Here is a 72,089-nt window from a genome sequence, read left to right on the forward strand (position 1 = left end):
CGTAAAAACCTTACCACGGGAGTCAATGGTGGTGTCGTTATTCTCTTTTCCAGTGCTCTAAAGGAAATAAAGGTAACACTTTACACTAAGGTACACAAAATTAGAGTAGTTAATGAGTAACTAATGAAGAACTAATGAGGAACTAATGAGTAGTTAGTGAGGAACTAAGCTACACAAAATTACAGTAGTTACTGAGGAACTAAGCTACACAAAATTACAGTAGTTACTGAGGAACTACTGATTAATTAACTATTAGTTAATGGTCAGTTCTTCAGGAACCCCTGATCAAATTTCAGAGGAGTAGTTACTGAGGAACTAATGAGTAGTTAGTTAGGGAAATGAGATACACAAAATTACAGTAGTTACTGAGGAACTAATGATTAACTAACTATTAGTTAATGGTCAGTTCTTCAGGAACCCCTGATCAAATTTCCGAGGAGTAGTTAATGAGGAACTAATGAGGAACTATTAATGATCAGTTCTTCATTAACTCATGATATAATTTCATAGAAAGTTAATCACAACTTGATGATTAGCGAACTAGTTACTTCATCAGTACAGAATCATTACTCAATAAAATGTCCAGTAGTTAACCTTTATGACCTAAAGTGACACATAATGAGTGGTTTTTCATTTCTTCATCTTCATCTTTACATTAGTAGTTCCTTAAAAAAATCACAGACAGCAGGATTCTTTAGAAGATTTTATTCATTAATTTCAGACCACATACACATCAATATGACCATCCATGTTGCCTTCGAAATAAATATGATAGTTTGTCACATGTTTGGTAGGCTAAATGAATGTATCATGGGGCTGTGTAGTACTGTATACTGATCACACCGTGGTTCACAGTAAAGTTGTTTGAGGTGCACAAAATTTAGAGTAGTTATTTACTATGAAACAAATTTGGAATGAATGAGGAACTCACTATTAGTTAATGGTGAGTTATTCAGTAACTCCTAATCAAATTACTGAGGAACTAACTATTACTTAATCATTAGTTTCCCTTTTTGTGTACCTTAAGGTAAAGTGAGACATCAAAATGAGTAGGTAATGAGTACTGAATCATTAGTTACCCTTTTTGTGTACCTTATAGTAAAGTGAGACATCAAAAGGACTAGGTAATGAGTACTGAATCATTAGTTACCCATTTTGTGTACCTTATAGTAAAGTGAGACATCAAAATGACTAGGTAATGAGTACTGAATCATTACTGAATCATTAGTTACTCTTTTTGTGTACCTTATAGTAAAGTGAGACATCAAAATGAGTAGGTAATAAGTACTGAATCATTACTGAATCATTAGTTACTATTTTTGTGTAAGGTACACAAACATTACAGTAGTTACTGATGAACTAATGAGGAACCAAAATAATCATTTGCCTCCATGTGCACCAAAATGACATAGAATGTAAAACAACAACAAAAACCTTTGTAACTTACTTGCTTAAAAAAAGTCATGTCTTTTATTTTGGAAACAAGATCTTCAATTCCGGTGGCTCACCTGTGCAGCTTTACTGTGAGGAGCAGTGAATTCATTTGACGACGATGAGAGAAGTAATGGACAGAGCAAGGAAGAGCAGAAGCTCCCATCTCAACTATATCAGAGACGTTCTATATCTCGAGGATGAGGATGTGACTGTACAGTATAAGTACATTTTAATGGTATCTCTCTCTTTTTTTATATATATATACAAATTCGGTAAGATTGCTCCTCAAATTTACTGTAAGATAACTTTGTCCAAAGTGAATTTAGCCCTCTAAAACCGACCGTAGTTTGGTTAACCGAACGTTACATTGATGCTACGCTTGCACATGTTTTACAAAACATTAAATAACTTATGAACCGTTTATGATAGAGACGAGCTGTGAACAGCATCTGAATCGGGGGGGTTATCCGCTTTCCGAGGGTCCTTGAATGGTGCCTCTACGACAACACGTGACACTGGAAGAGAAGCTAAACCGAGCATAGCATTGACGCTGAGGTTGCACATTTTTGTCAATATTTAATAACTTATGAACCGTATATGATAGAGACGAGTTGTGAACAGCATCTGAATCACTGGATTTTTTGAATGGTGCCTCTATGACAACAAGGGACGATATGCGTCATGTAACCACATGGTAAGGGAACAGAGCTAAACCGAGCTAGCATCAATGCAACACTTGAGCATACTTTCATAGAGGCACCATTGAAGGACCCTCGGAAAGCAAAGAATCCCGCGATTCAGATGCAGTTAACAGGTTATTTAATGTTTTGTACAACGTGTGCAAGTGTAGCATCAATGCTACATTCTGTTAACCGACCATAGCATCGATGCTATGCTAGGTCACTTTGGAGAAAGTTAGCATAGTAAAATTTGAGGAGTCATCTTACACATCTTCCAAAAAAAAAAAAAAGACAGATACCATTAAAATATCACTGTACGGTCACACCCTCATCCTCGAGATATCGTCGAAATGGGATTTTCCTTCTTTTGCTTTTCCCTGCATGGTCCATTGCTTCTCTTGTGGCATGGTCAATTGCTTCTCTTGTGCCAAGTGAATTCACTGCTAAAAAAAAAAAAAAAAATTCACTGCTCCTCACAGTAAAGATGCACAGGAAATGATGATCTCGTTTCCAAAATAAAAGACAAATGACACTTTGTAAATGACCTTTATGATAAGAACATTACTTCATTTGTTGTTTTTGTGTTTATTTATTTAGTTTCTGAACATTAGTCAAGGTCAGGGCTTTATTTCTTATATATTAAGCCGACGTTATATTCAGTGCTTTTATTTTGAAAGCGTCTCGCCGAGACCTCATAAACTTCCGGTGCTACGGATTTTACCGGCAGTGTGTCAGCACTCCATTTGGATATTGTCTTTTGATTAAATAGATAAAAAGGGAGTCAACTTACATTGAGCATGTTTTTATTTCCTTTACCCTGTTTTTAACATTTTTAACTCTTCCTTCTACCCTGTTTTTAACTCTACTTTCCCTACCTTGTTTTAACAATTGTAGCACTTTGAGATCGTGCCGATGAAAAGTGCATTACAAATTAAATGTATTATTATTATTATTATTATTATGATTGTTTATGTGATAAAAGCAGTTAAAAATAATTTCATTTATGTAAAAGGAAAGGTAACTGTATTTTATTTTCTTCTCATAGCTCTTACGGTGTGTCTGCAACTGAATACGGTCCATGGAATGAAGGAATGTGAACCATCAGTTTCATCATTTGTGACCATCATTTAGCTGGGGACGCTACACACTTGTTATTTTTTATTAGGCTATTATTAAAACAAGAAAGCTACAAAGGTTTTTCTTTTCTTTTCTTTCTCTTTTTATTATTATTTTTTTTTACATTCTATCATATTTTCTTGTGTGTGGACATAAAAAAAATGTTATTTTGGTGTACCTGTGCAGGTAAAATCTTATTTTGGTGCCCGTGAAGACAAAAGTTATTTTGGTGCACATAGAGGCAAATGATTATTTTGGTTCTTCATTAGTTCATCAGTAACTACTGTAATGTTTGTGTACCTTACACAAAAAGAGTAACTAATGATTCAGTAATGATTCAGTACTCATCACCTAGTCATTTTGATGTCTCACTTTACTATAAGGTACACAAAAAGAGTAACTAATGATTCAGTAATGATTCAGTACTCATTACCTAGTCATTTTGATGTCTCACTTTACTATAAGGTACACAAAAAGGGTAACTAATGATTCAGTACTCATTACCTACTCAATTTGATTTCTCACTTTACTATAAGGTACACAAAAAGGGTAACTAATGACTAAGTAATGATTCAGTACTCATTACCTACTCATTTTGATGTCTCACTTTACCTTAAGGTACACAAAAAGGGTAACTAATGATTAAGTAATAGTTAGTTCCTCAGTAATTTGATTAGGAGTTACTGAATAACTCACCATTAACTAATAGTGAGTTCCTCATTCATTCCAAATTTGTTTCATAGTAAATAACTACTCTAAATTTTGTGCACCTCAAACAACTTTACTGTGAACCACGGTGTGATCAGTATACAGTACTACACAGCCCCATGATACATTCATTTAGCCTACCAAACATGTGACAAACTATCATATTTATTTCGAAGGCAACATGGATGGTCATATTGATGTGTATGTGGTCTGAAATTAATGAATACAATCTTCTAAAGAATCCTGCTGTCTGTGATTTTTTAAGGAACTACTAATGTAAAGATGAAGATGAAGAAATGAAAAACCACTCATTATGTGTCACTTTAGGTCATAAAGGTTAACTACTGGACATTTTATTGAGTAATGATTCTGTACTGATGAAGTAACTAGTTCGCTAATCATCAAGTTGTGATTAACTTTCTATGAAATTTGATCATGAGTTAATGAAGAACTGATCATTAATAGTTCCTCATTAGTTCCTCATTAACTACTCCTCGGAAATTTGATCAGGGGTTCCTGAAGAACTGACCATTAACTAATAGTTAGTTAATCATTAGTTCCTCAGTAACTACTCTAATTTTGTGTATCTCAGTTCCCTAACTAACTACGCATTAGTTCCTCATTAACTACTCCTCTGAAATTTGATCAGGGGTTCCTGAAGAACTGACCATTAACTAATAGTTAATTAATCAGTAGTTCCTCAGTAACTATTGTAATTTTGTGTAGCTTAGTTCCTCAGTAACTACTGTAATTTTGTGTAGCTCAATTCCTCACTAACTACTCATTAGTTCCTCATTAGTTCTTCATTAGTTACTCATTAACTACTCTAATTTTGTGTACCTTAGTGTAAAGTGTTACCGAAATAAAATAAACGTTTTCTCCTGGGCTTACAGCAGAGCAGAGTGACTGACAGACCCGTGTTTCAGACCAAACACTCTATATAAGTGATTACCGTCGGAAGATAGAACTATTTAAGACTTATATTAACACAAATATTCCGCTTACTTCTGTTTTAAGATTTAGATTTAACATTTAACATTTATTTTTAGATTTAATATTTTGATTTAAGAGCCTATTTAGATTTAGATTCATATTTATATTTAACAGTTAGGTGTAACTTTTTTTGGGGGGGGCTTTTATTGCCTTTAATTGATAGTGCAGTCGAGAGAGAGACAGGAAATGGGGAGGCAGAGAGTGGGGGAATGACATGCAGGAAAGGGCCGTCCGACGCGGGACTCGAACTGGGGCCGCCTGCACCGAGGACTGAGCCTCAATATGCTCTACCAGCAGCTCTACCCAGTGAGCTAAACGCCGTCCCAGGTGTAGCATTTAATATTTAGATTTAACTATTTGATACATTTCAGATTGAACATATATTGTGTTAAATGTGCTAAAAAGTGACTTTCAGAAATTCACACCACTTTCTTAAACATGGTTTGACGCTAAATGTGACATAATATTGCTGTTATTTTCAGCATGAGCAGCTTAATGGCACCTCATACCTGGCTGTTGCTCATTTGTTTGTATGTCAAACTGCCTTTGTAATGGAAAGTGGAAATAAATAAATTTCAATAAAGAATTATATCATCTAGTCAAAGACGGTTTATAAACCAGGTAAATAGAGTATCTGTAATCTAGTCTTCACCCATAGTATGCTATGGTGGGGCCGTATGAGCTGGAGGTGCTTCCAGGGGCGTGTCCAAAGCCACAGTCGGGAGGAGATTTGCATATCACCTAAATATTTAGCCGAACATTTAACATTTAGATTTAAGATTTAGATTTAACATTTAACATTTATTTTTAGATTTAATATTTAGATTTAAGAGCCTATTTAGGCCCCGTCCAGACGAATCCGTTTTTTTCGAATCCGGATAAATACTTTATCGGATCGGCCTCGCGTCCACACGGATCCGGCGTTTTCAGGGGGTGAAAACGGTATTTTTTGAAAACGGGTCCCAGAGTGGGAAAATTTGAAAACGCCGTCCCAGCGTTTTCGTCTGGACGGCCAATACGGCTTTTTTCTGAAACGATGATGTCATGCACCCCGCCGCTCTACCTGTAACCTGAGACACACACACACACACACACACACCGCTGCAGCAGCTGCACACTGACAGTCTAGTAACAACAACAACGGCCAAATAACAATTGTTATTTGTATTTATTTGTTTTTTTTTCTACCTACCAACCTTTTCATCTCTGTCTCTTCTCATAATAGTGTTTTTGGCATATTTCGCAAGTCTACCCATTTCTATGTTTATTTATTCATTTATTTTCTGTCTTTATTCAAGGCCACTAGTCATACCACCCCCCCCCCCCCCCACACACACACACACACACACACACACAAACACAAAACCACAAACTGTAGTTGTTGTTATTTGCTGTTGTTTACACCTTGTTTTGTTTGTTGTCTGTCCTGTATTGTCCTGTATTGTAAAATAAAATAAAAAATATATATATAAAAAATAAAAAAACAACAACGGCCGACTGCCGTCGGGTCGCTGCTGCGGCTGAATCACGTCTGTTTAATCATCACTGATCGTCATATTTACTCTGACACGACTCCCTGTCAACATTTAATCCATGTTTGAGTTTGAATACAGCGGTGAACTTCTTCCTCTATTGAATTTCAGTGGGGACCTCCCGTCTTCTTCTCTGTGTTTGAGTGTGGCAGCGCTACAGCGACACACACTCCACCCGCTCCACACACGCCTGGAGTATGTACTACAGCGTTTTGGGTCGTTTTCACTGGATCCATGTGGACGCAGGTATTTCTGAAAACGATGCCGTGTTTACGGAGATTTTTTTCAAAACGATTAAGAAAAAGATCGGATTCGGTGAAGCCGCGTATTCGTCTGGACGGGGCCTTAGATTTAGATTTAACATTTAGATTTAGATTCAAAGCAGTTGGCGGGGGATTTTGGGGTAGAGGGGCAGAGAATGGCTGGGCATGTGTGGTCACCTGTGCCGCCGTGGTTTCTTCCTGAACCTGAGGTATTGCTGTCTCTCCTTGAAGAAGGGAGAAATAGTCAAGTTAGAGATGTGAGAATGATCTCGAGTCAGTGTGAAGGATTCATGAAAATGTTTACTGATGGATCAAAGGATCCTGTCTCTGGAAAAACTGGGGCTGGGGTTTTTGTTGCAGATGAGAATCTTAAGTTCAGCATTCGTTTATCAAACAACTTATCTGTTTTGTCAGCTGAACTGGTGGCAATTTTAAAAGCTTTGGAGTGGATAGAACAAAATAAGCCTCAGAACAGTGTTATTTGCTCAGATTCTGCAGCCACTTTGTTGGCTCTATAGGTTCTTCTTGTGCCCGACCTGATCTGGTAATGGAGATTCTGTGTTGTCTCTTGAGAATTGAGAGTCTAGGGAGCCATGTGTGTTTTATGTGGGTGCCTGGTCACTTCGGGGTCGAGGGAAACAAAGTTGCCGATAGGTTGGCTAAAGAGTCGCTGTCTAAAGAAAATATAGATCTGAGTGTCATCATAGGTAAAGGCGAATGTGTGAGTATATGTAACGAAAAGCTTGAGCAGCAGTGGCAGGTTGAGTGGAATCAGGAGCAGAGGGGAAGGCATTATTATTGTTTGCAACCCTCAGTCAAGAGTAAAAAATGGAAAAGTATGTTGGGGCGAAAAGATGAAGTAGTGTTAACTAGGTTGAGGCTGGGGCATTGTTGTCTGGCAAGTTGTTTAAAAGTAATAGGTAAACATGAGAATGGATTGTGTGAATGTGGAGAATTGGAGACGGTGGTTCATGTGGTTCTTTCTAGTAACCTCTATTCCAGTCAGAGACGGCAGTTGTTTATGGATCTGTATGATCTGGGTCTTACTGTGTTTTCCTTTCGAGGTATTTTTACTTTAGGAGAAAAATCAGACTCCTTTGGGAGGGCAGTGCTGAGGTTCCTGCACTCTGCTGGGCTCTACGAGAGGATAGTTAAGTAGTTCTATTTATAACCGGTGGAGGGCAGCATTACGCTTGAAAGCGTACAGCCTGCCGGAACTCGAGAAGAAGAAGAAGAAGATTTAGATTCAACATTTAGATTCATATTTATATTTAACATTTAGGTGTAACATTTAATATTTAGATTTAACTATTTGATACATTTCAGATTGAACAAATATTGTGTTAAATGTGCTAAAAAGTGACTTTCAGAAATTCACACCACTTTTTTTAAACATGGTTTGAGCTAAATGTGACAAAATATTGCTGTTATTTTCAGCATGAGCAGCTTAATGGCACCTCATACCTGGCTGTTGCTCATTTGTTTGTATGTCAAACTGCCTTTGTAATGGAAAGTGGAAATACGGGTAAATTTTCAATAAAGAATTATATCATCTAGTCAAAGACGGTTTATAAACCAGGTAAATAGAGTATCTGTAATCTAGTCTTCACCCATAGTATGCTATGGCGGGGCCGTATGAGCTGGAGGTGCTTCCAGGGGCGTGTCCAAAGCCACAGTCGGGAGGAGATTTGCATAACCTAAATATTTAGCCGAACATTTAACATTTAGATTTAAGATTTAGATTTAACATTTATTTTTAGATTGAATATTTAGATTTAAGAGCCTATTTAGATTTAGATTTATCATTTAGATTTAGATTCAACATTTAGATTTATATTTAACATTTAGGTGTAACATTTAATATTTAGATTTAACTATTTGATACATTTCAGATTGAACAAATATTGTGTTAAATGTGCTAAAAAAGTGACTTTCAGAAATTCACACCACTTTCTTAAACATGGTTTGACGCTAAATGTGACAAAATATTGCTGTTATTTTCAGCATGAGCAGCTTAATGGCACCTCATACCTGGCTGTTGCTCATTTGTTTGTATAAGAATTATATCATCTAGTCAAAGACGGTTTATAAACCAGTGTAGTGTTCTCACTCAGAGTGTAGCAACTCTGTTTCAACACCGAGTTAAACCGTGTCCAATGAAAACATGAGTCGTGGTGGAGTTGACCATTTACTCAGCAGTCTTCAATGACAATTGGTGAAAACTGTAAATACAACAAATATTGCATTTTAGATAACATAAAACATGAATTAGCATAGTTTTAGGCACAATGAAGTACTGTAATTATAGCCAGCAGAACGTTTTTAAATGTGTAAATAACATAGGCAAAATGTCCCTTTTTAATTACAAATAAAATATATATTTCTAGCAGCCATCACTATTTATTGTTTTTAACACCTTAAACATGAAATGTGTACACTTACGGCGTTGCCTGTACAATATTTCTCAGCGGGTAGCTACGATAGCTTCAGAACATGTCTGCCTCACTCTCAGTCCAAGGAGAAAAAGAACTAAACAGGAAGTCAACCAACACAGGTGACCTTAAGGAAGTGACATCATCAGTGAGTGGACCTTCAAAATAAAACCCTCTTAAAGAACCTTTTTACTCTTTGACTCTTATTTTGTAACTACAACGCATAAATGGATTCTTTTAAAGCAGACATCACAAATGAATAAGAGAAATGCCTTAGAGGCAACACACTCCCCGTCTGGCCTATGTGAGGCCACTATGAACTTGAGGGAGCCTGGACATCAGTCCTTAAATCAGTCCTTAGGCAGAAGTAGAACCACCTCTGCAACTGGCCTTAGGAAGGTTCTTGCATCACCTTGGTCAGTAGTTTTTATCTCAACCTTTCTCACATGTCCATCCTTCCCAGGGAAGGTTGTAGTGACTATGGCCATGGGCCAGCAGTTACGGACAGTCTGTTTGTCCCTGAGGAGAACCAGATCACCAACTTGAAGGTTTCTGCGTGACACTGTCCATTTTTGTCTTCGTTGTAAGGATGGTAAGTATTCTTGGCTCCAACGAGTCCAAAACTGATTTGCGAGAGCTTGAACTTGTCTCCATTGTTTTGTGTAGAGGTCCTTGTCCGTGAAGTCCCCAGGAGGGGGTGGAACTCCTGATTTCTGTGTGAGGAGCATCGCCGGCGACAGAATGAAAGGTTGCTGCGGGTCTGTAGACACAGGTAGGAGTGGACGTGCATTGATGATAGCTGTGACTTCCGCCATTAGCGTTGAAAGCACCTCGTGGGTTAGGCGACTCTTTTGCTGCAAAAGCATTGAATCTAGGATTCTCCTAGCCACACCGATCATTCGCTCCCAGGAGCCTCCCATGTGGGAAGCATGTGGCGGTCTGAAGTTCCAGCTGCATCCTTGTTCACTGACATATTTCTGCACTGTCTCGTTCATCTCCAACTCCTTACTAGCTCCAACGAAATTGGTGCCGCAATCAGACTGAAGCTGTACAGCAGGGCCTCTGAGTGCGAAGAAACGCCTGAGAGCGTTTATACAGCTGGACGTGTCCATAGACTCAATCAGTTCAATGTGAACGGCTCTCGAACTCAAACAACTGAACATCATGGCCCACCGTTTGCTCTCTGCCTGTCCTCCTCTGGTGCGCCTGGTTACAATGGACCAAGGCCCGAAGACATCGAGGCCCACGTACGTGAAGGGAGGGCAGACCTTGAGGCGTTCAGGTGGTAGGTCAGCCATTCGTTGTTCTTCCAGTCTGCCACGCAGCTTGCGGCAGGTTATGCATTTGTGGAGGACTGAATTGATTAGTCGCTTACCACCCAAAATCCACAGTCCAGCTGCCCTTACTGCGCCTTCTGTGAGATGGCGACCCTGATGTCTCACCTGCTCATGATGATGTCGTACAAGCAGTAGGGAGATGTGACTGTCTTTGGCTAGGATTACTGGGTTCTTCTCTTCACATGTAAGCTGAGAATGCTTCAATCTGCCTCCAACGCAGATGAGGTTACCCTCTAGGGTTGGACTGAGCTTATGCAAAGGGCTGCTTGTGTGCACCACTTTGTTAGCTCGGAGGGCTGAAAGCTCTTTTGCAAAGGCTGACCTTTGTGCAGCTTTAAGAATGACATCTTTTGCTTGGGTCATCTCATCCACAGCACGAGGTAAGTGACATTTGTGCCATCCTGTGCATCCACTGTTGTTGTTGTTGTGTTTGTAAGATCTTGCCACATGGATGAGGAATGCCACTGCTCGCAGTAGAGAGTTGAAGGTGGAGAACCGCTGGAAGCGGTCAGGGGTAAGTCCATGTTCCTCCAGGTAAGTAGCGCAGGTACGAACCTGTGGTCGGATCTCTGAGTCCTTTTCCGGTTCGATGAGCTCAAACGTCTCACTGGTTTGTGTTCTCTCTGCAGATGGATGATGCAGGAATGAAGGTCCTGTGAACCAAGAACTCTGCGCAAGATGGGATGCAGGTAAAGATCTCGATGCATGGTCCGCAGGGTTCTCTTCTGTGCGTACATAATGCCATTGTTCTGGTGCGGAGGATTGTCGGATGCGCTGAACTCTGTTGTGGACGTATGTGTAAAAGCGTTTTGTCACATTATAAATGTACCCGAGCACCACCTTGCTGTCCGTGTAGAACCTGATTGCATCCAATTTCAGATCTAGCTCCTCTCGGATGAGATCCGTCATCTCTACAGCAAGGACGGCGGCGCAGAGTTCAAGCCGCGGGATAGTGGGTTCGGACTGCGGCGCTAATTTGGCTTTTCCCATAACGAGTCCTACTTCAGCTTTTCCGTCCTCCTGAACTGCTCTCAGATAAGCGACGGCTCCAATCGCCTTGGTCGAGGCGTCCGAGAACACACAGAGCTCTGTGTGCACAACTTTGATGAGCGAGGATGGTGTGTATGTGCGTGGCACATGTAGCTCCTTTAAGACCTGAAGAGAATCTCTCCAGTTTTCCCATTTCTTCAGCTTGTCTTCTGGGAGGGGTGTATCCCAGTCAGATAGCTCCGAAGTAAGTTCCCTAAGAAGGGCTCTTCCCTGGATCGTGACAGGTGCCAACAACCCCAGGGGATCAAAAACACTGTTGACAGTGGAGAGGACTCCACGTCGGGTGAAGGGTTTGACAACAGTAGATGCAGAAAAGGTGAATGTATCTGACCTGATCTCCCATAGCAGGCCTAAGCTACGCTGCATGGGTTCTGCTTCTCCACTCAAATCTAGATCCTTGATGACTGGAACGCAGTCCTCAGGTGGGAAAGCTCCAATGACTGCTGGACTGTTCGACACGAATTTATGCAAGCGGAGGTTTGATTCAGCGAGTGAAGCTTGTGTTCGGCGAAGAAGGTCGATTGCTTCTGCTTCAGATGGCAGAGACACCAAGCCATCATCTACGTAGAAGTGTCTCTCCACAAACTTCACTGTGTCGGGTCCATACTTCTGGGCGCCTTCAGCAATGGCTCTTCGCAGGCCATAAATGGCTACAGCAGGAGATGGCGAATTGCCAAAAACATGAACTCTCATGCGGTAGTCGACAACCGGCTTACTGAGGTTGTTATCCTCGTGCCACAAAAAACGAAGGAAGTTGCGATGGTTCTCATGCACTAAAAAACAATGAAACATCTGTTGGATGTCGGCTAGGACGGCTACTCTCTCCTTCCGAAAGCGTAGAAGGACGCCTAGCAGAGAATTGTTAAGGTCGGGACCTGTCAGAAGCACGTCATTGAGGGAGACGCCGGCGTACTGGGCGCTGGAATCGAAAACTACCCTGATTTGGTTGGGCTTTTGAGGATGGTATACTCCAAACGACGGAAGATACCAGCACTCCTCGTCTTCCTCCAGTGGCGGCGCTACTTCTGCATGACCGTTGGCAAAGATCTTCTCCATGAATGCAACATATTGTTCCTGCACCTGAGGATTCCTCTTGAATTGCCGCTGCAGAGATTCAAACCGTTTGACTGCTTGCTCTCTGTTATGTGGCAAGCGCTGACGCGGCTCCTTAAAGGGTAACGGGGCAACCCAATTGTGAGCGTCGTCTCTGTGCACATTGGTGTCCATGATCTTCAGAAAGAAGACATCTTCTATTGATGGAGCAGGTTTGTTATCATGTTCGGTTTGGTCGAACACTGTGTGTCCTAGCATCCTCTCTGGCGATTTGCTAGGCTTGCTGATGTTTGGTTGTGTTTCCTTGACATGCATGAAACTTGTACAAGGCTGAAAAATGGAATGTCGACCACCATCTAACACATGGGTCTTGAATGTGTCAACCGTTGGCTTATGCACGTTACCCAAACACACTTCTCCTATCACGACCCAGCCTAGATCGAGACGTTGTGCAAAGGGAGCGTTATGTGGTCCGTTTACTTGTTGTCTGACCTTATGTGCTCTAAGCACGTCTCTTCCGAGCAGCAGGAGTATCTCCGCTTCTGGGTCCAGCTCAGGAATGTGTTTGGCGATGTGATGAAGATGAGGCTGATGCAAGACTGCACTTGGTGTTGGGATCTCGACTCGATTGTTCGGGATTTGAAGACACTCGAGGAGCGGTGGGAGAGAGATGAGCACTTTTCCATCCAGTGACTCTATCTGGAATCCTTCAGCCTTCCTGCCACAAGTTTCCATGATGCCTGAGCATGTTCTGAGGTGGTACGAAAGTGGTTTGTTCTCCACATTGAACAGCTCGAAGAACTCTGGTCTGGCTAAAGAGCGATTGCTCTGGTCGTCCAGGATCACATAAGCTTTAACGGCTTCGTGTCTTGAATGTTCCGGATAAATCTTTGCCAGACAAATCTTAGAGCAGGAACGACCCCACTGACCTGGGCCACAAACTTCTGTGCAACTCGTTCTAACATCAGTCACATTAGAATCTTCTCCCTCCCCGCCGTCCTCTTGTGGCAGCGGAGGAGCCTTGGTGGGTTGAAGCAATGGGCCAGGGTGCATGGCTGCATCATGATTGGTGCTCTCACACTCTAAGCACTTCACAGAAGATTTGCAGTCTTTGGCTACATGTGAAGATGAGGAACAACACTTGAAGCATATTCCTTTCTGTCATCGATAGATTTGTATCTGAATGTCCTGCATTTTTTAAGTGGATGTGGTTTATTGTGCAGTGGGCAGTTCTTGTTAGGGTCGTTGTTGATTGTAGAGACCTCTGTTTTGTGTACTGTGATAGATTTGTTGGTGTTAAAACTCTTCACAGGTAGCCGTTCTGGTTTTGTAGGGTTTGTGCCGCTGCTTTGATGAATAAAGCTGGGGTCATTTCGTCTCTTTGCCTCGTGGCACACAAAGTCACAAAAGTAAATGAAGGGAGGGAAGCGACCATTGTTCTCTTCTTTGTACCATGACCCAGATGAGACCCACTTGTCCTGAAGTCCATATGGAAGCTTGTCCACGATTGGTCCAATGCCTCGGGAGGTATCTAGATACGACAGCCCAGAGAGATATCCATCCTCCTTGGCTCCTTGTATCTCCATGAGCAAATCTCCAAGTTCACGTAATTTGGTGTGATCCTTGGCCGAAATCCTTGGAAAGCTGTCTAGCCTGTGGAAGAGTGACTGTTCGATTATTTCAGGGGCGGCATAGCAGTCACGCAGCCTTTCCCATGCCTTACGTAGAGCTAGATTAGCGTTGTTCACATGCACTGAGCGTATACGTCTCACTTGATCACCAGACTCTTTCCCTAACCACTTGGTCATGAGGTCTAGTTCTTGTGTTGCTGTGAGTTGGACTTCAGCCACTGCATTGGTGAATGAGGACTGCCATGCACGGAAATTCTCCGGCTTATCATCAAATTGGTACAGACCTGACATAACAAGATCTCGTCGTGCCAAATACTGTGCCAGAGGGTCTGAAGAGAGTGGTGTGCTAGCTGGAAGCATATATGGGGATGTGTATGGCTGAGCATGTACGTGTGTGGAAGAGTTTATTCTTTTAATGTCAGTCTTTGACTCAACTCTGTTCAGTTCAGACAGGTTTGGTGCAGGTAAGTATGTTTCATCTTCTTTTTCAGGTTTGATTTTAGGTTTCGGTTGGAATTCTGTTATGCTTGCAGGTGGGTGCCACGTCTTGAAGCTGTCCTGTGATACAGCATGGTCTGGAGGTTTTATACGTGGGACCGGTGCTGATGAAGTGGTAGGCTGATTCTCATCAATTTGAGATTGAACATAATCACTGGTGCGTTGCTGTCTAAACTTTTCTTCTGACTCAGATTTCTTATTTTCCAATATAGCGTCCACATCCTCCAAAACTTGTGCTTCCGCCACGGCTGCATCTGCTTCACGGTGTAGCGTTAGCACTTCCAGCTCTGTATCGATTCTAGCAGTTTCTAACTCATTTTGAGCCTCTCTTGTTTTCCTTTCTGCTTCTTTAGCAGCCTTTTCCAGTTTTAATTTAGCCTCCTGGCTAGCATATGAAGCTCTCACCTTAGCAGCTTCTGCTTTAGCTCTGGCACGAGCTACGTTTGATGATGACGATGATGTGTTGCTTTTAGCACTTGCTGCTCCTGACTTGTTGCTAGCTGCCATCTCGAACACTTCGAAACATTGAGTGCCGCCTTTTCACTGTAGTGTTCTCACTCAGAGTGTAGCAACTCTGTTTCAACACCGAGTTAAACCGTGTCCAATGAAAACATGAGTCGTGGTGGAGTTGACCATTTACTCAGCAGTCTTCAATGACAATTGGTGAAAACTGTAAATACAACAAATATTGCATTTTAGATAACATAAAACATGAATTAGCATAGTTTTAGGCACAATGAAGTACTGTAATTATAGCCAGCAGAACGTTTTTAAATGTGTAAATAACATAGGCAAAATGTCCCTTTTTAATTACAAATAAAATATATATTTCTAGCAGCCATCACTATTTATTGTTTTTAACACCTTAAACATGAAATGTGTACACTTACGGCGTTGCCTGTACAATATTTCTCAGCGGGTAGCTACGATAGCTTCAGAACATGTCTGCCTCACTCTCAGTCCAAGGAGAAAAAGAACTAAACAGGAAGTCAACCAACACAGGTGACCTTAAGGAAGTGACATCATCAGTGAGTGGACCTTCAAAATAAAACCCTCTTAAAGAACCTTTTTACTCTTTGACTCTTATTTTGTAACTACAACGCATAAATGGATTCTTTTAAAGCAGACATCACAAATGAATAAGAGAAATGCCTTAGAGGCAACACAACCAGGTAAATAGAGTATCTGTGATCTAGTCTTCACCCATAGTTTTTATTTTTTTATTTTTTTACTTTCTTTAATAAACATGTAAACATGAAGAACAAATACAATGACATACTAATTTCTGTCCATATGTGCAAATCAAATCACAGTGAAAGAAAAATCACACCTCCTGCATTACATAGGAAATCAAAATATTTTCTATAAAGGCTGAGTGCCAGAGCCTATAGAGAGTATAGAAATGAATACATGAAAAAAATAAAAGAAGTAATCAAAAGGAAAAAAAAAAAATACAAATAAAAGATACAAGCATTTCCATAAGTGTATACAGTTTCTTAGCTTGGGCATTATCTATTTTTTTCAGACATCTTTGAAACAGAGAGAGCTCATTTTTAAGAGCTGACCATGAGGGGGAGGACTTAGCAAACGACATTTATGTATGTAGTATTTTGTTGCTATAAATAAATAATTTACCAAAAATTCTGTTTTTTTATTTTTGAGAATTACACCCATTTGAATATCTTGATAAGAGAAGAAATCTATTTCTATAGATTTGGAGGAAAGCAGATTGTGAAGATCCCTCCATACATTCTGAACCGCTCCACACCCATAAAATAAGTGCTCTGTAGTTTCAACATTTGTATTACATGTATGACAATTCTCTACCTCAAATTTAAATCTTTTCTTTATGAATTCATTAGAGGGATATATGTTATTTATTGTTTTGAAGTGAATTTCTTTATATTTAGGGGGAGTCTTCACCCATAGTATGCTGGTTAGGCTACAGATGTCGAGTTTCATCGCGGGATCTGGGTGCGCGATTTTCCCTCGGCGGTGGGTGGAGACTTCATACAGCAGTCAGGATCCAGATCCAGATCCAGGCAGCCCCTCGCCCTGCCTGCTGCCTGCCTGCTGCCTGCCTGCCTGCTGCCTGCCTGCCTGCTGCTTCACAGCTAACAGCCGCTCAACAACACCGCAGAGCCGCAGCACTTTGTGGAGAAACCTGATGACTTTACCCGCCGACAGTTAGGACTACATACCGGTGTCCCTCCGTCCATATCCTCCTGTCCTGTGTTCCTGTTCGGGATCGTCTCTACAACACTGAGGCATTGATGCTGCCGAAATGAGCTAACGTCTCAACTGCCTGCAAAGACAAAAGCAACACGGTCACTGTAACCCTGGTAAGAATAACAGCATAGATAATATAGGCTATTTGTATTTGTTTATGAGGTAATATTCCGGTTTGGATGAGATCCCCCCAGCCTTGCAGGATCTGCCTTTGCCGATTTTGATTTGTTAGAGGAGCGCGTCCTGCGGCTTCCTCCTTAGAAATAAGCCTCCATCTAATTCACATGGAAAGATAGATTCTATATCTGTGTGGAAGTACAGCAAGCAGAGCCTGGAAATCACATTTATAAATGTAGAAGGAGTGTTGCGGGTAGGCTACAATTCATCAAAGCTATGATATATGTAGCCTACCTAAATACCTGAACAGCGGTGTTAATTGAATTAATTATTTTTAGTCTGCACTGCATGCTCAGGGAGAATAATCATATCAAACCCCCGATTTTATATTTTGAGTGAAGGACATTTTTATTACAGCTTTGTGCATTTGAAACATTTTCAGTTAGTGTTGAGGTGGTTGGTATGGTGGATACAAATCTGTCCTAAGGCTTAGCTGATGCTGATGAAAACTTTGGGTTTTCAGCTCCAGAAACTCAGATCAGTCATAAATTGAACTTCTTCTTCTACCATCTTTTTTGCTGTGGTAACTTTCTCTGAGGCTGAGACCGTCACACTTTTTTTTTTGGGAGAGGACAGTGTGCACATTAATAAACATATAGCCAGAGGTTATTTTTCAACTGTAGTCCTCCTGGCAAGATGTTAACAGCCATTAAAATAAACAACAAGGACACAAGGAACATAGCCTAATACATAAAAAAGGGGCACAGGAAACACAAAAATCAGCGCACAAATATAACGTATTCAAACAGAAACCAGCAGAATGACACTAAATAAGAGACAATTAACATGACACTATACTAAAAACAAAAACAACAGATGGACAGTAAAGTTGTCTTCCTCTACACTCCCTCCTGCAGTTTAAGAAGCTTCTGACATGGTGTCACATTGATCACATAATCTGAACCTGTTCTAACAGCGTGTCAGTTACTGTTTATTATTTACTACACACAGGAAATATAAATGCTGTTGAACAGGATTTGTAGATTGTCTTCCTTTTTTTTTTTTTAAGTATTTTTTTTGGCTTTTTGCCTTTATTCGATAGTACACACAGTAGAGATAGACAGGAAAGGGGGAGGCAGAGAGAGGGGGAATGACATGCAGGAAAGGGCTGCCCGACGCGGGATTCGAACTGGGGCCGCCTGCGGTGAGGACTATAGCCTCTACATGGGGCGGCCGCTCTACCCACTGCGCCACGCACCGCCCCTAGATTGTCTTCCTTAAAGCTAGGGGGTAGTGGTCCTGTTTTCAGTGCTCACAGTGTCCCTCTCCAAAGCTGGCCTCAGATCAGCACTGTCTCAAGGGGACTGCTGTAGGAAGGACATCTTAAAGGATGCATCACCTGGTGTTTATATTTGTTTCAGGTGTTGAAGGGGTCTGACTCTTAAATGCACATTTTTAAGAAATAATATGCAACATCCACCTTTATTTATCCCTATCCCAATTTTGCTCTCGCGAGAAAAATACGCGATCTTGTTTTTTTTCATTGAAAAAAAATCCATGCATTTACAGCGACTACTGAAACCATGGAAACGTAAACATAAAATTCCACCAGAAGACCAAAACCGGCTTACGTTTTTGACGTTCAGAAAAAGGTGGATATATAAATAAATAAAATGTAATGCAAGCTGATCGGTTCATTTTAAAACATGTATTTATTGATGTTAAAGCAGAAGTGAGTGATATATTTGTGTTAATATAAGTCTTAAATAGTTATATCTTCCGACAGCAATCACTTACATAGAGTGTTTGGACTGAAACACGGGTCTGTCAGTCACTCTGCTCTGCTCTGAGCCGAAGAGAAAACATTTATCGTATCCTACAGTTTTTATCCAATGAGGAGAGAGAACGGCATGCAGGGCTGTGTGTGCACGCCGTGAATGTGGTGACGTAGCGACGAGGACTGTTATGGTGCGTTCAAGGAAACTCGTATTTTTCCGACCGTGAAGTGGTACCAGTTCGATCTGGTACGAGTTCACCGGTCAGAAGTTACGAGTGGCCGTTATAGTGACTTTCACCGGTAAAACAGGTCGGAAAAACACAAGTGGGTTGCCTGGAACGCTACAAAGTCGTAAGTTGTGACTTGAAGCTGTAATTTACGATTTCAAAAGCCTGCCTGGAACGCAGCATTAGCGAAAACGACCGGATCACTCACTTCTGCTTTAATGTGGTGAGTTGTGTACAGAGCCCCAGGCAGCGCCGCTCCTCTGTCCAATAGGCTACACACATGAAGCTTCACCTTTCATTCAAACAAACTGCCATGTTAGATTTCATCAATAAGCATTTATCTCCTAAAAAGACGTGAACCAGCCGGTAGTAAACCTCTAAAAGTCCCCGGGGTGACGACGAAGGCTGGCCGGCCGAGCAGCTCTGCAGACCGGCTGCTGCCTCTGTGATGTCGCGGTCGTTGTTCCACAGGTGGAGTTTCACTCTCTCTGAAAAACATCGGAGCGAACTTCGATACAGCCGTTATTTGGATCTAAACAGTTACTTTCTCACATCCAAAAATATTAAAACTTAATAAAGTGACGTAATAACAGCGCTACAGCAGGAAATAAAACAGCTTTTTGCCTGTTTCACAGCTACCGCTACCGCTGCCGGCTGCCGCTGCCGCATACGGCGTCCCTCCTCGGCTTCTTACTGACGTCAACGAGAAGCCCAATCAGAAATCGCGTTTTTTTCCTCTAGGGGAGGAGGCGAGAGTGAAACATGTCAGCTATTGTCAGTGACAGAGAAGATTGACATACAATAACCTGAAAACAAGTTATTTTCAGGTGATGGATCCTTTAAATCACTGTTGGGCAGTGTTGTGCCAGTTCAGGTTCAGGTTTTTGTTTGTTTTTTGTGATCAATTTTTTTTCACTTTTTGTCAAAGAAAGTTAAAGGGATATTTCACCCAAAATCGATAATTCACCAATTTTCTATTCTAAGTTTAACAGTTTTTGAAAAAAAGAGTGATGGACTTCATACTTTGTAATGAGTTTAAAGACCCCCTCCCATGAAAATCGTGTTTTTCGTGCTTTTCACATGTTCCTGTGGCATTTTTCTTGTGTTAGAGGACATATCAGCAGAAAAGGAAGTGCAAAATTGCATTTCTGAGTTTTTCTGCCTTCAAATTGCTGTGAACCAATGGCAGACGCAAACTGGCAGTTTCAGGGAGACTGGAGCTGACGTGTCACAGCTCCAGGGGAGGGCACTAGTGCTACAAGCTCCCGCCCCGCTCTGCATCTGGCTCAGAGGTGAAAGCCTTGGCAGCTCGGTGTAGCTGTCAAGGTATAACAGGTATAGCTCACCTGGTAGAGCAGCTTGCACTGTGAGCAAGGACTATGTTCCAGTCTGGGATCGAATCCCAGTGTGGAGTTTTATGCTAAACGCGCTGAATCTGTAATTGTACAATGTCCAGCTGTCAGCAAGCGGGGAGCGGGGGGGCGAGGGCAGAGCAGCGCAGTCTCCGCCCACCCTCCAGAGGTGCATTGCTAATGAGCTGCTGGATTTAAAATAACCAAAAAGGGTCGCGGGAGGGGGACATTAAGTGACAAAAGTTTCAGCAGTATTAGGGCGACATTTTGGTGGAAGTTGCCAAACTGTAGCATGTACTGTTGGTTTGGGGGCACATGTCCTTGGTGTTGAGTAAATCTGGCATGGGGTTGGACATTTCTGTAAAGTTTGGTTTGGTTTTTGCCCATGGGTTTCCCACGGGAGTTGAATTTCAACATTTTTAGGAAGGAAATACAGAGAGAGCAAGAGGGTTAACCCAACAAGGAAAACTGGGAAGCTTCAGTGCAGTGTTCCTGCCCCCAGCCCCTTGGCTTTGACCTTCCAGGATTCTCTTTAAAATGCATTAGACTGCCTAAGCTGCCCTGTGCAGCTTACCAGCTGCACCACAGCATACTGATATTAATAGACAATAATTTGCACATTTCTAAGCCAAGAATCCACCTCAGACCCAGACTGGAACTGGCAACATTTTTACCAGCAGGACTAAGCTGCAGCGAGAATCTCTTTGGCCAATATATTAACACCAAGACATTAATTAATGTAGTTAAAATGATCACAGCTATGGGAAACTGAATCCCATAATAGACTCTCTTTAACATTCAGAGCACAACTCTCCAACAGTTTATTTGATGCTATGTCAAACTTTTTTTGTTTTTATTCCTAATATTTGTAATGTTGGGGACAAAGGTTCATTTGAAGAAGAAAACACAGTAATGATTTCTCCTCTATGAATATCTAGCACCACTTATTTGAATGGTGCACTGCACACACACTGTGATCCACGGACCGGCTTCTCCAGCAGCAACAATGCAGCCCGGCTCTACAGCTCTCTCTCGGCGAGCAGCAGCTCAGTCCTCCCCCGGTTGACCTGAACTGGCACAACACATTTTTAACTTTGAGTCTATTACACATAACTTAGGGAGTTCACGTCTCTCCTGTCTACCTGAGACAGCAGCCGGTCTAACAAACTGAAGACGGGCAGATCAAGCAGTGAAGCCACCGAGAAGGATTGCTGGAAATATGTTCAACTCTGTGTTAACTCAATTCCTCGTTAAGTGACAATGAAGCACACGACCAAAATGTGACAGGTGGACAAGTTGTGACCTGCACATTCACCACGCTATGAGATAATAACACAACGTTACCAGACAGCGTTGTTTTAGCATAGCATGAGCAGCTTACGGCTCTGCTCCGCCGTTCTAAAAATAGCTTGCACCAACAAATAAAGATAACAAACCTACTGCTATGACTATAGGGATTATGGCAATGGGCCAATTTGCCAAAATGTTGAACTATCTCTTTAACTGATGTCCTTCCTTTTCTTCCATCTTTATCTCCCACCTTCCTTTGTCTTCTCCTTTCCTCCCTCTCAGTTGTTGCCAAGCGGCAGATGTCTCTACACATCCCTCAGGGCTCAGAGGCCAGTTGGAGTTGGGAGCTGAGTTGTGGGCAGCAGTGCCAGTGATGTGGGCTTCAGTGGCCGGCTGCAGGATGAGTGTGGGCGTGCTCCTTAATGGCCTGCTGGTCTCCGTGGTCGCAGCTCTCCTCTGGAAGTATTACCAACTGAGTGAGCATGCTGCCCTGCTGGAGGAGGAGCTGCACATGACACAGCAGTCTCAGGAACTCTCACAGGCCCGCATCGATTACCATGTTGCCTTGCAGACTCTTCAGGAATACGGCACCCGCATGGTCTGCACTGGGAAGATGCACACTGACCGAATCTGCCGCTTCGACTACCTCTGCTACAGCTCCGAGGCAGAGGAGTTTGTGTTCTTCCACTCCAATTCCTCTGTCATGTTGCCTAACCTAGGGTCAAGGCGTTTTCAACCTGCCTTGTTGGACTTGTCTTCAGTAGAGGATCACAACACCCAATACTTCAACTTTCTGGAGCTGCCAGCTGCAGCATTAAAGTTCATGGCCAAGCCTGTGTTTGTACCAGATGTGACACTGATCCTAAACAGGTTTAATCCTGATAACCTAATGCATGTATTTCATGATGACCTACTGCCAGTCTTCTATACCATGAAGCAGTATTTAGACTTGGATGATGAGGCTCGGCTGGTCTTCATGGAGGGCTGGAGTGAAGGCCCACACTTTGATCTCTACCGACTTCTCAGCAGCAAGCAGCCACTTCTCAAAGAGCAGCTCAAAAACTTTGGCAAACTTATGTGTTTTACCAAATCGTATGTTGGCCTGTCCAAGATGACCACCTGGTACCAATATGGGTTTGTCCAACCGCAGGGGCCTAAAGCCAATATTTTGGTCTCAGGAAATGAGATCCGGCAGTTTGCCAGGGCCCTGATGGAGAAAATGAACATCACCGGGGTGGAGGAGGTCGAGAAGGATGGAGGGAGTGCTAAAGATGAGAAAGAGAAAGAGAAGAAGGATGATTACATTGTTGTGTTCAGTCGCTCAACAACAAGGCTGATACTTAATGAGGCTGAGCTGATCATGGCGCTGGCCCAGGAGTTCCAGATGAGGGTGGTCACCGTGTCCCTGGAGGAACAGTCTCTCCCTAGTATTGTCCAGGTCATCAGCAGTGCATCCATGCTGGTCAGCATGCACGGAGCTCAGCTCATAACCTCACTCTTCCTCCCCACAGGAGCTACTGTAGTGGAACTGTTCCCCTTTGCTGTGAACCCAGACCACTACACCCCATACAAGACCCTGGCCTCGCTACCAGGCATCGACCTTCACTATGTCTCCTGGAGGAACCATGATGAGGAGAACACCATCACCCACCCAGACAGACTGTGGGAACAAGGAGGTATTGTTCACTTGGAGAAGGAGGAGCAGGAGCGGATCCTGGCCAGTAAGGACGTCCCCAGGCACCTGTGCTGCCGCAACCCGGAGTGGCTGTTCCGGATCTACCAGGACACTCTGGTGGACATCCCATCCTTCCTGGAAGCCCTCAGAGAGGGCATGAAGATGAAACCCAGCTTGAAGAAGACCAAGCCAGCCAGCATGGTCCACCCAGGTCGAGTCCGAGAACCCCAGTGTCAGACCTCAGTACAAACTACTCACGAAGCCAAACTTACAGTGTCCTGGCAGATCCCATGGAATCTGAAGTACCTGAAGGTGAGAGAGGTGAAGTATGAGGTGTGGATCCAGGAGCAAGGAGAAAACACCTACATGCCTTATATCCTTCCCCAGCAGAACTACACCTTTTCAGAGAACATTAAGCCCTTCACCACCTACCTGGTCTGGGTTAGATGTATCTTTAACAAAAACCTCCTGGGTCCTTTTGCAGATGTTCTTATGTGTAGGACCTAGTGCAAATGCTTTGCCAGTTTGTAGCTGTGCAGCTGGAGTCATGCTTGTTCCAGACAATCACACAAGATCAGTTTGTCCAAAGGAGGTTGAACAATGTTACATATTTTTACAAATACAAAAGAGACTGTTGAACTGTTTCCTGGCCAGCACAGAGGGTACGATGACTTCATGACAGAGGTTTTTACCACAGGGTTAGAACTAAAGAGAACTCCAAGGTAACCGCTGTTAGGGAATGGAGATCATATATCATGTCCCAGTCAAAGAAATAAAGTGCTTAACCATGTGTGTAATCATTATGTCAGAACCCAAATGAGCAGATTTATTTATGTACAAAATAATATGTAACATGTTTTTTGTTTTTGTTTGTTTTAGTCTGAACACTGGTTCAATACATTTACAGTATGCAATGTAGCTTTTCTGTGGAGAGCAAGAGAGATTTTAGACTAACATGATTATATACGTCTTCTGACTTGTCTAATGTTAATTGTCTGTGTGTAACCCCCCCCCCCATGCACACATGCACACACACTTTTCATAACAAACACTTTTGCCAACCCAATACTAAAGCAACTGCACCAACAGTACTTGCTGCTCCAGGTCTCTGATCTCTCCTGGGGGATTAACCATTTATTTTACATATTCATACATACATAACATATTTATATAAACATATTCCCTCAAATTAAGATTAAGGTGATCACTTGGGGTGCTTGGTGGTTAGTGCACATCCCACATGGGCAGACAGTCCCAAAGCTGTCAACTCCCAACTGAAATGATCTTTACTGCATGTTCCCTGAGTCTCTCTCCCTGGTTCCCTGTCTCCAATGTCCTATCAAATAAAGACATAAAATGCCCCAAAAATAAATAGATAAAATAATGGTGATCACTCTGTGTGACCCCTCCCTCTAAGAAGGCAAAGGTCACTGACAGGTGGACCACAGTCCGGATCTGCCCCCAAATGCCATCCTATCCACAGCTGAACCTATACAATATTGTTCATTGATGAACATTTATTTCACTGAATGCTTCTGTTTTAACCAGTGCAATTTTTCTATTTGTTTTTTTTTTTGCACTGTCTGTGATATGATTCTCAGCCAATCTCAGCCAATACTAACACAATGTGAAACCATGTCAGAGGAATAAGCGCGCGAGAGAGAGAGAGAGAGAGAGAGAGAGAGAGAGAGAGAGAGAGAGAGAGAGAGAGAGAGAGAGAGAGAGAGAGAGAGAGAGAGAGAGAGAGAGAGAGAGAGAGAGAGAGAGAGAGAGAGAGAGAGAGAGAGAGAGAGAGAGAGAGAGAGAGATCTGACACCAACAAAATAGATTGTTTCTGTTTGTTGCTTGTTGAACAGGTAGTTTGAATAAATTATTTTAAGCCTTTATATTTTATTGCACTTCACTTCACCTGGTCTGCACTGCTGTTTACTGCATCTGTGTGACTGTTAACAGTGTGACTACTGCCCTTCCTCTGCTGGAGAGCAGAGGATAGTGAAGCAGCAACCTTAAATAATGATAAATAAATAAAATAGATGTATGGGTTTTAATATGGACTGGCTGCTAGTCACAAATATTAATTGCCTAAACCTATCATACAGTTCCTCAGTTTTTCCTTTATTTTTTTAGCAATTGATTCTGCCTGAAACTGTGTCTCTAAAAATGTTCTGAAAGGTTTGTGGAACTAAAGTGTCAAGCAGGAGTTTTATTGAATGCTTCTCAAATCAATGAGGATTTGTATAGTTTATGTGCTCTGTAACAACTTTCCTCATGTCTTGACAAGTAAATATTCTTCTAAATGGCACTATTTACAAGTGTAATAGTCATAATTTATGCAGTAGTAGAAATGTAGTTGGAGGCACACCCCCACCAATGTATTGTTTTACAATGTGCCATTGTTATGCCCTTGAAACATTACACTGACCTCTCTGCATTGTTTTGAACTTTGCAATATACCACTGTGTTTTCAGTTTTTCACTAAGCTTTACTTTGAAATTCTCAGATGCAATTGTATAAGTCTGTGCACGTTTAAGAGATTATTTTGAGCCATTGTGAAAGATGTGATGGATTAGATGTGTATGTGTTTTTGTTGTTTTTAGATTTGTGTGTCTTAACTCAGTACAAACAGTGCTGAATGAAGGAAGAAGAGGGTCTATGTTTTCTACGTTAGCAGTGGTTGGGGTTTCTTTGTCAGTTCAAGTAAAGAAGCTCATTTGTTACTCGTCCTGTTTAAGCCTTTTTTTTCCACATTAGATTGTTTTGAGTGAAAAACATTTACAAGAGGATACAATCTCTACTGAAATGCATCACTAAAGTATTTTTATCTTGGTGTAGAAAGGAAGAAGACTTATTGGAACAAATGTTTTTGAGCATTTGAATTCCCTTCTTTGAAAATGTTTAAAGGGACATTGTGTAGGAATTACTCCCATCTAGAGGTCTTCGGAAAAACCTGACAGCCCGAAAAACCGAGGTTCCGACCCGGCCCGGGTCTTGGGTCCATTCACAAAAAGTGACTCCCAGGCCGGGTTGGTACTAGGAGAGTTTATCTCGGGCCTCGGGTCTCTTATAGTGAAAGAGAAAGTTATATAATACCCCAGAGGACCCGGCGATTGGCAGTCACAGCTGTCAATCAGCCCTGCCCTCCCCTTTTCCTCCCTTCCGTCCAATGCGAGGCTGCGAGCAAAAGATGAAAGTTCAAGCAAAAGATGAAAGTTCAAGCAAAAGTTAGAGCAGGTCAGGACTCTGTTAAAAAGATTGTTTATTAACGTAACGTTTTGGTTAATGGATCAAAATGGTTAAACAATCGAGTTGCCGTAGCGTGTTGTTACCGGTCTATGCTCTGCAAAGCACAATGGAAACTCCAAAATTATAACGTCAATTAAACAAGAGAAAATATGTTCTACTGACCGGTGGATTAACGAATATAATATCAATACAAAATGTAAGTGTAAAAATGACACACTATCTAACCAAGACCCTACATCCCTGCTGGTTGACTAATATCTTGCCTAGTAACCTACAGCATGGTTTACTTGAGAAGTAGTTCAAACAGTGTGCTACAACTCATTGCCAAGTTAAATGTGTTTATAGCAATTCTAGCCCAAACCTGGCAGACTCACCTCAAAACCCACATAAAGTCACCAACATACAGCCAAGCAGCCATGGTGTAAACTACTAACGGTCTTTTACATGAAATTGTAATTGTACAGCACTCAGAGATGACATCATCCAGGTCAGAGGTCAGTAGGTCGACCTACAGACCCCGGATGTTGATAACAGGTCACTCCGGACTCAGAGGGGAATAGCACTAGTGTATCATAACAACATATTGGTGAAATGAACAAGTTTCTCTGCAGATAATGTGTTATTTAGAGGCTGCATTCCGCTGCCCCGTGTTCTTGCATTATATGGATATACGCGGCTCTCGGCTGGAGCTCATTTCATTGGAACGACTTGTAATGACACCAAAGTTATCTGGGGGAGGAAATGATCGTATTTTATGCTAGAAATAAGGTCCAGGTTGTAAAAAATGGCAATTCCCCTTTAACTTATAATGTTACAGAATGCATTCAATTCTTATATTCTCTTTCGATATTCAGATATGCATTATAACATTATAACTTTTTTTGTAAATCAACCCTGCATAACGTGTAATCATGATTGCAAATGCAAAAAACATCAACTTTCAGGAGTGCTGCCTTGGAGCTCTTTTGTGTCCCCACCAATGTCAAAATCAAACCTACTCCATTTTAGTCCTCGCCGCAGTGAGTGTGAGTCTGAGTCTGAATCCCCCCGCTGGTCCTTGTCTGCGTTTCCGCTCACTCTCCGTTTCCTGTCTCTCTCCACCTGCCCTCTTGAATAAAAGTGTAAAAGTCCAAAAAGATGCTTTAAAACCCTCATTAAAGGTACTAAATAAATGTAGATAGTGACAATAGACCAAATAAATTCACAAAATGTTTTTTTTTTTTTTAACAAGTGACATTCATTATTAACTATTTCATATGATTCATCACATTTATCTCACAATTGACTGTGGAAAATCATATTGTGGTATATTTATATGTTGATGAAAAGAAGGGATCACCTGACACGTCTTCGCTTGTATTCAAAAAACAAGTTTATTAACAAGAAGAAGAACAGTGTACAAAAAATGCAGAATCCTGGAACATCTCGAGTGTCAATATGAGAAGTCATCTCGACTGGCCCTGAGTTGTGACTTATATACCTTTTCTGACTCCCCCATCTCCAGCCAGAGAGGAACCTCCCGTCCAGATGGCCCTTGACCTTTTAACTTTTAGGCTAGAACGAACCCAGTTCCCTGTTTCTCATGTCTCTTTCCCATTAGAGAAGACAACGGGATCATTCAGTCATATTGAACCATACATATCCCATTAGGTCAAATGACTTCTAAGCAAATTATGGAACCCATGGAGTAGAGCATCTGTCCACACACTCCTTCAGTTCCAAACAAGGCACACATACATACAAAGAAGAACATACAATAGTTTAAGATATTAAAGTAAGAAAGTTAAGGTGTATAATACACTACAATATTTACCAAATCCATCAATTCAAGGAGATGAGGTGATAGTGAATCGTAGCCTACCTAGTTTTAAATTCATCATTCATTTCCCCCCCCCCCCCCCCCAATTAGTTTAATTTTATCTTTATTGGTGTAGGCCTACATGATTTAATTTTAACGTTTATTTTTATTTTTATAAATTACATTATTTCATCTTATAATTTTATGTCTGCCGGCAGAACTGTCTTTAACACATTTTTTGAACATAAAGCCAGTTAATCTTAACCTTAATCCTTCTCCAGAACAGGATTGGCAGGCGGCATAAGTCACCATGGTGACAAGGCTGGCATTCGTATTAAAGGGATAGTTCACCCACAATTGAAATTGCACTCATTATCTACTCACCCTCATGTGGACTAAGGGCTGGGAGAAGTTTCAGAGTCCTCCGTGGCTTCTCTGAGTTACAGGGGGTCTCGGCGTAGCAGTGCATCTCCAACGGTTGCAAATGGATACCACTTTTCTTCGTAACAAAAAGACACACCAAAAAACATCCAAATACCTCCATAGTGGTCGTATGTAATGTCCCTCTTGTATTGAAGCCCCGACATGAGAAATTGTTCCGAAAAAAATTAAATAAGTCTATATTTCAAGCTTGTTTGTAGCGGAAGCTTCTCTTCCTGGTTCGTCCAAATTGGACGGACCAGGGTCTGTCCTCTTCCTGGTCCGTCCAATAAAGGACTCCGGAACTTCTCCCAGCCCTTAGTCGACATGAGGGTGAGTAGATAATGAGTGCAATTTGAATTTTGGGTGGTGAACTATCTATATGAACTACTTTGATGGAAAGGAGTTGAGGCTCAGGTTGATCAACGGAAGTTGGAGCTTAGCTCAAAGTATCAGGCCTAGCCAGAACCATGGTTTCTATGGTCACCGAGGTGGATCTTATCTTAGCCACATTAATGGAACTGAACTCTCACTAAAATTAGCAAGACTTGGCCATTTAAGCCAGACTTTGAGCTAAGTGAGTTGATGGAACACCCCCCTGATGTAGTTACGGCTACTGGTCTTTCAAAGAGGGGAAGCAAATTTTCAGCCTACATCATAAAATGTTTCCATTTATTATTTACCCCCACCACCTCATCCTATTGTAAGAATGAATGAGTGATCTAATGACACTAGGCTATAGGCTATTAAACTTGAACAAGGAAATGTGAGAATTCTGTTAAACTAAAACAAGGGAATGCTATACTAGTGTTTTATTCACAGTGTGATATGCTTTCATGGAATTGGGCTGTATCACCAAGCAAATACCAGGAAATGAGCTGCTGTTGTGTCTCTCAACTTCACGACTTCACCGCAATGGGACTGAACAGCAACCTCTGATGTTGGTGTATGTTTCAAAATAGCTGTCAATCAGTCTTTACACAGATACTCCAATTACCATGTAGAAGCCCAGCGTCCAGTTAGTCCAATTCCGAGCCATTGAAGTCCATGGACGCTGAGCTTCATCGGGGTAAATTCACTGAGACACTACAGGAATGTATGAGAAGAAAATCACCTCAGTTGACCTATCTGACCATTCATTTTTTTTGACGAAGCAGAGCTTCCCTTGCAGTCTTAGAGTAGTCCTAATTGCCCCTGACCTGATGGTGTGAGTCCCAGGGCCCTGAAGGCCTGTGCCCCCCATGTGGAGTACTTCACCAGGTCTTCAACATGAGCCTGAATCTTCAGAGGGTCCCTGTGCTGTGGAAGACATCATGCCTTGTTCCTCTATACTACATAAGATGCAGCGTCCCAGCAACCCCAAGGACTACAGGCCCGTGTCCCACATGAAGACGGTCACATCACATGGAGCAGCTCTGACCCATGGTCCAACCACTTCTGGACCCCCTCCAATTCACTGGACCAAGTCTACGCCCACCTGGACAAGCTGGCAATGAGGATCATGTTTTTGGATTTCTCCAGTGTGTTTGATACCATCAGGCCAGCTCTGCTGAGAAGCTGTCAGCGAAGCAACAACATGAAGGCCAAAGCCGTCTCTAGTTTCTGAGGTCCCTTAACATCTGACAGACAATGCTGTGGATTTCCTCTGAGTCTGTGGTGGCCAGTGACATCATGTCTGATGCTGTCTGCTGGGGCAGCAGCCTAAAGGTCAAGGACACCAACAGACTGAGCAAGATCGTCAGGAAAACTAGCCATGTAGTGGGGGAGGAACTGGACTCACTGACAGTGGTGTTGGACATGAGAATATTGTCCAAGGTATGGAAAAGATTGGATTCTCCTTCACACCCTCTCCACATGTGTTAATCAGCCACAGGAGCTCGTTCAGCAACAGACTGATCTGTCCACGCTGCACTACAGAGCGACACAGGAAATCATTCCTGCCTGTTGCTATGAAGCGTTTAACTCCATCTGCCCTGTGTATACAGAGTATACTAAATGTAGATTACATGTACATAATGTGAATTATTATTTTATATATTTAGATTAAAATATGTCTCATTTTATTCTGTTCTTCATTTCATTTCAGTTATTAAGGACTGCACAACAAGTTGGCAGACATTGCTTTCGGCACAGCACATAGTTCTGTGTTGGCACAAAACATCATCAAACACAACACATACATACTGTACATTTAACATACATCACCAACATCAACATCAACCATTTTACATACAGACTATATTTACCATAGAGTTTGGAGGTGGGTGGAGTTCAGTGACCTGATGGCAGTGTGAAAAAAGCTGTTTTTGCAGCGGGTTGTTTTAGTTGATATGGACCTGAAGCGTCTGCCAGAGGCCAGGGCCACAGTTGAAACAGGTGGTTGGCTGGGTGTGTTTGATTAGAGATGGTCTTATGTCTTATATCTCTTGTTATTGTGCATTTATGGTAAAGTGATCAAGGGATGGGAGGGGGGTGCCTGTGATTATAGATCATATTATAGATTCTTATTCTGCTTTTATTGTGGTAATATACATATACATATATATATATATATATATATATTTTATCTATCTTTGATTCTTTCAAACTCCTGTATGTCACTTTTTTATTGCTTTGTCTTTACTATTCAGGAGTTCTCTCCGGGATCAATAAAGTAATTCAGATTCAGATTCTGATATTTTCTGTGTGCCAAGATACTACACGGTAGTGTTGTCACGATACCAACATTTTGGTACCGGTATCGGTACCAACATGTTTTTCGATACTTTTCGATACTTTTCGGTACTTTTCCACATAAAAAGAGAACACAAAAAATGTCATTATTGGCTTTATTTTAATAGAAAAATTTTGGACCATAAAACAGGAAATCAGTAAACAGTTACTGCTGCTGCAGGATTAACATTCCATCTATATTAATCTGAACTCTTCCTAAATTAAAAAATGTCTGTTTAAAAATGAACATCAACTTGTTTTCTTTGCATTATTTGAGGTCTGAAAACACTGCATCTTTTTTTGTTATTTTGACCAGTTGTAATTTTTGGGAGAAATTGTTATCAGTAGTTTATAGAATGAAACACAAATGTTCATGTTACTCAAACACACACCTATTGTTTCCCATATGTAGACCAAATTGATTCTGTTCCCCCCACCCCCATCAACGCAATATCGTTCCGTTAATTCATCTCTGCGTAGCGCTGCTTCGCCGTGCTCACTCACTCACAGAGAGAGAGAGAGAGAGACAGAGAGAGAGAGAGAGAGACAGAGAGAGCATGCAGCCAGTGGTGATCCGCGGTAAAAACAAAACTTATTAACGAGGCTGTGGCGGCCGTCTCTCTCTCGCGCGCGGCGCACACACACAGACACACACACAAACACAGGCACATGGACAGGTGGCGCTGTAACGGTAATGATAAAAAGCACCTTGCTTCGTTTGTGACTCGCTCTCTCGCTCCTCGCGGCTCAAATTACAATGCGGCGACTTCACGCGGCGACGTCACCGCTGCTGGCGGCGCAGAATGAAAGTACCGGTCCCATCTAAGCGCAGTATGGTACCGTTTTAAATGCGTTAGTACCCCGGTACCAATCTAGTACCGGTATACCGTGCAACCCTACTACACGGTGTAAAGCGTATACTCTTACAGTCTCACAATGTATGACAGAATGTGCTAAACATAAATTACTATCAACTTCAATCACTAGACCTGCAGTGAGCAACTTATTGAAGTGATCTAAGATGAAGATTCCTATCTACATAGTATTCAGTGGTTCAAGTTTGACAATAGGAGTTATAAATACTTCCATCCACTAGGTGGCAGCAAATGTTAGCATTCTGACAGTTACATCACATGGATTTAGAAAAGATTTCTTGTGTGCCTTGTCTTGAGTTGGTTTCTGTAGCCAGCTTGCGTTAGATCCATCCACTTTGTCCCAGGGAGCCACTTTTCATTACAGAAAGTGAATGAAAAAAAAACACCTTCACCTTTATCTCCTAAAGCTGTCACAAGGTAAATGGTAAATGGTAAATGGACTTGCACTTATATAGCGCTTTTAGTCTCTTGGACCACTCAAAGCGCTTTACACTGTTGGTCACATTCACCCTTTCACACACATTCATACAGCGCTTGGCAGCGCAGAAATCTAACCATTCACACACATTCATACAGGTACACCCTAGACTACCAGCTGTCTGTCATAGAGGACTAACACAGAGACAAACAACGCACACATGCTTACATTCACACCGACAAGCAATTTGGGTTAGTCAAAGTACCCAAAGAGAAGCCATGCAGACACAGAGACAACATGTTCACTCGGGTGAACATCAACTACAATCCCATCCCTTGAGAATCCCATGTGACTCTCAAGGTGTTTCCAAAAGAGTGTCAGATTCTTGTTCAGACCATGTCAGGATTGATTTCCAATCTAAGTGGCCTTGCAGAGAACTAACAGTGGTCATGATGTCAGATTAAAATGTTTCCTTTTTTTTTTTTTTTTTTTTTTTTTTTTTTTTACTACAATGTGTTAAACAGAAGTTCCTTTATCCAGTGAACCCTAACTGATTTTATAATGTTAAATTTATAATGTTATAATTTATAATTACACCATACATTTAAGAATTCCTGTAGCATTGACAGACACTGTTTTCACTATAACTTTACAGTAATGAACTGGCAGCAGCTTTAACTGGTCAGGTCTGTATTCTTTACAGTTTCATACTGTAGTCTACATTACTAGAAATAGTTATGCAGTTCTTTGTATTCTTGTAGATTTACAGAGCAATACTGATTACCGTTTGGTTAGTAAAATACTTTATATCTATATTTATATTTACTAAACTGTACACCTCTCACTTGCATCGGTGTCATATTTAACCAGGAAGATCTGTACTGTGGCTGAAGTAATGCAACCGTGGACAAAATGACTATCATCATGTCATGTCATCTTTACAAACTGATCAAGAGAGCGACTTCCACCATCGGTGCAGAGATGGACTCAGTCCAGCAGGTGGCCAAGGTGAGGATGCTCAGGAAACTGGACTCCATCCTGAACAATTCCTCACAACCACTGCATGAGTTGGAGGTATTTCGGCAGAGCACCTTAACTCACAGACTGATATGATAAGAGTTGTTCATCCTGCACTGAATTACTGTAAATATGTTTTATGTCTCCTTATCATTTTGTTACTGTATCCTTAATATTATTGCTAGCCTAAGTTATTTTATTCTCCTAATTATCCTGTATTTTTTATTCTATTCTATTGGAGCTGCTGTGACACAATAATATGTCATATGTCATGAACACCGCCACATGTCGATGGGTGCTGGACTTCCTGACTGAGGGACCACAGTCAGTCCATGATGGAAAAACCATCTTCTTATCAGCCAAAGGGGGGCCCAGCAGAGAAAGTTTGGGAACCACTGCCCTAACCAGCGTTGGGTTATGTGTCACATGGAAAACCATTGTGACATGAAGGAAGATTTTGTTGAAGCTATAACTCTTAAGTGGTACAGAGGCGTAGTGCAGTTTACACATTTTTGATCTGAAGTTGTGGAGTCAATGATTTATATAAAAACAAGCTGAAATGTAGAAGGTGTTTCAGAGGAAGATTTAGAGAATAGCAATAAAGAAGTACATAGTGTGTGTTGCTTCTCCTAAGTCAGGGGTTCTCAACTAGTCTCACTCTGGGCTCCACATCTTCCCATGGTCATTAAGTCGCGACCCACTTTTATAGAATTAAAAACCAAGAATTTTTTTTAAAGCCTTTAAAAACTAATTTTGCTCTTTATTGAGCAAAGTGCATTTCAGAGCACATGAATGAAACTGAGGAGGACCATGACAACTGCATGTAAGGAAGTGAATAAAAAAATATCAAACTGCACAAAATGGAGACCAACAAAACGATATATTTGACTTCTAATGCAGCTCTGCATTCAGAGCATGTTCACAAAAGTGAATAAATATCAAATTGCACAAAATAAAGACCCACAAAACAAAACAAGGTATTTTCACTGCATTCAGGCCACATTAATAAGAAACTGATATCTTTGCATTCAGAGCAAATGGAGCAAATAATAAGAAAGTGAGGAGGAGCATTACAACTGCATGTGTTCACGTGTCTCGTGTGCCTTTCAAAATAAGTTATTTTTCAAAATAAAAGACATGTCCAACATCAGATGTGCATTAAATATTATTTACTTTTTTGACCAGCTGTCCACGACCCATCCAGAACGGGTCCACGACCCACTTTTGGGTCCCGACCCACCAGTTGAGAACCACTGTCCTAAGTAATAACATAAGTAGACCATGATGCCAACTAAGCATAATTTATGATATACTGTATGTTCTAAGCTTTGGGATGACTAAAACATAAAAGGCATTTTGGTCAGATATTTTCTTTCTTTCTTTCTGACTGGGAGATGTTTGACGGTGTGCTTGAAGAACCTTGTGGAATACAGGTCCCAGAAATGAAGTGCCTGGTGATTCCAGCTGTTATGGAAACTCTACAGTCTATGATCAATCCCTCTGCATCATCCAGTTCATTTGGCAGAGACAATGGCTCAGTGCATCCAAAGTCTCTATGGGACACAAAGCATGGCTGAGACACAGTCCTTGCAAAAGATTTAATAAAATCAAATCGAGCATTTGCCAACAAAGACCAGTTTGAAGGAAATGCTTGCTGTGACAGACACTTGTCAAATAGAATTGCCAATAAAGAATACAAGGAATAATAATGGAGTTTTCCTCAAGACTGATTGGTGACACTTTGCCAAAAGTTTGCAGATTGCATAAGGCCAGTGTCATAATGTTCTCTAATTCACTGAATGTGGTTGCAGGTGGTAGCAATAGGAACAAACAGTTTGTTATGTGTCACAGTCATGGTGGAATCTCACATTTGATGACAAAGTCCTTCTTCTCACTTGGGGTCCTTGTCTTTATGATTCAGTCAAACCTTCTGCTGCAATGTTGCTGCAGGGGAGTCTTGTTCTTAACAAAGAGACAAATGTGAGCGTGGATTAAAAAAAAAAGGGAAGTTAACAATTATGAAGCACTTCCTTCCTTTATAAATACATTTTAGTTTTTGAAGTTAAAAAAAATCCCTCAATGAAATCAAATTAACCTTTTTAGCATTGCCCCTTTCATGGGGCAGTTGTGTTAAACGTAGGAGTAGGGAAGCTGTAGGTTTGTTTGTGCTGTTTCTAACACAACATTCAAGTTGGGCCCCTCCTCTTGGGCTCAACTGTGCACACCCCCGGCCCCTGACAAGCAGGTGTCAAGACTGACCCATGTTTAACTGCTTTTCACATGGAACCCACTTCAGCCTTCAAAGTTCTCCTTTCAATATCAAGTGTTAAGCTCATTCATCTCCTACTCCAGTCAGCTTGGCTTAGTCACAGGTCCCTGTTAAGCTGCAGCTCTTTGTCCTTAATGTGCTGGAGGAGGATCTTCCCTCGCTGCACCACCCCATGGATGAGAGGCCTGAGACCTCTGAGTCCTCCTTGGCTGTCCCAGAATTCCTTGTCTGTGTATAAGGAGCGCAGAAGAAGACTCTCCAGACATCCAGATTGAAGCACGGACAAAGCTTCCTCTGGAAATCTGATGAAACAAATACAGATATGTTTCAGTCTGAGTAAAATCAGGAACTTTGGGTAACATTCAACAATATTTTTGTGATGCTTGGTGGTCAACTGGTTAGAGCACATCTCATGTTGGCATAGTCGAAAAAAGTAATTGCCTGTTTGACTCCCGAAGGAGATGGTCTTTACTGTTTATCTCCCTGCTTTCCCGTCTGATAGGCATATGCCTATTAAAAATATTATTTTTTTCCTTCATCCCAAACACGCACAGCCAAATTTATGTGCATTTGTACATTAACACAAGCACTATGAGCAGTAAGCAGGTGCAGATTTTGTTAGAAGCTACAAAGAGATCAGCTGCTCAAAATCTAAAATATTTTATATCATCAGGACATACTGACTGTGAGTTCAGGAGGTGTAAGATGATTTGTATGGAGCAACTCGTTAAACCAATGACAGACAAAGGTGGTTTTCAGTCAAATCTGACAACATATATAGTGGATTGATGTCCTCTAGAAAAAGCTAGAGAGCTGTGTACTTACTCGTCAATGCCCTCCACAAGCCTCAAGTTGAGGTTGTTGATGGACTGATGTGGTCTGCCTGCATTGTCTATGAACACCAGTTTGGAGGGATCTGCCTTCCTTACCTGCACACACATGCATGTTCATTTATTTATTTTCAGATTTTGTAATCTCTTTGTTTTTCCATGCTGGCTTGATCTAACATATGGTGAATTGAATGTATTTATAGTTTTAAATATGGAAAACACATGCAAATCATTTCAGAAATTGTAATGACATGAGGAGAAAAAAGAGTAAATGCATGAATCAGTTAAATAAAGTGAGTAATTTGTGCACTTGAATTAATCACTCACAATTTCTTAAACTTCACATAGTGTACTGTTGTTCAGAAGGAATCAAAAATATTTCCCTTTCTTTCTCCAACCAATTGGCTCACGTAGATGAGATTTCTCAGTATAAAATCTTTAACCTTTAATTAGGAGCCAGGCAGCATAAGAAAAAAGGCTTAAATTATAAATTATATACAAGTATAAATAAATATATACATATAAATAAAAAAAATTCTCTCAGGTTTCAGCGGATAAGTAATGCTGGCCCATGCTATGATTTTCATGCAAACAGCTATATCTGCTTTTACATATTTTACAAGTATTGTTACAAATCATATGTGAAGAACGTAGTCAGCTCTCTTCATACATCTGCTGCTCTAGAATCTCAGCATCATTTAAACATATATCTCTTCCCCTGTACTGTACTGTGTTACAATGGTAGAAAACAAACAGAACAGCTGTGGTAGCAGGGTAGCACTGAAATTTAACTCTTATGCTTTGTAAGATAAAAAAAAACAACAACAAAAAAACACTTTTCTTTTTACCAGCATGTCAATCATAGCTCAGATCAGTGAAATGGTGTTTTGATTTTTCATTAATATTTGTGTCATTAATGCAAAACTACCAAAGGGCCTTGTTTGAGAAAACCTCTACGATCATGTGTGTTGTATACCAGGATGTGAACCAGCAGCAGATCCTTGGTGTTGTCACACTTGTCATGTAGCAAGTTCTCCACACACATCTCTGTCAGGTCAGGTGTAAAACCACAGCAGTATCTGTCCAACCGGTCATGGACCTGCACAAATACACAAAAAGCACGCACGCATGCACGCACACACGCACACACGCACACACAGTGATTGGCAATGTGAGTTAAACTTGTTGTTTATGCTGAAGCCAAAACTTTAGCCTGTCAGGATACTCTAACTACACAGGGATCCTGGAGAAAAGCAGCCACCGATGAAGTAGCTACATCAACACTGTGGAAAATGTTCTTCAATTCTGAAATGGAAGAAATCATTAATAATACAACAGGATGCTGTTAAAAATGAGATACTACCACTCTAAGACACATATGCGCCACATCTTCTTCAGGTGTTAAAGCGTTAGTTATGTGCTCTTGCCTATATGAGAAACAAGTATGTGCGATCAAGGATGGTAAAAGGTAAATGGACTTGCACTTATATAGCACTTTTCTAGTCACTTGGACCACTCAAACTGCTTTACACTGTATCGTCACATTCACACACACATTCATACAGCTCTGTGCACAGACAGGCTTAGAGGCCTAGCTAGAGGCTAATCATTCATACATCTGATGTTACATTGGAGGGTAAGTGTGGGTTCAGTGTCTTGCCCAAGGACACTTCAACATGCGGAATGGGGGAGTCGGGAAAGGAACGGTTAGTGGATGAGTGAGCCACAGCCACCCAGGAGGTGTGTGTGTTTTGCTGTGCAGTAAAGCTGTTTTTGTTCACTCATGTGGAGATTTCTCACCCTGCTGCCACTTTCCCCTTCCACACTGTAACACACTGATGCTGGGCTTGGTCCAGCAGTCTTGTGGAGAATGAGCCAATATTGACTTAGATTGGAACTGTGCACCAGCAATCTTTAGGGAAATGCAAGATGTGGAGCTCTGCTGTGGTTGGAATCTACATCAAATCGACATATAACGAACTCTTGTGTGGTGTTTGTTTGTACTCAGTGCAAACTACTGTGCATCAGATGTTAGCAAGGTCGATGAATGTGGGTCTTGCAGTCCACTCAGCTGCATCTCCCTTAAGCCTGGGTTATGCTTCTGCGTCACAGTGACGGCGTAGCTACGGCGTCGACACAGAATCCTACACCGTAGCCTGACGTGCACCTCCAAAAATTCCTGAATACGCGTTGCGTCGTCGCGAGCCGCAAGGACTGTGATTGGTCCGCTCAGAACATCAGTGTGGTAATTCACCCGTTCAGCCTCAACTGGTCGGACAGACCACCTCCGCAAACGTCTTCTTCGTCGCCTGCACTTCAACATTTGCAATAAAAGCAACGCGTTCCCTCGACGCAGAACTTCTAATGCTCAACGATGGTGTCGGGTTTCTACGGGGTCATTCCTATATTCCCACAGCCCTATGTTCCCACAGCCTTATGTTCCCACATTTCTAACTTTTGTTGTCACTGAAAATTAGGCCCTATGTTCCCACAGCCCTTTGGTCCCACCATTGGTTGGGTTTAGGTAATGAAGAAAAGAGTTGGTTAAGTTTAGTAAAAAGACCAGGTAGAGGCTAGACAGGCCAGATAGATAGAGTCCAGATAGGTAGAGAGAGTCCAGTGGGAACATAGGGCTGAGGGAACATAGGGCTGTGGGAACATACTGTAGGGCTGAGGGAACATAGGGCTGTGGGAACATAGGCATGGACCCGGGTCTACACCGTAGGTATACCGTCGACGCCACGCGGAAGCATAAACTAGGCTTTAGCCTCCACAAACAATGTCTCCCTCATCATCTTATCATTGATGTTTTTGTTTCAGTCTTGGTCTTTCAAATTCTCCACTACTATTTTCTCTTTATACTACATTATATCAGGTTGTTATGCAGTGATTCAACTGTAATAGGTGATCATAGGTGATCAGTAGAAGGACCTATGTACAAAGGAATGTTTGTAATGTTGGTAAAGAGAGATCAGACAAAGAAGAAGGTACTTCCTAGGGCCTGTACTACAAAGCAAGTTCAATACGCAGGGTATCTTCCAGTTACCCGACTAACCTAACAATCGGTTTAACAGTCACACAACGGTGGTTATCAACTCAGTTCATATGAAAGGGGTGGAGTTTGCAGATGACCAATGCAGCAGTAGCAGCAGCAGAGTGGCGTATTTTACTAATGAAGAGCACACAATCATTCTCTGAAAGATCAAATCCAGACAAAAAGCAACACAGTCCCTGCAGCAAAGAAGAAAGGAGTGAAAATCACTGCTCCATCATTATGGTTCTGACAGAAGTCACATTTGTGTTTTCAAGGTTCCTTATTTGTTATTGTATACCAAAAAAAAGAATGAGTAAGGCAAGACAAGACCTTTAAAGCCTCAGTGTGTAGTATTGGGGTAAAACCGTGACATCCAGCGTTCAGATTCTCACTTGCTCACCCCTCCCGTCAGCAAAGTGACGGTGGCTGCACTTTGTATAACAACAGTTCAACATTGTAATATCTAATGCTGCTCAGTCAGCTGTAGCACCGTGTGTGTTTTATAACGGCAGAGAAAAACAAAAACATCTACGTCGATCATCCTCCGGGTACAAGCCTAGTCACAGACACTCAATAGAGCGTCTGAGTCAAGTTTGTCTGCTTTTATGTATCCTAATGTATCAGCACTGTGCAACAAATGCAAGAATCAGGTTGGAACACTCACTCATCAACTTTGGACGTGTCCCAGTCTTCACTCATTCTGCTCTTCATTATTTGATTTTAACTCAAAGGCTTTTAAAAGGTTGTGTGAACCCTGCCCCTTAGTGGCCATTCTGGGATCAGCGGGTGCCTCGACTCAGTACTCTAACAATACAAAGTCTGTACAACAGTCTCTATGTTTTGGTGCCATTTTGGTTAAAAGACTTATCCTAAGACACTGGAAGTCAGATAATGTACCTTCAATTGAACTGTGGATGAGGGAGCTCAGTGAGACCATGTGTATGGAGAAACTTAGATATAATTATAGCTGCTGCGCAGCGATGGGTCGGGTCCAGGCTACTTTTAGGCAAATTCTGAGCAACAAAAAGGAGAATAGGAAGACAGGATAGTTGACCTTATAATGTTCAATTTGCACCAGTTGAGGATTGAACCCACAACCTCTGGAACCAAAGACCGTTGTCAACAGTGGCTTCACAAATTGAGTAAGCCATTCACTGTCGTGTAGGCAGATTTGAAACCACAGTAAAAAGAAAAATCAGTTTTTGAGGTAAAATTCTGATATGTATTTGTCAAACATCTACTATGAATCTAAGATGTTAGGAGCCTTCGCACATGGTTCAGTCCAAGCTATTTGGATTTTTAAATTTAGAGGCTTGCTGTGATGCCACCATCAGTACAACTGTCTTGTGTTTCGTGTTGAGAACATCTGACATTTTGATCTGTCATCATCATCATCATCATCATCATCATCATCATCATCACCCTTGCTGGGTCTCGAACTCACAATCTCTGACACCAAGAACCAGCTCTTAACTCGCTGAGCTAATTAGCTGGTAGTGAGACCTGCTGTGTAGCTTCATTTATCCACTCAGGTGAGTCAGTGCCCGGGCAGCTGTTGTGATGAAATGGTCAAAATGTCAGAAATGCAGTTATCTAAACAAAAATCTGATAATACATAAATTGCATCTTGACAGCATGGAAATGTTGGTGATTTGTTTTTAACGATAAGTGTTTTGCTTCATAAGAGAAAATATATTGTTTAAAAATTCCACTCTCACATTGACTGCAGTTGTTCCCATGAGAGCAGAATTCAAAATGTTCTCAAAAATTCAGTTTTTGAATTAAAATTCTGATATTTGCCAAACTTCATCAACCACGACTAATTTTTTTTCAGGAAGATTGAAAATGTATTTATCAAGAATTTGATGGTATATGTTTACAGTACTGTTTACAGTCAAACGTCTTCATGCACTGTAGGCTCAATTTTTGCTTAATCAAAAATCCGAGAAACAAGTTTTGTGGAGGACGGTCTGGAGATGCTCTGTACCAAGTTTGGTGTCAATTGAGCAAAAATTGTGGGAGGAGATACATTTTAAAAGTTTAACAGTTATTGAAAAAAACAGAGTGATGGACTTCATAATTTGTAATGAGTTTAAGTGGACAAAAGTTTCAGCAGTATTCAGGCTACATTGTGGTGAAGTTTCAAAACTGTAGCATCTACCGTTGGTTTGGTAGGAATTTTTAAAGTCTTTAAATGTAAACGCATGTTTAAATTCAACTCCAAGGACATGGACATGTGCCCCCCCCTTCTTGGAGTTGAGTGAATCTGGCATGGGGTTGGACGTTTCTGTGAAGTTTGGTGAGTTTTCGCCCATGGGAAGTATGACTTTCTTGGAAGAAGAAGAAGAAGAAAGAAGAAGAAGAAGAAGAAGAAGAATTCCTAGGAATACAATAGTGTCCTGGCAGCTGAGCTGCCCGGACCCTAAAAATGCAGGCAGGCGGGCAATTTTTGATAAAGTATGGGAGCCTGTATTAAAATATCTGAGGGCCAACCCAAGTTGTGTAGTAATCCACCATATTGTCATATCCAATCTATTTATGTTTGATGATGCTGCCGTGCTATTGTTTGTTTCGTTTTTCACATTTTTTCTTTTCTTTGCTTTGTTTATCAAAAAAAAAAAACATATAAAACTATGATTGCTTTGTGAGATACATGTATTCAATCCAATGTGCATTTGGAAATAAAAAGAATATATTAAAAAAAAGTTTGCCCGCTTTTGCGTACCGTATTCAAAGATGGCGATGCAACATGGCCGCCTCCGGTGGGTGCACCGTCACCTATGTATTTGTAAACTCATTCTAAGCTACAAGACAGCTTTGATTTGTATGCGGTTGTGATTAGACTCTGGTAAATATGTATTTATAAAAGCAATATTTGAGTTTTGCTAATAAAAAGCCAAATAAGTTACATACTGTCCCTTTAAAGGAATAGTTCACCAAAAAATGAAATTCAGTCATTATTAACTCACTCTCATGCTGATGAATACTCCAGAGTAGTTTTTTTATTTCTCAAAGTGCATCTGGATACCCAGGAGGCCAGTTCGTAGTCCAACGAAATTCTTATATGAGAGTCAAGCCTAAACAGTCCTCAACGTGAGAGCGCGCCCCAGGCAAATTCACTACAGGACTGTTTAGGCTGTAAAAATGTCCTAAATCACGTTGTTTCAAGTAAATTCTGGACTATATCCTGTCAGGACACTTGGATTGCAGCAGATGAGCAGTAAAGAGGAGTATTAGAGGGTTTTTGTGTAGTTATTCATCGGAGTATTCATCAGCATGAGGGTGAATTAGTATTTAATGCTTAATAGTGTGTAGTTATTATGAAGTGTTACCAATTAAACTTCTTGAAATATACATCTTTGTGTTATGTTGTTTTCAAAAAGAGATGTCACAACACAATAAATGCTTTAATTTGGGTGTTTATCGTGAGAGATTATAGAGTTTTGAATCAAACGGTCATCTGACCGCTCACAGCCGTTCTAGTAGCTTTGGAAATTCTGGCATTTCTACTGTTATACTGTGGACAAAAACTGGAACTATAATCATGATTCAGGTGGAATCAGTCATATAATCAGAAAGTAGGCTACCTGCAAAAAAGAAAAAGGTCATACAGCCTTGATTATTTTTGTGTTTGTGCAGGGCTATATTTCTCTCTTACCTGTAATAAGAAGTCAAAGAGAGCCAGTCTCCCCCACTCCGAGTGGTGGACTCCCACACAGGGTGCTGACCTCAGGTCTGCTTCACTCCCACAGTGGACCTGCAGCAGCTTTTGATACTGAACCCAGCTGAGTTGGACTGAGTTCTGGTCATTGTCTTTATCACCAAGGTGATGAATATCTGGATCCCACCACACTACTGGTCGGGGTTTACCGGTGATGTACCGATATGGGAGAATGTCAGTGTGGAAAGGCCTCAGCACTGCTGGGAGACTTCTGTTGAGTCTCAGAACTCTGTCCAGGTGAAAGGCAAAAACTTCAAACCAGTCTTCAGTGCGTTTGATCAGGGAACAGCTCCCCTGCTGGCATCGCTCAGTATGGGTTTCTGCACGTCCTCGGTCTTGTCTCCGCTGATGTGAGACTCTCCTCTGTGATGGCTGCTGGGATGGAGAAATACAGTTAGAACACTTTCCATTTACCTTTCATTTATGAAACATAACTTGGTAGAAGTAAGAAGAAGAAGTTAGCGGAATGTTTGTGTTAATATAAGTCTTAAATAGTTCTATCTTCCGCCGGCAATCACTTCTATAGAGTGTTTGGTCTGTCAGTCACTCTGCTCTGCTGTAAGCCCAGGAGATAACTTCTTGTATACTTCCTTGTATCCTACAACCTTTATCCAATGAGGAGAGAGAACGGCATAAAGGGGCAGTCCTCTCTGTGTGTGCAGCCAAGGGATGCGCGTGAATGTGGTGACGTAGGGACGAGGGCGGGGACTGCTAACTCCATCTGCTGACAAGAAGACTTCTGCTTTAAGTGTGTACCTCGTGCTTTGTTCAGTATAATTTGTGGCTTGAATGTAAATGAAAAAAAAAAAAACTTTTTAAGGCTGTTACCACAAGTAATGTATCTGTTTTCTTTTCATTTTATGTGAGATCAAAAAGGCTACTCTGTTATGTAAACACAAAGCAGGTATGTAATGTTACATTATTACATTTTCAGCACAATGTATTAATTTCCAGAGAAAGTTCATTGGTCCAGCAGCTAAGTAGAGTGAGGTGTGCTTGTGTTGGAGTTCAATAGACACTGGAATCGATGGCTGCCATACATGTAGAGAAGCTGATTTATTAAGAACATTTTGGAGTGGTCTCTTTGTTTTTTCCAGCTGTATGTATATACAGTATACTATATATAGAATAGAAATAGAATAGAAAATACTTCATTAATCCCTAGGAGGGAAATTCAGATCATCCAGCAGCTTACATAATAATATAAACATAATAATATATATACATATATATACACATACATAATGTTTGTGTAATGTGTGGCTGGTTGAAAAAATAAGACGAACAACAAAAGACTAAAGAATACAACTTTAAAGCAGAAGTAAGTGATCCGGTGGTTTTGGCTAACTTCTTGTCAGCCGATGGAGTTAGCAGTCCCCGCCCTCGTCCCTACGTCACCACATTCACGCGCATCCCTTGGCTGCACACACAGAGAGGACCGCCCCTTTATGCCGTTCTCTCTCCTCATTGGATAAAGGTTGTAGGATACAAGGAAAGTTTTCTCCTGGGCTTACAGCAGAGCAGAGTGACTGACAGACCCGTGTTTCAGACCAAACACTCTATAGAAGTGATTGCTGTCGGAAGATAGAACTATTTAAGACTTATATTAACACAAACATTCCGCTTACTTCTTATACACTCTTTTGAATTACATGAATTTTCAAAGAATCTGGAAAAGTCCTAATTGCTAATGTACCTGTTGCTTGTGAGGCTTCAGTGACACCTGCAGCACCTGTCCGTGTGCAGGCACCCTGGCTTTGCTCACCACTTCTCCTGCAGCGAGGAGCTCCATCTTCTGGATGTCATTCTCACTGAGCCAGGGCAGAGGCCAGAGATCTAGCCCAATCCTCACCCTCCTTTCATCACCCTCTGGGAAGTCCTGTTCCGTAAATCTCCGACACCAGCTGCTATCATCTGTCTTTACGTCAGTTTTGGGCCCAGACAAAGTCTTTCGATGGTTCTTCTTCACTTTGGAGGGACCCTCTGAGAGATTACGGTATTTTCTGAGATTCCTGGAGGTTTTTGTCAAAGCTTTATGCTCTTCATTAGATTTCTTAGAGGTCTTTGTTGCTTGTCTATCCAAAGTCTGATGTTCAGGTAGCTTTGTACTTGCATGGCTGCCATGCATTTGCATGTCTGCTTTCCTTTTTGGATGCCTGTCCCACCCTCTGCCTATCAGTCCATCAGCAGCAGGTCTGTCACTAGTTAGCGTATCTGTTGGGGCAGTGATATGTGTTGTGTTCCTTACTAAACTACTGTGGTTGTTTGGCGTATTTCTATACTTTGGCCTTTCGTTGACTGTAAACTGTGGAATAATGGAATGGTGGTGAGTGCTTTGCTGCAGGTTAGTGCCTGAAATCTCTTTGCTTTTGGAAGTAACTCCTTTGTTTTTGTGTTTTCTATGTAAGTCGGTGTGTCTTTTCTTACTGTTCCCATCAAGGGACTCTTTTCCAGTCCTGGTTCTCCAGGTCAGGTGTTGAATGTGAGTGAGTGGCAGCTGAAAGACAGAGGCTGGAGGGGCTTCTAGGACCATGAGCCTTGACATGGACCCCCCAGCAGAGCTCAGGGCACGGGATGACCGTCGGTTAGAGTCAGCAGGTGCTGAAGGGAGGGATAGAGTGATGGTCATCACTGAGATTGTGAGGAGAAGGAGGAGGAGGAGGAGCAGGAGGGGGTACAGGAGGAGCAGCCATTTTTGGCCACGGTAGAGCTTGGACCACAGTCTCCAGGCCTGCAGAGACGAAGAAAGGTAGAGAAGTTAGAGTGAAACCAACAGAATCATGATGCCATAAAGAAAATGAACCTAATTGAGTGATTATGCTTGTTCACTTGTTGTCAGAAAAAGCACCCAATATCCATGCAGAGGACAAAAGGACTAAAGGTAGGGTCAGACTACACAAATTCAGGCCGATTTTCACATGATTTTGTCACGTGCAACAAATTTCCAGCGTTGGGCCAGATTATGAACGTCGGTAATGACAAACGGACGTGTAGCGTAACATAACTGACAAACAAGGATTTTGTGTCTAGGACGCTCAATGATGCTAGCATGTTAGAAATGTTTGCATTTCTTCGCCTAGTCTGACAACTCGTGAACGTGAACCCTGATGTTGACCAATAGGATGACAGAGTGCTCTGACTTATTGTTTACACACATGTGCTTAATGTATGCTAATGTAAATGGCTTTGAGGTGTACACATTCGTTAATGTATTCGTTTAGTGCATGATTAATGCAATAGTGCATATTACTGTATCCTCTTGCTAATCTGTTCAATATGTCTTTATCTACATGCTCTCTCCCCCTCATCTGGAAATGTGCCAAAATAACTCCACTACAAAGGTGGTGATCCAGATGCTCTAGATGTCAACAATTACAGGCCGATTTCCATCATTAGCTCAGTGGCTAAAATTATGGAGAAACTCATATTTAACCAATTATTTTCGTATTATACCTTATACGAAACACTTGATTGGCTTCCCCCTAACGCGAGAATGCACTCTCACTGGTTACAGTTTAAATGCATTTTTCTGACCTGCCCACCCTATCTTAAATATACTTTGTTCCACACTCATCATCATACTTACTCAGACAATTGCAATATCCCTCCTTTACTGTTCCCAGAACATCCAGAGTCATTGGGAGAAGAGCCTTTAAATTCAAAGCACCTTTTGACTGGAACAACCTGCCAAACTCCCTTCGCTCCATATCTTCTTTACATACCTTCAAGATTGAGCTACTTACTCACCTAAAAACACATGCTCTTGCTTCTAGTGCGTGATATCTGCCTGGTCTTGGAGGTGTCGGATGTACATGTACAATGTATGCGTCGCCTTTCCCCGTGTGCTTTGTTGTTGTTTTGTATTTGCATTGCCTTATGTTTTTTGTCTCTGTCTCCTTTCCTCTGATTTTGTCCTTTACTTTTTGTCTTGCCTCTGTTTTGCTTCTGTCTGTATCAGTGTTGATTGTTGAGATGCTAAGGATCCCCCTTGAAACGAGGTGATCCACCTCAAGGGGCTTTTCCTTTAAATAAAGTTGATAATGATTGCACTTGAGTAATCCAAGAGGATACATTACAGATTACATTTTTGAGTTTTTACTTTTGTAATCCTCTATGGATCTATGATCTTTTAAATACTATTATTTAGTTTTTACCAAGTCAAGCTTCTGTCCTTTTTTTTTTATCTTCCACTTCTCTTTTAGAACCGATAATGCCGACTGTTATGCTTCTGTTGCTGTGCAATGCTGCTTTGTCTGTATGTCTATTGCCTGTATGTCTACTTATTCTATTGTTGCTATATGGCTCTATGCACTCTTGCCCAAGACAAATTTCCCCTTTGGGGACAATAAAGTTAATCTAATCTAATCTAATCTAATCTAATCTAATCTAATCTAATCTAATCTAATCTGCATTTTAGGACATATAGTCTGTAGGGGAATGAACCCTCCCAACACTGGTGGTATACTATCTGCAGTTCCTATTTCAGAGCAATTGGATGTGAACTAACAGTTAAAGCAGTCATATTTAGACTTCACATATTTTATTTTAGAAATACAAATACTTAAAAAAATATATATATACTGTATATAATGTATAATATAATATATTCTTTTTATGGAAAAGTACCACAGTGGACTGCAGTCATTTGAAATAACATGTAAAAAAAAAAAAATGACAGCAATTCCATAATGTTGGAATAACTTTGCTGTTTGAATGAGAGAAGGAGAGGAGGGTGAGTAGACGGGGTGAGCAGGTCTTGTTGTATGGAATTCAATTGTCTCAAAAGTCAGGCAAAGAACAACACAGAGCAAACTCCTGCTCAACTACAGCCATGTGGGCACAGAGATGTGAGATAGTGGTTGCTCCACCACTTCTGTCAGTACTGCCTGCTGAGACGTTTACGGGTGCCGCTGAGTCTTGTTGGGGCACACTGGTGTGAGGGGGGGGGGCAACAGGAAGCTTGCCCAAATGTCTGGACTTCTATCCTTCCCTCCTCTCATTTAAAAAATGTGAGGAATAATACTAATAGAGACAATTAGTTGACATAATTAGTCAAAGCCTGCCTGTCCTCTAATTTCATTTCTCTCCCTCCCTCTCCCTCCCTCTCTCTCTCGCTCTCACTCACTCACACACACACACACACTCACACACACACACACACACACACACACACACACACACACACACACACACACACACACACACACACACACACACACACACACACACACACACACACACACACAAAGAAAAATGAAGGCACATCTGAGAATAGAGTGAGAGATGGCAGTGCAGCAGTCCCCGGTGTTTAACATACCAGTACTTGGTATACTACTGTTGACTGCATAAGAATTGTGTGCCCAGAATTCCAATGTGGGCTCCATAACCAAGACGCAGTAGCAATTAGTCCTGACATCTGAAGAGACTGATCAAACTGAGTGGGAAAGAGAAAAAAAAAACTGGGTAGGAGCGTTTCCCTCCTGGTTTCCATGTGGCAGCTCAGACCAGCAGTCTGCTCTGCATATGGAACCAATTAGAAATGTGAGACTATGGGGACTGCATGAGCAACAGATGACCTCTCAGAAGAGAGAAACACTGCTGTGACTTTACATCTAAGCTGTTTTCAAAGCTTTCCATACAGCCTGCAGAATGTCTGGCAACTGATTAATAAACTTTACATAGTACAGTCACAGGGTGATATGCCATTAACTGACTGGTAGACATGGTAAGGTTTTTTTTTTTTTTTTTTTTTTTTTTTACTGTTTAACCTGAAACATAATTATTTCTGATACACTATAGCCTATCCTTAATATTACAGACATTTGGAAAAATCCAGTGTAAACCCTAAAGATCCACTTCAGCGTTGATGCATCAGTAGCCTATTCAGCTTCATCATAAAAGCCAAATGATAGGCTATATCAGCTGCAAACCAAACCACATCTTCATCATGCCAAAGTATTTTCTTCTTTGGTGTGTCTTTATGCAGGAATGTAGGCTGTAACTGCCTCTTCTACCAAAGTCAAGATCATGAAGTATGTCTGTGATACCTGTGACAAACCAGTGATAAATATCAGCACCTCGGTGTGAAAAATGATAAGAGTAGGTACTGAACTATGTAGTAGCTGTCTCGCTAGCTTTCAGCTCTGCTCGGATCTAGATGGACATACAGCATGTCTTACCATGGCCGCGGGCTAAGTCATGGACCGCTCACTCATCCTGTCCACACCTTAGAGACTTATTATGAGGCTACTTATAGATCTCCACAAAAACACTGGACAGTCGGTGGTCCTGAAGTAGGAATCGCCGGAGACTGGGTCCACACCACAGCTTGACTGTAAAAATTCCTTAGAAACCTAACAAATTGCGTCCTTTCTCATTACAAAGTTACCTGTGCAACACAGGTAATATCAACATGTCTATGGGTTTCGCTGCAAACCTCCCTTCCCCTTCCCCACCCCGGGGAGAAGAGTGCTCCAGCTCCACGCAAGCATCTGGGCAGGCACAGTTTAAGTCTCTGTGTTTTAAGGAGGAACACTGTCTGCTCCAAGTGAAACCTGAGAAGTGTATTACCTCCAAAAATACCGCGCCGCGTCTCCCCATGCAGCTGCCAGGACACCGTTTATGTATCTATTATTTTTTGATAGAGTTGCATCATGGAATAATTGCCAGGTATTTTCTGATCTTTCATTCATGACAGGCTATCATAATGATGATGCATGTATTATTTTATTTGTGTAATGACTTGTCAACTAGCCTATTTCATACGCAATACCGTTACCATTCATTTAATTGTGGTGCATTTCTAAATCATCGGGTACAAAATAAAGAATGTTTTCAAACCAGTTCTTAATTGAGTACAGATTTTTTTTTTTTTTTTTTTTTACCTTCTTGGATCCAGATGACAGGAACAAGCTGCCACAGGTCTGACGTTCTTTACACTGTAAAGAATTAACTGTAGAATTTACAGGACATACCTGAAAAAAAGGGGGGTCAATAATGTATTTTAAATTTACAGTATAAACTGTAAAAATAATTTACACAGACACCATTTACAGGTTGATTTTTTAAACAAAGCAACAGTTAGCATTAGGATATCGTCTCTATCCAACCTTCATAAATTACATGGCAACTAGAGATAAAATTGTTGTTGATAATTTTTACAGTTTATCTGAAGTACATCAATCGCCTCTGAAAACATGAGGTTTAGTTGAGTGATTGTTGTTCTCTTGTGTCCCAGCACAAGCAGAAGCATTTGAATATCAACAGTATTTATACGTAAAACTCATCATGTACAGTCAGAAAACAGCTCAACTGTAATTTCACAATGCATTACTGTGAAAAAATATAGCTACTGTAATTATTTAGCCCCATGATGCTTTGCAGTATACAGTTAAACACTGTAAAATTAAAGAACAATAAGTTATGGTAAAAGTTTGACTGAAACTACAGCATTTTTTTTTTTTTTTTTTTTTTACAGTGTACAGCACTTATTTCTATAGAAGGTTTAGGGCGCCCTCTTGTGTTTAGCACACTGCTTGTCTCTGTTCAGGCTAACAGGTCAGGTTTCATGATGCTTTACTCTCCAGCTGTGTCCCATCCCATCCAGAAAAATGAAAAGAATTCATCCAGATTAAGTCTGTCTGCCTTTTCATCCTCCATTGTTTCTTTCAGACTTCAAACTTCAACCTTCAACACCCTGGACACTCTTAGTAAGACAATAGGTCGACAGCAGGGGTGCTCACACTTTTTCAGCCTGAGAAATGTGATGTGTAGGCTACTGAACGCAGTTTGATTTGCTCTGGAGCTGCTGTCTTTTTGCATGGTCCTTTGATGTGGGAAGTGCCTTCCTCTTTCTGATCACAACATCACAACAAAAGGTAAGAGCCAAACACAAATCTGTTATGAATAGAAAGCTTATTCCTGGGGAGTAGCAAGCTTGACTCATAATTTGGTCTTTGAGCTTTCTGCCTCTTCCCACCTACTCATCAGCTGCTTCGTGTGACTTTGTTGAACTCTCACCCCTCACTCTGACCCTAAGTCATGTGAGCACAATCACTCAGTTACTCTGGCTGAAGTGCAACTGTGCATTGCTCATTGTAACTCTTCAAAATTAAACTTCATTTTTCATTCCATTTCAGTTCTACACATTTACTCATTCAAAATGAGTACTGGTCAATCTCAGGCTACTTTATTTCATTAAATTGACATATTTAATATCATTGCTTTTTTTTGTGCTGTTACCAAAACTCAAATGATTGATTGATTGATTATTTTACACAGCCAGGCTGGTGGAAAACCTGGGGATGGGACTAAATGTGAATTATAACCAAAATACAATGATGTTTTTATTTAAAAAATGTTTTTAAAGTGTAGATAGAATATGAAGTCACACTAATATGCAAAAAAAAAGGGAAAAAAAGAGAGATTTTAGAAGGACTTTATTCATTTTGCATTGTGGTAAAATATAGCGTTTGTTGGCTGTGGGGACAGGCAACAAAGGCTATGTTTCAGTGTTTTGAAAGTGTGATGGCCACAAGGCTTTCTGTCATTTGACAGAGAGCCTTAAAAATGATATCTTTAATGGTGCTTTGTTTATTAATAAAATGTAATTTACATTATATTATTACTTGTTTTTATACATTTAATATGCTGGGGACGGAAATGCCACTCTTTCGGTGGAATTGCCCATTTTAATAATAGATCCATGATTTTAACCCTACCTGTGAATTTCCAAAGAGCTCCGCCATCTCCTCCAGAGACATTTCTACCGAAGATATTCTGCACCTCATACAACCAAAAGCTGGACTATCCCTTTAAGACCTGGAGCAACCAGCAACCCATGTGTGTTTCTTGTCTTTTACTGTCTCTGATCTACAGTCTGTCTCTTTGGAGCCTGCCCCAGGCGGCCACTCGGAGAAGTGCAGGCTGTGGTACTTCCGTGTTGGCTTATTATTTCTGCCTGCCGCTTGGAGCAGACAGTTGATAGAGTAAACAGTGGAGTAGAACAGTCAGGTGGTCACTTAGGCTTTAACACTTAGAGGTAGGCTACCATGTTTGAAAACTTCAGAGAAAGACTTCATATGGTGCAGCAGGACTTCACAACCGGGTGAGTCTTCAAGTGTAACACCATTAACCGTAACGTAACGTAACGTTAGGCTACATAACGTTAGTCCCCACCGTGCTTAACGTAAGTTACATAGCTGCGGCTAACCTCCCATATCTAATACAACATACCTGGATAATTAGCTTTTCATTGCAACTGGACTGCGCAGTGTCGGTCGGTCAGTCGGTCAGTCGCTCCGTGCTATCGTGCTATCGTGCTCGGTCCTCGCTGTCCTGTTGATTCCTCTCAGCTGACGGTCATGTGCTGAGGTGTTTCTTCATCGGCCTTAAAAATGGAGGACAGTCCCCTGTAACTACGGCTTTAACGTTACTCTACTACAACGCGTGGTACAATAACAGGGCTCTCTTAAGTCCATTTAGTGAAACGTAACTTAAAGCCAACACATGTCAGGGATTTTGTGTTGGCCAGAGTTTGTCCAGATGTGGAAATAGCATCTTAAAGCTGTAAGAGCATCTCAGTAAATTAGATGACCATGGAGACCAGCAGTCTTCTTCCCCCGTTCTTCCCCTGTTAAGAGCTTAACTTTACTTTATTGTCATTGTTAATACCATAGTGTAGCTACATTACAAATTAGATTAGAGCAGCACATGTACAGGCATAGTAGTACAATCCCATCGGTGCAAAAGGTGCAGCAGTGGGTGGGGGCAGGGGCAGGGGCAGAGGCAGAGGGGGCCCACTGTGCAGTAGTGTTTTTCCCATCATGCCACAGGGATGTATGAACAAGTAAATGGCAAGGCAATTTTATAACAAGTTGTTGTTTGTCTCAAAGGGCTTTACACAGCATCATGACAACATCCTCTGTCCTTAGACCCTCACATCCACTGAGGAAGAAACAGGAGAAAGCTCAGGGTGAGAGACACAGGAGGGGTCCCTCACCCAGGACGGTCAGACGTGCAATAAGAAAACAGTTTACAACATGGAAATGGAATCGGTCAGTAAATGAGCTGATGAAGACAGCTTCTGGTGGCCATGTACAGGGAGGAGAGGAGAGGAGAGGAGAGGAGAGGGCTCCATGTAACCAGATGTGTCCCCAGCAGTCTAAGCCTATAGCAGCGTAGCTATGAAATGGTTCAGAGCTACCTGAACCAGCCCTAACTAAAAGCCCTGTCATAAAGGAAGGTCTTAACTCTTTCGCGACCATTGAAGAGTAAACTCGTCAAAACCGTTTTTTTTTTACAGATTACGATAATAGACACTCTGAGGTACCCTGTGTGTGAATATGGTAGTCCTCTGATATGTAAAACTGTTTTAAACTAAAATCAAAACATAATGTTTTTTATAAACTGTGTGATCTTGGTTTTGTTTGAGTAATCGTTCTCCTTGAACGCTGCTGTGGGGACAGCGTGCAGCGCTGTGCGGCTGTCGGCTACAGTGTTGCCACTTTCTCGCTGAATCTGGCGACTTTCCAAACCCTCTTTTGACAAAAGCGACCGACGACAAATCTGGCGAGTTTTTCTGGTGTTGTTACAAACGTTTCTGGTTTGGAGACTCGGATCTGAAAGCCCGTTATCACAGCTGTTTTCACGGTGCAGCAGAGCGGGCGCTCTGCAGCGGGGGCTGTGACCGGCCGCCCCCGCCACAGAGCACCCACCGCCGGCCAGTCACACAGCAGTGTCACGGAGCTGCTGCGCTGCAGCCAGAGACCCACACCGCTGCACCGCTGCTCTCCACGCTGCCACACCCCCCAGATTTGCCTACAAATATATTTATTTAGCCGTAGAAATGATTTGGGAGACGCCACACTGCAGAGTACCGGTAAAATGAGCCGATTGCCACTTGACACAAAAGTGCGTTTTTCTCTGAAACTAGAGCAGGAGCTCCGTTTTTGGAGAAACCCAGCTCTCTTCTTCTACTTCGTACTCACGAACGAAATGGCGGAAAAACTCGCCGTTTTTTCGAGGAGCACGTTGTAAAGCCACTCTTCAACCACGTGAAAACCGTTTGTTTCTAGGTGACGTACAGAGTTCGGTTCGACGTGAGATAAAAGGTAAACAAATAGCCAAAAACATGTGGTCCTGAGCGGATGTGCTGAAGAATTAGTGTGGTCGCGAAAGAGTTAAAGGGACAACGAGGAGTTTTGGAAAAGCAAAGCGTTTTCACACTACATTTATGAGCCTCCGCACCGTGAAATTCTTTGACCGGCGCAAGACAGACTCATGTTTTCATTCATCAAGAATTAAAGTCAGAGGTTGGAAGACGATCACATACCGTCGTAGTTCCCACCATAAACGGAGATTCGGCGGCTTTATTCTCATGACTCGCCACGCTGGTCGGCTCGCCCAGCATTTCCACCACCACTAATAATAACAAAATAACGATAGAGACAAAACGATATATTTATCGAAAATGGACCCATTAACAAGTGGTAACGTAGATTCATCCACATTAACGTGAGACTTTTTTATAACCAAATAGAAACTCCTCGTTGTCCCTTTAAGTCTAGACTTAAATGTAGTTAGAGTGTCTGCCTCTCTGACCCATGGAGAGAGCAGTAAAGGAGCCCGGTATCTGAAGGCTCTACCTCCCAGTCTGTTAGAGATACTGGGAGTGGCTAATGAAGTCTTCTGGTATGAGTAATACTGTAGGCTACTTCTGTGGGTTTGCTGTGAAAATCACCGCTACCCCTCCTCAGCTGCAACTCCCACATCTCTACAGGCGCACCGTACAGAGGAAAGTGCTCTTCATCACCATGGACCCCTCACATCCCCTCCACCGCTCCTTTCAGATTTTACCGCCAGGCAGCCGGTTCAGAGTACCCCTCGCCAAAAAAAAAGACGCATTTTAAACGAAAAGAAATCAGAAACTGTTTTTAGGGCAAGATCTACCTGCTGTGGCAGTTTTAATGTGAGCGCCAATGTGGATTTTATAGCTTTTATGTGAGATTTTTTTAATGTGGGTTTTTACGTTGGTGTTTGTATGTCTAACTGTTCGGAGCCCAAACTGATGACAATTTTCTGTCCTTGTGATAGACAATAAAGTTTTTTGAATTGAATTGAATTGAAATATGGTCTGATTGGCCCAGCTGTGGAAGAGGCACAGCTCTTTATGCTCTCTAAGTCATCATTAAGTGTATTATCAAGTGTACATTTTATGTACTGTGTTAATTGGGGAAAACAATCTTTAAGTATGCTGAATTAAAATCCCCATGTTGTGAAGTCAGCATCTGTTATATGTAAAGGCCAAAAGCCCAAGGCAACTTGTGGAGCAATGTCTCCCGAGGAGGGTAACATTTACTTTCATATTATATGTACAGGGCCTGAAATTCATTTCCCAAAAGTGGTGGGAATTCCCCCCCTGAGGGATTTATATGGGGGGGGGGGCTGCAGGTTTTATATGTCTTATTACCTAAAATGACATTTTGTTGCTCTCCTCTAACTTAGGACAGTATTCTCTGGAGTTATACATTGCTGTTCTTGTCTGTTTCTCTTTCTCCTCTCTTTTGTATACAGTATGTATGTGTATACATATGTATAATCACCTGTATTTTTCACATTGTTAAAAGTAACAGTAACTTGCATGATCTGTTTCCCTTTTCTCTCGCTCTCTCAGTTTAAAGACCCTTGGAGACAAATCAAGAGAGACTAAGATCAGGAGGAGACCCAGGTTAGCACAACACTGGTGTGTGTGTGTGTGTGTGTGTGTGTGTGTGTGTGTGTGTGTGTGTGTGTGTGTGTGTGTGTGTGTGTGTGTGTGTGTGTGTGTGTGTGTGTGTGTGTGTGTGTGTGTGTGTGTGTGTGTGTGTGTGTGTGTGTGTGTGTGTGTGTGTGTGTGTGTGTGTGTGTGTGTGTGTGTGTGTGTGTGTGTGTGTGTGTGTGTGTGTCATGCAAAGGTTGCTTTAGTGAAGTTGTTACATCGTACTCTGTTCTGAACCAGCACCTCTCATCTCTCCCTGTACCATTTCTTTTTGTTTAAGAAAATAATATACCAGTATTATATTTACTTGGTTGTTTTAATTCATTTTTCAGTTTTGAAAAAACAGCTTTAATTTTACGTGACTCCACCAGTGTTTGCATATTTTTAGAAGCTATGGATGTGCATCTACTATCTATCACTGACCCTGTGATTCTCCTGTCTGTTGTCCAGGTTTGAAGAGACTCTTCCTCATTTCTGTGCTGGACTGGAAATCCTCAGCAGGTCTTTACTCACATGAACACATAGTGTGTTTCCAAACAGCAACGATGTTATTAAACAAGTTTATTTCTGTTGTGAACTTGTCTCTGTAGGTATGAGGAGAAGTGGTTCCTGCTCCATAAGAGAACTAAAGACTGTGCTCAGACTGCAGAGGTAGGACCACTTCCCTTGGGTCCATACCACCAATCACACATGTCATTGCAGTCAGTTGTTGTTTGTGGCCACCGTCTCTTTTTTGTTGTTATTGTGTGATTGCAGCTACTCTGTAATTCTGCACCTTTCTGTGTGTGTGTCAGGTAGTAGATGGAGACATCGTGATGATGTCAGCTCACTGGGAGAGAAGAAGAACGGCTCTGACGCAGTTACTGGAGCAGCTGCAGAGCTTACCGGCCTTTAGCTGCGAGCTGGATGCCATCACTGCCAACATTGGTATGTTTCAGTCTAATGATGCCAGTCAGCAGTACCAGCACTAACAGAAGTATCCCAATACTTAAAGGACAATTCCAGACAAATCCAACCTGGAAGCTGTAGTTTCTTTATATTTTAGGTCTAAAACTTCTCCACACGTTGCATTTTTCTCTCAGAAAGACGATGGAAATCGTTGTCAGTAGACGACAGCTACAATAGGCTTGTGAGAGCTGAGGGCAGGAGGTGTGTGAGGCGGCTGCAGGTGCAAAACATACGGAACGTGTAGTTTTCTGAGCTAGCAGTTACCATTGGTTTTGCTCATGAGTTGGCCCACATTTTGATTTGCTGCCCTCACAAAAGTGCCGCATTAGGCAACTGCCTTGTTCACCTATAAGGTGCACAACACACACATATAGATAGTCAGTTAGTTTGAGTTTATTTCGAACATGTTAAAAGAAATAAAACATAATACAGTAATGGACAGACATAACAAATAAATACTTTGCAAAGACAACACATGAACAAAAATAAAATAATTGAAAATTAAGATTTTTTTTTCTTCTCATATTCGAAAAGGAGTGGGAAGAAGTAAAACGTATTTACTCCCACCCCTTATTCATAAATTAGCTTTCTTGTCATTATAATCTATACAATACGTTAATTTATGAGTTTATCTAGCTGGATTTATTCTAATTATCACTAATCTTTATCTCTCTAATATATAGTCATATACATATAAAGACATATAGAAACACATACAAAGACAAACTGAAGGTAACACCAACAGAGCAACAAATAAACAAAGTGGGTAAATACCCAAATAAATAATAATAAGCACCTTGTGGTTGTCAAACACCCACAGGAATGAGGATGTTTGACAACTACAAGAAATACAAAGAAATTATTTTCAGTATTATTGAAAATAATTTCTTTGTATTTCTTTTTGAAGCGGATTATGTCTGGACATTCTTTTAACCCCACATTCAAACTGTTCCATAGTTTAATTCCACAGTGTTTTATGATCCAGAAGCTGTTTTGCTTTATTTAATACTGCAATGCTTCATGACACTTTGGTTTGTACATGCTTAATATGTGATTTCCAGCTGATCTGATCATCTATTGTAACCCCCAGAAATTAGATTTCCACACATTACCACCACACATTCCCTGGCAAAGTCGTCATCACACCACACCTTTCAGGATTTGTTTCTGCAGACTTACTTCTAACAGTCTCCATGGTGTTGATACTGAACACATGTTGTGTGGATGTGTGTGCAGCTCATCTAGAGGGTGACTTTGAGGAGATGGAGAGCAGGCTGGTGTACCTGGAGACTCTGTGCTGTCAGTGTGAACAACAGATGGTGAAACAGCAACATCTCACCCACCTGGAGGCGTATAAGAAGAAGAAGAGGTATGAGATGCTCACAGGGCTTGATGCTATGGTGACGGTCTAATGTATGTAGGAGCCATTCTAGGTTAGGACACCTCTAGGTGTCCTCATTGTACCAGCTGTAAAGCTCTACGTATGTGGGAACATTCTATCAGGTGCTGCAAGGCAGAGGAATGTTGAACTGTGTAGCAAAGAATGGACTTTATTTACACTGGTAATAGATTCTTTCATATTGGGTGAAGATTATTGATACAGTGAGAAATGAAAGAGCATTCAATGAAGAAGCAAAACTGGAAGTTGTTTGTTTTAACTGGACAGGCTGCGTACCTGCAGTAGCAAGCCTGACGATTAGTTAAAAAATATGAACTACAAATGCATTGGTATTAAGATTTGTATTTCTTTTGTTTGCATTGGATTTACTTGTTTAATTCGTATTCAAACTCACCTGTAAGAAGTAACAGGTACTGGCAATTTAGAAATCACATTTGCACCCTCTTAAAATGGAGGTGTGTATATACGTATATATGTATATAGTATATACAGTATCTCACAAAAGTGAGTACACCCCTCACATTTTTGTAAATAATATTATATCTTTTCATGGGACAACACAGAAGATATGACACTTTGATACAATGTAAAGTAGTCAGTGTACAGCTTGTATAACAGTGTCAATTTGTTGTCCCGTCAAAATAACTCAACACACAGCCAAAATGTCTGAACCACTGACAACAAAAGTAAAAATGTCCAAATTATGCCCCATGTGTCCATTTTTTGTGTGGCTACCATCTTTTTCCAGCACTGCCTTAACTGTCTTGAAAAAGAAATTCAAAAAATTTGACACTTAGGGCACAATTTGGACATTTTCACTTATATTAGGGGTGTACTCACTTTTGTTGCCAGTGTTTTAGACAGTAATGGCTGTATGTGTAGTTATTTTGAGGGGAAAAAAACTCCATACTATAATGCAATTAATGCATTTAATTTAAATAATTTATATTATCCACCTCAGTGCTGACTTATTTTCTAGTTTCTTTGTTGTCTACTTTTGAAAATGAGATAAGATAGTGGATTTTTGAGTGGAGTTAATTATGCTTTTTGATTTTCAATCAATCGTTTTACACTAAGTGCCAGAAGGGATCTGACACAGCTCAATTGAGTTGAATTGACCAACTTCATGGTGCACTCATACACATGTAACACTGTAACACATGCAGCTGCTGGGTCAGTCCTCATAATGTCACTGACACTGTTGACAGTGAGACAGAGCATTCACTTGTCTTTCTGTCTCCTTGTTGAATAGGGGACCTGGATTCTTTTGGTTATGTGATTGACAGAATGATAATGATGTTCACTGATCAATAGTGGTGTTATTTTCATTATTATTATTGTCTGCTTTTTGTCTTGTAACAGGAAGGAGGTGGAGGCGCTGGAAGGTAAGCTACTGTGTTACCCTGCAGTGATGATACCATTCATACACTTTCTTACAGTAACTGCTTTACAACAAAGACATAACATGACATGAACTTAGTGTTTTACAAAGACAAAGTGAAAATATGACATTCAGTGTAAAACATTATGAAACTGAGTGGATAATAGTAAATAATAACAGCAGTTGAGATGCAGAGTTGTGATGCAGTATTGTGTCCAATACTGACCACATGACTTTTTATGACAGTGCTGTGAGCCCTCTGTGTATTTTTTTTTCTGTTTCTGTGTATTTGTCACAATAAGTGTTTTGACATGTTCAGTCAAAATGCAACAAGATAAGGTACAGTTTTCAATCTGTTGGTGACACATAGTCATTTTACTGTTCACGGAGACACAGCGCTGTTTGAAGGTTGGAGGATGCTCAGAAGTAACCCTCCAACTAACAACTATTCTTTTCTTTTGTAGTGGAGCTGAACAGTGAACATACTCAGAAGGTGGCAGAGCTGGAGCAGGCCAGACAGCAAAAACTGAGAGAACGACAGAAAGTTTATGAAGAAGCCTTTAACCAGGACGTGGAGCAGTACCTGTCCACAGGATACGTCCAGCACAGAGGTGAGAATTCAGCTCAAATGTATCTCTGTTGCCCCCAATAATGATATCATTTATTGCAAAGCACTTTGCAGGGTGGGGGGGGGGGGTATAGGAGAGAGACTGTACCTTCATAGTGAGATCATTGATGCTTTCAAAGCAGGGCTCTTATTACTGTTGGTCCAATGCTTTGTGCTTGTGTGCTACGTTGAGGAACCAATAGGAAGGAGAGCTTTGATTGAGCTTTGTTTGTTTGTTTGTCTGTTTTCGTTTTGTTTTCTCTCCTTTTCCCCTTTCTTTCTTTTCTCCTTAATAATTTGCTGATCGATATATAATTTATTTTATTTTTTTGTGTTGTAGCTGTTCGTGTTTTTATTATTATAATATATTATTTAGTTATTTACTTATTTTATTTTATTATATTTTTCGTTCCATTACTCACTTGATACTTCTGTTATGTTATTATTACTGATTCGATGACTAGTAACATCATTTACTATTGTATTAATCAGTATATGTACGCATGAGAGGGTAAGCTTTGTTTTTGTGTGTGTGTGTATGTATATATATGATATGGATGAACTGAAGAAAGAAATTAAAAACACATTTTAAAAAAAGGAAGGAAGGAGAGCTTTGAGGTTACTTGTTACTGTAACAGAATCAGCTTGTGGAAGGGTTTCATCTACGCATGTTTGCGCTGCACAGTTATTAGTCTGAGGAAACTGCAGAGGGGAAAAGGGTCAGGAAACTACTGAATTCCTTACTGTGTGTGTGTGTGTGTGTAGAGCCCCCAGGAGCTGATGTGTGTGTTCTGGATCAGATGAACTTAGCGAACATATCAGATGAGGAGGCCTTGGATGAGTTCCTGAACTCCACTGGTGATGTCATCAGTCATGGATCATCTCTGACTTCAGGTAAGACCGACTCAGCCAGGGGTCGATGTGTTCTACAGCCTGATGGCTGGAGGGACAAAGAATTACAACACTCTACAACACTCTGGGCTTTATTGAAGACTAGGTAACTGTGCATAACCTTGATTAATTCCAGGTTTTGTTGTGTCAACTTAGCTTGATGTTTGTAATGTGTCTTTGGGTCGTGGTTAATCACAGTTTAATCTGATAGTGTGCAGGATATTCTGTGCATGCCAGATTCCTGGTACTTTTACCTAATGGAAACACAAAAAGGGCAAGTTGAGTGGAATTGAGCTTGTATCACATAGTTGAAACGTGGCATATTAGGACTTGCATGCAACCTAACACCCTTTTTACCTTGGAAGCCCTTTGGGCTACATTAGCTCGCTGTTAGCCGATTAATTGGCTAGATAGCCCACAAAAGAAACTGATGTTCTTAATCAGGGGTGTCCAAACTACGGCCCGCGGGCCAAATGCGGCCCGCGTTCAAATTCCAACCGGCCCGCAGCCTCTGTCATAAAATCAATAATATGCGGCCCACCAGCGTACAATTTTTTTTCCCCAGCCTGGATATATTGCCATGTGCATGCCTGTTTGTTTTCCTGGTCTCTGGCCTCCAAACAGGCTGAATGACAAGAGGCTTCACTCTGTGACTCGGTCTCAGCACCTGGGCGCGTTTGTTCCATAGCGGAATGAAATGAAGGGAGTGAAGCCTCTTGTCAGTCATCCAGGATCTTTGTCTCTGTGGGGGGAGGCGGGGCCGCTACCCCACACACACACACACACACACACACACACACACACACACACACACACACACACACACACACACACACACACACACACACACACACACACACACAGTGCAGCAGGTGAGCCTGTGAGGAGCAACGGTAGGTAACGTCAGTAACAGTTACTGTTACAAACGCTTCTGGTTTGGAGACTCGGACGTGAAAACACGTCATCACTGCTGTTTCCAACGAGCAGCAGTGCTGCCGTGAGCCCCCCGCCCCCGTCCCTACAGCCCCCACCGGCGGTGTCACGCAGCTGTCACGGAGCTGTCCCCGCTACAGAGACCCGCTCCACGCCGCAGACACCCCCACCACACCCGTCTTAGAGCGACATACACAGCCTCAGCTCAGTCACTACTCACCTCATCTACTGTGATGACACGGTCAATATCTATTCAAGTGCAGTTTTGTTGAGACTTGATAAGCCATTTTATTTATTGTTTTGGTTGTGTGTGGTTTTATATTTGAGTGCATCTTTTCTTAACAGAGACAGGGTCTATTCTTGTTTTTGGTTGTGATTTTTATTCAAGTGCAATTTTGGATTTTTAAAAATATATAATGTTTCAAATTAACCTAGATATGTTTAAGCTTCCTTTTTTCCCCAGACATTTATGTCATTTTATGTGGTCTTCAAATATGGAAGGCAGAGTGATTTTGGTAAAAACTTGTTTAGATTTATTTATCTATGTGAAGAAATGAAAAGAATGGCATTTGCAATGATGCATTTAATGTTAATGGTTCAAAGGATGTCAGGCTGAATGGTCGGCCGACTCGGCCCCCACACATTTTTACCTCACCAAATCTGGCCCTCTTTGCAAAAAGTTTGGACACCCCTGTTCTTAATGAACAATCTTTGATTTTATTTGAACTGACTAAACAGAGTAAAAAGAACATGGTCCACAAGTTGGAAGGCACCGATAGGACATTTTATAAACTATCATTAATGCAGATGTTATAGTCTGATAGCACCAAAGAGATTAATAGTGAACAGGACACTATTGAAAGGCTAAATTCACATTATTTTCAGGCCATAAAGGCATTCTTAAGAGATTCGCTCATTAATTAGCCAACATCAGTGTTTTGTCAGCATGTCTGTGTCAGTTGACTGCTGAGAGAGATGTATGCATTTATTTGTAAAGTTTTTAGTATTATAAAGTGCAATTTCAAGGCAGCCTATATATTAGGTTTATATGTCTATTGTCATCTATCTTTCTGTTTCTATAACATTAAAAATTGCAATCATTTGACAGTCCTTATTTTTTAATATAGCAGAAAATGAAAATATTGCAATTCTTCTATCATTCTGTTTTGATTGCGTTTTTTAAAGCAGAAGTAAGCGGAATATTTGTGTTAATATAAGTCTTAAATAGTTGTATCTTCTGACAGCAATCACTTCTATAGAGTGTTTGGTCTGAAACACGGGTCTGTCAGTCACTCTGCTCTGCTGTAAGCCGAGGAGAAAACTTTCCTTGTATCCTACAACCTTTATCCAATGAGGAGAGAGAACGGCATGAAGGGGCTGTAAAAGTTGAGTGTTTTGCAGGTGGTGGACTCGGAACTGAGAGAAGAGTTCATGCATTTTGGTGACCATTTGGTGGTCATTGGATGCATTTTGTGTTAATGCAATGAAAAGTGATACACAGTTTACTCCACGTCGACTTGTGTTTTGCAAACTGTGTTTACAGTTTTTTTCAATTGCTAACAAGTATTGGTTGAAACTGAAGTCACATTTTCAGAACTGTTATCAGCTTCAGCTTCTCAGACTTCTCACACAGCTCCATCAACAGTGTTTGTTCAGTCAGTTGAAATAAATAAGTCCCTCTTGTCTAGTGTGGCACAGATGGCCTGTGTAAGCATTTGGCTATTACTGGAGTGTTAGTGCTACTGTGGGCGATAGTCATTCAGGCAACATAGGAATATGTTTGTTGCCTTTAGACATTTTTTTTATTCCAAAGAAATGAAATAATACAAATTCATAATAATAATTGAAAACAGGAAACAAGAAAAACAGACAAACAAACAAACAAAAAATAAAACTAACAGAACCCCCCCCCCCCCCCCCCCCAAAAAAAAAACAGACAGTCAAAGAACAAAAACAACACCAGACACTGCTTTCAGACATATTGAGACAACAACATAGTTCAGGAACAAGTAGAAGATGGAAGTGAAGACATCTGCCAGTTGGTGTGCACATGACCTGAAGCACCATCCTTTGATTTAGCTTCTTGTGTTTGCGCCCCTTGTTTATGTTATTCACATTCTCTGTTCCCTCACTGTTTTCACTAGAGATGCACCGATGCAAAATTCTTGGCCGATACCTTTTTCCGGTTTTTAAGGAGGTCTGACCTGCCAAAACCGATTTTTCCAATACCGATTTTCTATCTAAGAAATAATTATAATCATACAATAGACACCATATTTATATAACTGCAATTAAAACCACAACTAGTGGTAGGCTATATGATGCTATCATAACCCCCCTCTTCAAGGATAAAACATCACAAATAAGAAATAGAGTGAGAGTTTCAACAGTGCTTACACTTAGTGTGTGTGTGTGTGTGTACATCTCTCGCGCTCTGTTTAGATTAATAAACACAAATAGGCTACAAACGTACACACATTGGCCTCCCGTATTTGTCAATCGCGGTGTTTTATTTTGAAAATTGTTTTATTTTGAAAATTGACCGGATCCTCTCGTGTTTCTTTGTGAGACTTCCTGCCAAGATTGCCGCGATCGCTCGCGGCTCGTGCACAAAATAGACCAGACGCCTGCAGGGCACGAGCCGACCGCGGAGGATGAATGAAAATGCCCCCGCTTCTCGGAGCTTCCGCGTCCAGTGTGGCAACGGCGTTATGGTGCAAACACACCAACTCCGGCGGCGACGGTTCCCGACACAACGAATCGCCGAGCGCACCGGCGAGTGGGCGGGTCTGTGTGACGTGGTGCGGAGCTTGAGTTTCGCTCTGCCGTTTCCAACATGGCGGCCGGGTCACAAACCATCTCATTTTACAGTTAAACAACCCACTAAAGTATGTTTCTGTGTAGTGCAGTAACAGAATCTTGATTCATATTTGATCAACACTGCCTACTTTGATAGTTTGAACGAAGTTTCTGAGCCGGCCGCATTGCGTCATTTGCATAAAGTTCAATCTATCGAACTTTATACAAATTCACATACGGCGACGGGGCCGTCAACTCGACGTGCTGTGTCCATCATGCACCGTGCGGCCGGAGCTCCTGCTCTACATAGACAATGAATGGGATCCGTTGACTTGACGTCCGTTGCCGGAGTTGGTGTGTCTGTTAGGGGTTGCACGACTTCAGATTTTTAAAAGTCGACTCTAATGTTATGAAAGTGGAGTCGACGTCGACTAGTCGCTGATGACGTCATTCATATTTTTCCCATCATAAATCACAGGAGGAGGGAAATGCTTGGCAACAATCTGTAGATTATTCACTGACAGACGCTCATGCACAGAAATGAGTCCACAGAACAGCAGCTTTAGCCTATAAACAACAAGCTGTAAATCAGTTTGTTTTTCTGTAACATGCACTCCTATACAAGTGCAAAAGATAATACTGTAGCTACTGTCCGTTAAACAATTAGGGAGGAAAACGACACACAGGCCTCGTCACCGTCACAGTCCTGCTCACTCACAGTTTCACTCACAGTTTTTCCTGGTTGGTTGTTGCTGTTGTTGGTTGTCGTTGTGCGCGACGTAAAGCTGTCGATATGAGCGGAGTTTATTTTTTATTTTTTTTAATTGCCGACAGCCCGACACACTGGCCGCGGCAGCGCAGCCTCACAGGCGCTTGGCTGGTGTCAGCAGCTTCTCCTGCTCTCTCCGCTCCGGTCAAACATCCACCCGTCTGTAGGCTACAGGTCTGTCTCTAGCGCTGTGTGTATGGATGTGTGTCTTGTGTGCAGACGCAACTGACAAATATCTAGGGCGGCGGACAAGCAAACTTAATCATCATGTATTTTATTTTGAAAATCGACCGGATTCTCTCGCCTTTTCTGTGCCCGACTTCCTGTCTGGTACGCGCTCGTTCCATCCAGCTTGACGGCGCTCGTATTTTTTTCATTCAGCGCACTCAGCTGTTGTTTCAAGCCGCTACTCCTGTAGCCTACTGTTACATGATCAGCGACTAGTCGACGTCAAGCTGAAAACGTCATTGTGGAGCAGTAAAGTCGACTAGTCGATTAGTCGACTAGTCTGTGCAACCCCTAGTGTCTGTACCATTATACGGTGCTGTTTTGCTCTGGGCGCGTTGAGCTGCTACGCACCGCATATGCGGGTCAGTTTGATCGGCCGAAAACCGGAAATTACGACAGTGACCGGCCGGTCACTGATTGGGGCCGATTGGATATAAAACCAGCTTTTTTAATCGGCGGCCGATTGATCGGTGCATCTCTAGTCCTCACATTTCCTTTATCCTCACACAACTGTGTATATGCACAGTCAAACAGGCGCATCTCGACAGACCCATGAGACCATAAATGCACATACAGTATATTATACATTCATTCCACTGTAGCAGAAGCAGTGCTGTGATTTAGTGAGGTAAGAGCTGTCTTTTTTGTTTTGGGTCAGATCCTGATACCTGCTCCTCTGAGTCTTGGAGAAGCCCAGTGGACCCAGCCCCTCATGCATCAAACCAGCCACTTAACCAGGAACCAGTGTGGGGGCAAGAAGAGGACATGGGCAGTGAGGAAAGCAACGGACTTCTGGTTCAGTTGGACGAGGAGGACATCCAGCCGGACATCTCATTGGTCGGCCTACAGGATGTTGATGCAGGGAGGGGCTCTGATGAGAGTGACTCCGCAGGAGATCTGCCCTCTGGGTAACCTAGCAACCGGGCCTTTGACACTTCTTGAATACTGAGACAAACTACTGTTACCCCCAGACATTCCCCTTTGTCCCCTGATCGGACTGAAAGCTTTCACCACCGGTGAGCTAGATTTAACCTGCTTTAACACAAATGCTTATCAAGATTTCTTTATTGTCATTTATTGTGCACAATGTACATAAGAAATAGAAATACCATTCACCCCAGCCCGTACAGTACCACAGAAAGACAATCAAAAACAGGCTAAAAATGATGATATGAACAGACAACATAAAGCATATCTGTAGAACATAAACCTGATCACAAATGCTTTAGTAAAAGTAACAGAAAAATCATGAATCATTGACCATCCAACGATGAGCCCTTAAAGGGATAGTTCACTCAAAATTGAAATTTCACTCATTATCTCCTCCCCCTCATGTGGACTAAGGGCTGGGAGAAGTTTCAGAGTCCTCCGTGGCTCCGTGCAGCACTAAGCTTAAAATATAGACTTATTTAATTTCTTTCGGAACAATTTCTCATGTTGGGGCTTCAATACAAGAGGGACATTACAGACGAGCACTATGGAGGTATTTGGATGTTTTTTTGGTGTCTTTTTGGACAAAGAAAAGTGAGCCCTGTTCGCTACCGTCACATGGACATGCAGTGCTGCACGGAGCCCCGCTGAGTGAAATTTCAATTTTGAGTGAACTATCCCTTTAAGTCAGAGATATAGCTGTTGCCGTAGAATCCTGAGGTTGTTTCAGTTCATGAGTTAAAGTAACTTGACACCTTTTTGGTTGACTTTACTTTAAATTGTAGATCTCTGATTCTTAAGGTTCATCATGTTCCAAAATACATCTTTGCTGTTTCTGATACTGAACTATTGTGATGATCGATAGGTCAAAAGCATTACCTTCTTCAACTTATACTTTGACACAAACTGTAGATGTTAAAGCAATGAGTGATGGAAAAAGCCACACTGATTTTGGACTTAAAATCTAATTTGTCAATAATAACACCACATTTAGTCTTATGTGAACTGTGTTTTGTTTGAAAATGATGATGAAAGACTGTCTGACAATCAGACGTTGATCTGTTGTTATATCCTCAGCACTAAATAAAAACATGAGGCTGTCTGTGTATCATCTCTCTGTCTAAAGGGTTTACTGTCAAATCATTTACCAATTCTGTACATCTGCACTGCATGCCAATTGGTTGCTCTATAGCTCCTATCAAGATGTTCCAAACTGATGAAAGCAAACCACAACACAAAAATGTAAAAGCAGCTACGTTGCAAACAGTGAATCCCCATCCACCCTCACTTCTAATATTCACAGAAACTGACTTCATTTTGTAGATGATGGCCACCCTGAGCCCAGCTCCGTCGGAGGTTTCTCCCTGATAACAGAACAGGTCACATATGCAGCTAAGATAAATAAAATGCAAAATACTATATAGTATAGTGTAGTACACAAAATAGTATAGAACAGAATAGAATACTTTCCATTGCAAATCACATTGCACACAAGTTGGAAGTTGTTAATCTTTCCCTTCTTGTTGTCTCTCTCCAGTCTCTCCCCTCAGCTATCCTTAGTCATTGGAAACAACATTAAACTTTAGAAAAAGTGAAACACCTGCCTTATTTGTAAACAATGCTTTCAAGCAATGTTTTTCAAAACTGGGCTTTTCTGAGATCAATCACAAAATCTCAACTGCTCTCATTCTATGTGTGTGTGTCTCTCTCTTTTGAAGTCCAGATAATGAGGCTTTTTATAACCAACAAAAAGCATGTTATTATTTTAAAACCCAATCAGAGGCGTCTTTACTAAGTACCATCTATTTACACATTCTGTCGAGCCAAGCTACTTTATCTGGAATTCAAAAGAAACACACGTAGGGAGAGAGACAGAAAGAGAGCTAAATTGAGTGAGCGCTGGGTCATATGAGGAGAGTAGCGTAGGGAAGGGGCCAACGTAAGAAAAAGTGAAACATCTGCAGTGAAACATCTGCAACGCCGTCTTATGAGTAAACAAAACTTTTAAGAAATGTTGGGTTTATTTCAAACAGTTTGAACTTGGGTCAAACTTTTTGAGCTCATAAGTAGCACACAATCATCATTTCTTTCACTCTGTGTGTGTGCGTGGCAGCTACTTTCCACTGTCTGCAACTATCACCTGTTGGGATATAACTTCATGTCTTCCAGTCAAATGTAGCAAATAACATGTCCCTTCTCTTTCACAAAAAAAGAAGGAAAAGCACTTAACTAAGATGATTATAGCACTGGAACAGCAGTGGTTAAAGTTTCTAATGATCTCCTCATTGCTTGTCTCTGTACTTGTACTTCTGGACGTCAGTGCTACATTTGATACCACTGATCGACCACTGATAGATGGCAGTGCAATATCTGCAGTGCATCAACATCATAATCATCATCATGTGCTGTGAAAGGAAGAAGGATTGTTTTCTTTATGGTCAAGACAGTATTTATCTTTAAAACATGAATAAAATATAAATATGAATAATATGAATGATATTAATAACAATTAAAGCTGCTTCACAGCAATGCTTGGGGGCCAGGCAATTTTCGACAAATGTAGGCAATTCTGAGCAACAACAGATATAGAAAGACAACAAGAACATCAGCATTACAAAATCCATTTTGCGTTAGTCAAGACTTGAACTCACAACCTCTAACACCAAGAAACATCTCCTAACTCGCGGAGGCTGGTCATGAATACCCATAACGGAGAAACAGCCAATAGGAAGGGAGCTTTTTGCCCTTATTTAAAAATTCCACACAGAACATGGTTTGAATCCTGATATGATATGAATACAAATTACTTTATTAATCACCAAAGCAAAATTAATTTGTCTGTCAGCTCATCGCCATTTGCAGAAGAATCAAAAAGCCTGATGGCTAAAGGTTCAAGGGATCCTCCATATTTCTCCGTCCTGCAGCAAAGAGAGAGGAGCCGTCCACCACCATCAAGGTGCCATGAAGTGGATGATCCCAGCCTTCCACAACGGCCTCCACCACCCTCAGTGCGCATCTCTCCACCACATCCCTCAGTGAATCCATCATTATCATTGGGGCCTCATCAAGTTTCATTCCAAATGACTGTCAAGCATTGCAAATAATTGATTGCATTTGAAAATGTATCATTAGTTTAATTATCATACTATCAATTTATTTGAAAATGTAAATCCTTGTTTACTTACACACTTTGTTTTGCCTGCTACTTTGTACAAAGATACAAAATAGGGGCAAAAGAACAAGATGTGTAATACGCTTGATAGATACTAGTTAGATATCTTTTTATGTGTTTAAAGGTGTACAGAAATGGCCGTTTGTCCTGTTTGTCGCGCCGAGTTGTCCCGAGCTGCAACACGAGTTTACCCGAGTAAGGAAAACGAATTTGATTGGTCGTTATCGAGCGGGCGGGATATTCAAAGCTTGGGGCGAGACCGAGCTCCGTGTGTGTGTGCGTGTCTCAGACGTTTGAATGACGGATCCAATATCAGTGGCTGATGAATCGTGTACAGGCTGACGTATAATCTGTGCGCCTGCATTATCCAATGCGAAAAAAAAAATACACACTTTCATCCCGGATTTACCCAAAAATAGAATTTTGCACAAAGTTTGGGCTACAACGTCTGATAGATGAGTTATTACACAAATTTTATGATCCAGAGTGGGCTCAAATTCAGTTTTCTTTTCTGTACACCTTTAAAGGGACAACGAGGAGTTTTGGAAAAGCGAAGTGTTTTCACACTACATTTATGAGCCTCCGCGCACCGTTTTCATCAAGAATTAAAGTCAGAGGTTGGAAGACGATCACATACCGTCGTAGTTCCGACCATAAACGGCGATTCGGCGGCGTTATTCTCATGACTCGCCACGAAACCGAAAGTAAGGAAACGCTGGTCGGCTCGCCCAAAATGATTATCGAAAATGGGCCCATTAAACAAGTGTGGGTGACTAATATGAGACTTCTTTATTGTCGCGGAATTTTTCGTTCTGCCGATGGAGAAACTCCTCGTTGTCCCTTTAATAGCGGTAGGAAGTCTAGGAAGTCTTTTGGACCACAGATTTAAATTTTAGATATTGAGGTATGAAAAAAGTCCTGTGTGTTCCCCTGTTCCTGATTTATTTTGAAGTTCTGTTCCTGTCATGATGTGTCTTGAGTTCCTGTTTTACTACTTCCTGTCGTGTCTTCCTGTGTTCTCCCTCCTGGTTGATGACCTCATGTGTCTCACCCTCGTTTCCTCGTGTATATACTGTGGGGAAATTGTGATTGATGAAATGTCTATGCTTCCTTCTTTGATTTTGTCACGATGACCAATTTTAGTTCAGCCATCTTCCCATACTATGTTAGTGATCAGTGCACCATGACTGTGTTCAGCCTGATGCAATGTTACATAATGTAAATGTGAATTGAATTAAAATAAACTAAAAATAATTTAGTTAAAAATAAATGTTGCCGACAACGCCACCTAGGTTGAAGAGCCTAGGACTCTATAACTAGCAGACACAGGCTCTTTTTTAAAATCAGGTTTGAGCAGAGTTAAACCAGCACTAAGTAACTTTTCAACCTTCATAAAATATTTTCATAACTTTTGTGATGATACATCGACTTACAACAAGTTGAATGACACCTCTGTCGTGGTCTGAGGGGGTCTGTATCTCTTTCTCTGGCACTAAGCAGCTTTGAGGAGCATGGTAGGAACCCTGCTCTCCCTTTACTTTCAC

At 41.4% G+C, this 72,089-nt stretch overlaps 3 protein-coding genes across 3 annotated transcripts; 2 read left to right on the forward strand and 1 right to left on the reverse strand.

Annotated features, from left to right (window-relative positions):
• Positions 1–22,092: 22,092 nt before the first annotated feature.
• pomgnt2 (protein O-linked mannose N-acetylglucosaminyltransferase 2 (beta 1,4-)) lies at positions 22,093–24,709 on the forward strand (the record flags this gene model as incomplete). The annotated part of the gene is made up of 1 exon (XM_083989879.1): positions 22,093–24,709. One exon carries the CDS (start codon positions 22,093–22,095, stop codon positions 23,899–23,901), a length of 1,809 nt encoding a protein of 602 aa, XP_083846005.1. The 3' UTR covers positions 23,902–24,709.
• An 11,534-nt stretch (positions 24,710–36,243) lies between these two features.
• gask1a (golgi associated kinase 1A) lies at positions 36,244–45,865 on the reverse strand (the record flags this gene model as incomplete). The annotated part of the gene is made up of 5 exons (XM_083989485.1): positions 36,244–36,448; positions 36,972–37,075; positions 37,953–38,075; positions 43,669–44,103; positions 45,428–45,865. The coding sequence occupies 5 exons, from the start codon at positions 45,863–45,865 to the stop codon at positions 36,244–36,246; spliced, it is 1,305 nt and encodes a 434-aa protein (XP_083845611.1).
• A 6,789-nt stretch (positions 45,866–52,654) lies between these two features.
• dtnbp1a (dystrobrevin binding protein 1a) lies at positions 52,655–68,424 on the forward strand. Its single transcript, XM_083990072.1, has 10 exons — positions 52,655–52,837; positions 56,405–56,458; positions 56,939–56,989; positions 57,079–57,139; positions 57,283–57,415; positions 58,673–58,805; positions 60,198–60,220; positions 60,681–60,827; positions 61,589–61,717; positions 67,102–68,424. The coding sequence occupies exons 1-10, from the start codon at positions 52,782–52,784 to the stop codon at positions 67,353–67,355; spliced, it is 1,041 nt and encodes a 346-aa protein (XP_083846198.1). The 5' UTR covers positions 52,655–52,781; the 3' UTR covers positions 67,356–68,424.
• Positions 68,425–72,089: the final 3,665 nt, after the last annotated feature.

The sequence above is a fragment of the Trachurus trachurus genome (assembly GCF_905171665.1).
Source record: "Trachurus trachurus genome assembly, chromosome: 16".
NCBI lineage: Eukaryota > Metazoa > Chordata > Actinopteri > Carangiformes > Carangidae > Trachurus > Trachurus trachurus.

Excerpts from the sequence above, each read along its gene's own strand:
- dtnbp1a (XM_083990072.1), top strand. The coding sequence starts at position 52,782 with ATGTTTGAAAACTTCAGAGAAAGACTTCATATGGTGCAGCAGGACTTC. Across the intron at positions 58,806-60,197 it reads GCGTATAAGAAGAAGAAGAG|GAAGGAGGTGGAGGCGCTGG; the intron begins GTATGAGATGCT and ends GTCTTGTAACAG. Across the intron at positions 61,718-67,101 it reads TGGATCATCTCTGACTTCAG|ATCCTGATACCTGCTCCTCT; the intron begins GTAAGACCGACT and ends GTTTTGGGTCAG.